Below are 71,486 nucleotides of genomic sequence, written 5' to 3' on the forward strand. Positions count from 1 at the left end.
GGGGCACACAGCTACAATTAGACCTTATGTTACTACCACTTCCCTTAACCTTTGGGGACGGGATGTGTTGGCAGCCTGGGGCATACGGATGGGGACAAATTTTTAGCAGGGGTCACTGTGCGCAAAGGTGCACAGTATCCTACACTGCCTTTGCAGTGGTTGATTAACACACCAATCCAAGTCAGACTCTGCTTAGTTAGTTGAATTAAGGGCTGTTATCATGGCTTTTCAACGATTCTCACAGGAACCTTTGAATTTGGTTACTGAAGCCGACTAGCAAAAGCTCGTATACAATTAATCACCTTACGGTACCACAAAATTCAAAGAATCCTGTTCTTCTGAATCACTTTCTCTCATTGCAATCTGCAGGCAAGAGACAACTGCCCTGGGCAAAAGTCTGGGTGTGGAATTTACTCACTAACCAGTGGGAAGGCCTGCGGGAACTTATGGTTTGGGGTCGTGGCTATGCTTGCGTTTCTACAGATACTGGGGTACGGTGGCTAGCTGCAAAATGTGTTCGCCCTGCCCTACGGCACCAGAGGCAGAACAGGCAACCTCCAAATGATGACCAGAACACCAACCATCCAAGTGGCCACCAGAATGTAGATCATCAGCCATCAGACTCTTCTGATGATGACCAAGATGTTGACCATCAGGCAGATGGTCCTTCTACAAGCAGAGACTGGGATGGTCCTTCCACAAGCAGAGACTGAACTTTAAATTTCTTGTTATGGAGTCAGATCGTTAAAGCCTTAAGGACATATTTAGAATTAATAACTGATGTAAATTTCTATTTAGGATTAATAGTGGAGTTGTTATCTTATCAAACAAAAAGGGGGAATTGTAGATACCAAAATGCTGCTAGCGAGGATTTTCTTGCTATTTTCTAAGTCTGTGAGAGACTTTTCTCTCTCACAGAAGAGGTAGCAGAGTATGTAAACAACCAAGCCACCTGCAACCTTGAAAAGTCTGGTTTATGGTCTAGTAGAAAAATATTTTGACAATGGATGGTTTAGGATTTTAGCCAATCACCCCAAGGGGGGGGGCTGATCCTTTGTCCAATTAGACTATGAAGAAAAAAGTCTGTAAAAGAGTTTGTGAAATAATTAAATGAATAAATCTTGGTGCACAATTCCTGCCTGCTGGATCTTCTCTCCTCCTCCTCCCTATGGCTGCGGGACACAGTGATACACCCTAGGGCCCAGGCCTGCGGTAATAGACCACAATTACAAGTGAACTGCGACACAAGCAGCTAACACATTCCTCCTGTGATAAATGAGTGAACGATAAATTTTGTCTTTCGCATCTATCACTTTAACATTTAGAAGTGAGAATGTACTATGTAGAAATAGTGTTAAGGTAAAATATAGGTAAGTAAAAACAAGACTAGAGTAAATTGTAACTTCGAATGAGTGGTAACATGTTGGGAAACGTAGGAAGAAACACATGATAATAAATGTCCTTTAAGTTGAGAAATTACAGAGGTGGAAACCAAGACATCTTCAAGAAACAAAGAAGATAAACCGCATGCATCCCAGGAAGTCTGTTATCTCATCAAAACTCACACCTCCCAAAGAACCCATCAACTACAAATTAGGTTGGAGACTGAGGAGGCACCGGAGGGGGGTGCCTGCCTTCAATTCTGGAGCTACTCAGAGGACCGAGGTGGCAGTGTGCTGGCGTGTGCTGGCGCAAGGGGGCAGAGACGGAGGGGGGAAAGTTGAGTGAAGTGTAAATGACTTTCTGGGCTTAAGGACTATGTTTAAAGAAGTACTAAAGTTCACAGTAAAATGAATGGAGCCACGCCTCTAGCAATATTGCTAAGTGCTCCTGCACTGTGATATGCCTTTGTTCTACTAATAAATGCTCAATATTATGCTGCTGAAAATTCCGCTTGGGAATTCATCTTTCTCACTTCTTCCCTTAAAATCAGTTCTAAGAATTTAGTGTGAAATACATTTAGGCTTGGTCCACATTATTTTTAGTTCAAATAAACACATCTAAATTTTTTCCATCTTTCCCATTAAAGGATTTTGGTTTTGGCTCATTCTTTCAGCATTTTGCCAGCAATCTGCTCAATGCTCTTTCCTTAGGAATGAAAGCTGTAGCCTGATATTACAAAGTGTTTGGTGAAACCTTTACCATGACTCTCAAGTCGCAACATGCCAGATAATCACTGGTTTTCAAAGCTGCTTGAAGATAGAAGGAAAGCGTCAAAGGTTTATGCATGAATCAGCATCCCCTTGTCACAACGTCATGCTGCAGTGATCCTTGCAGAGCTCTAAGACTGGATTTAAAGGAGAAAAGCTCAATACTGGCTCCTGAGCCAGCAGGATGAAACATCCAAGATTGTACATATATTACTTCTGTGCTAAAACTACTGTATGAAAACGTCTTACCATTATGGCAGTTTTATAGTACTCCATAGGAGACATCTCTTTAAATGACTCTAATATCCTTTCAGTGCTAAAATTGAGAAGGGGGTTGATCCATAGTTAACTCATGTAAACACGAGTGAACTACTAAGAGACAGCAAATGTTAATCACAAAACCTAAGCAGCAGGATTCGCCTTAATCTTGTCAAGATAAGAGGAACAGGATCTTTTGAAAACCGGCACAGAGATCGCTGCATCAGCCACCGAAGAACTGCGCATGCTCCAGAAAGAAAGGTAAAAAGTGCATTGTGACAAAGACTACTGATCTTCATCAGAAAGACCCTCGAGGAAGAAGAGGAGCCTTCCTCAGTGCGCCCATCAGCGTACACAGCGCATGCATGGCACGTATGCTAATGATATTAATGACTTCCGAGAAGTAATTTCTAGAACCACTCCTATCCCAAGAATTGTGATGAATGTTCATAACTTTTACACATAATGCTGGACTGTATGGAGTGCTCTGTGTGTGTGTGTTAGGAGGAGTGATCCCCCATGCACCCAGCGCCGAATAAAGCAAATACCCGCTTCTCTGACTCTGAAGCATCTCTAGGCCTGGTTTTGGGCAATTCAAAATAGGTGAATACACATTACAACTACAGCTGAAGTTGTTGCGTAGGCAGATTGAAGAGGAAAGGATTTCATCTTCATCACTCTCCTTCTTTCTTGTTTTGACAGAATTAAGAACTTGTAAAAAATCTGATATCACTGATGCTCACCACTCTTCCAATTAGACTACGCTCACTTAGGCAACGAAGTCCAGAGCTTCGGATATCTCCCGCTTCTGCCCTAGGAATTGCTTCCAGTGCTGTACCTTTGCTCCAGCTGCGAAACCAAACCAGCAGAACCAAGGAAGTTCTCTCTGAATGAACCATTGCTCTTGAAGGCTACAACGGTAGTCATGGCAGTGAACACTGCTCTTCACTGGGCCATTCCTCTGAAAAAAAACCATGCACCACCTCTCAACCTAAACCGTTAAGCCTCCTGCTGATGCTGACTGACAAAGCGTCCAACTGCACTTAGATTCCAACAGCTACTTCCAATGACCTGTCAACAGAGCTTTGCAGACTTGCAACAGAGCAACAAACTAAAGGGGCTATGTTTCATGGCTGTTTTTCAAACATCATTGACTTATGTCCCTTTGCCAGCTTAAGTGAAGGTGGCCCATCCACCTTGGTCAAAATCAGCAGAATTTTGGCCCAATTTGTTGTTACGCAACACATCATGACACAATCTCTTGGTGTTGATGCAAAATTCCCACTGAAGTGCATGTCGTTACATGACTTAAGGCTACCTACTCACAGAGTGTCCACTCCACTGCCACACCCATTTTCTGGCCACCTTGAAATGACTGAGCTGTCTTACTGTTCCCAACATTCCTCAGGGGTACGTGACCACCATAGCCTCCCTTCTGAAGTTTAGGAACCTAAGTAGTACTAGCAATAGCAGTTTATCCAAAATCCATTTGCTCCATCAACAAACTCCGAGCAAGCGCTGAGAATTAGTTTCAAGACTTCTACATATATTTACAGGGAGCTTTTTGTTTGCTTGTTTGTTTTTAAAGCAGATGGAGTAGTGCGATGTTTCCCTGAGGCTACCAGGGCTGCGAGGCAGGCAGGCAGAGCCCTGGCATGGGTGGCACAGGGGACCCCGGGCGCTGACGGCTGCCACCAGCGCAGGCCAGCTCGGAACTGGCAGGCAGGGCTGCACCCCGCGTCTGCCACAACAGCTGCAGCTTCTGCAGCCTGAAACACAGCTGGCTCAGGGGTTCAAATTAAGAGCCAAAACCTTTTGCTGCTCAATTTGGGGCAGAGAAAGGTCATCACTTCTAGCATGGCATAAGCCTGCCACTACATTTCTGTGAAGGAAAATCACCTTGTTAGAGTGAAACTCCTGAGTAAAATACTGAAGCGCTTTCAGATTCGTATTATCTGACATTTCTGTGACCTTCTTTTATACCTGCATTGTTTCCTACTGCTGGTTTTGGGCACAAGTTCTGTGTACACTATTCTGGAAACAAAAAAATAACCCAAAACCAACACCCACTCCTCCCCCACCATCACTCCTTCCCCAGCCCCAAGCCTAACAAAACCAGCCTGCAGAATGTGCAGGATTTCAAATGAGAACAAGCATAGATGGGACATCAAAAGATGGATTCTCCTTAGACATTTGTGCATGCAGTGCTCTGCAATCAACTCCTAAATTCTACTCCTCGTACACCAAATATTTGTCTTGGGAACTCCTTGTTCTCCATTCCAACCCTTCTGAGAGGGTAATCGAGGAGTTACTCTACATATTTTAAGCACATGTTGCACTAGTCAAATCCAATGCACAGCATTACTTGACTAACTGAGGCGGTGGCAAGGTCAATTAAGACCTGTTCATGTCTTAATTTGGAGCTCTTCCAACTGCTTGAAAAGTGAAGCCTTGGACGTTGAAGGTTCAGACTAAGGAGAATCCAAAATGTGGATAGCATGTCCCTTCTGCTGGAAGCCTTGAAGTTCACCACTGCAGTCTGCAGCCTACACAGATCATGTGAGTATTGTAAAAGTTCTCCAAGGAAGAGCAAGAATGAGGCTAATGCATGCACACAAACGCTGATCAAAAGCACTTGATGCTCTTGGACAAAAATAGGGAACCTTCACTTTTGGAAAGACAAGGTGACTATGGTTGTCTCTACAGTACTAGTAGGAAAATATCCCTGAAGTTTTGCAAAACCTCTTTTCAGGGGTTTGTTAACTTCATCTTTGTTAAGAACTGGGGAACACAGGGAGACCTGTCACTTTTTTTGCAGAATGCCATAGAAACTGCTACACTCACTTCAACAACAGTCCAAGTAACCTTCTCTGCAAATACTGACCATTTGCAGTTCTGGTTGATACAAGCCCCCATTACCTAAGAAAGGAACAACTCGGCAAGCAGTTTGCAAAGATGAACAACTTAGCACGACTGCGGCTGATGACATGCCCTGACCTTTTTTGCCTTCAGCTATGGGTGCCGTACCCTCCTACCCTCACACATGCCACTCAAAGCTCCTTGCGTGGAGCTCTCGCACCACCTATGACAGCAACTGTGCCAAGCCGCCACCCTTCTTTAGCACCATCGCACCTACCACAAGGTAGCTGAATCAGAGGGAAAAGGAGGTCGCCAATGGAGGGAAGTTGTACCCCCTGACAGCTAAGCTCCAACTACGGTGTCGCTTATGTCCTTCCCAGGACGGGCGGGAAAACGCCTCGGCGCAGCGCAGCGCTGGCCGGGAGCGGCCGGCACGGCACCGAGCGCGCTCCCCACTTCCCTCCCGCCCGCGCCGCTGCGGAGACCCCGGGTTCGCCGGAATCGGCCACATGCTGCACGGAGGGCAGCGCGGCAAAGGCGGCCTCCCCTCGTCGCCCGGGGAAGGCCGGCCTCGGATCCCCGCTCTCTCCACCGGCACGGGCAGTGCCAGCAGCCTCTCGCTGTGGCCGCCGCTGGCCGAAAGCCTCGCCGCGCACCGCCCGGCCGGCCCCGCCGCTCCGCGGGGTCACACGGCACCTGCCGTGGGCGGCCGCCGAGCGACAGGAAGCAGAAGCGCTCACCGCCGCGCCGCTCGCCGCCCCGCCCGGGCGCTCCTCTCCTCGCGCTACCACGATGGCGCCGGCCCGCCCCGCCTTCCCCGTCGCCTGCGGCGCAACGCGGCTGCTCCGAGCCACGCAGCACGCGTGCGGCCGGGCCCTGCCGAGCTGCCGGCGGAGCCGGGGCACAGCACGGGCGGGAGAGCTTCCGGCGAGGCTGGGCGGGCGGCGAGCGCGGCCGAGCGTGAGCGCGCCAGGCGGGCGGCGGGCGGCGGCGCGATGGAGAGCTAGATGGAGGCGGCAGCACCGCGCGGCATAAACTAGCTGATCGTCCGGCAGCCGCCCGCTCCGCAGCCCCTCGGCTGCAGACGAGAAGGGCCCCAGCCCTGGCCGCGCCGGTGGCGAGGCGGCTCCGCAGCCCGCGGGCAGCCCTGGCGGGGCAGGGGAGCACTGCGGGCAGCCCCGGGGCCGCGCAGCCGTCTGCAACGCGCGGTGGGAGCCGCTGGGAACTATTTTACACGTTCCGGGGGGCTGGAGAGGAGCACGGAGACCACGCGGCAGGTCGCTGCCGTTAGGGAAAATTAATCCACGATGCCTGAGGTTTATATCCGAAAAGGAGACAGAGGAGTCCTGCAACATTCTTCGACTACAGGGAGAGTCCATGGGGCTTTTCCCATGGCGTCTGTCAAACGGTTGCGGGATGCAGCCCCCTTTTGATGCCAAGTTCCCGGCCACAGCACCCTCTTCCTTTTCCCCACTGGCTGAGGTATTCGGGAGATACAGACTTCCGGAACTGCCTACTCTATGCGCCCCCCTCTAATATGCACCCCCCTCTTGGCATTGAGAAGAAAGAAAAGAACCCCATTCCTAATGCTCTTAAGTCTTTGTTGCCTTGCTCTAGGTTCAGGAATTTAACACGGCCTTGATTAATCAACAGTCTCTGATGATTAGTAACAGTTCTAGAGAACTCCTAGTTTCTTCTGTTACTTCACTAGCCATAACTTCCTAGCCTTGTCTACAGGCCGATTCACACGGTCTCTTTGTAAAGACTCATCCATCTCATTCCTTTTAATCCCTCCTCTTTTTATTTGCTCTGTATTTGTCTTTACAAACCTTAATTACCATGGATTTAATTTTTTCTTCTGGAGTCTTCTTGGGTTTTGCTATTATTTGCAGTGACATCCTTTTCTGTCCTTTTGTAGTCATTTCTGGATCAGGTAGGCATGGCTGCTAGCGGCATCCCCTTGAGCACCTGCTGAAAGAGCTGCCGCCAGCATGGTGTCACACATGGTAAAAAGATGAGAATTGCGATAGCATATAAGAGGAGAAATCGTATTCATTTAGCCCATAGCTGGCCAGTTAACTATGAAAATATGTCCCATTCCCATCCTTTCAACATTTGGACAGGTCCACGAGCTGACGTTATTTCCTTTGTTATTTGTTTGACCACTTTTCCGCTGTCATCTGCTTGCAAACAGCAGCTCGAGTCATTTAATTTCCCACAAACTCCTCCTTCTTCTGCCAACAGATAATCTAATACCATCCAATGTTGAAATACCACTTTCCTCATTTAAGTGGGTTGCTCAGCAAAAAGGTCAAGCGCTGTGGCTGGCTGGTTGGTAATTATTTCCGAGACAGCTTGTAACCTAATTATCTCCTTCAAATGATAAATGGGTTCCCAGGCATCTGGGATTAATTCCTTAGGTTTCCAAGGGGCTGGTCCATCGTGTTGGGTAACTTGTTCTGTTGGCCGTTCATCATTTCCCCGTTTTGGGGTGCTCCCTCCAGCCAGGGCTGCATCAGCTGACTGCTTTTCTCTAATTAAATCATCACAGATTTTGATTCCTAAGCGATTTCCCAGAACTTGTAGTAGCAAAAAGAACAACAGTCTACTAAATATACCATATCCCTGACCAGTTTGGAGGTAACCTGAGCTAAGCATGTTGGCCACAAATCCAATACTGTCCTTTCAAAGCCCGTGTTCCATTAGCAAAGGAACCTACCCATGGTCATCAATTGGTGGCTCAAAATACAGCAGGATTCCCGGGCCTAACGGTCCTCCAACAAGAGTTGCCCCACCATAAGGGTCACAGCATTTGCATTTCCAAGCTCCCGCACAGGGTTCCCACCTACATTTACATCTGCAAGCTGCTTGGTTGGATTTGGAGCAGAACTCACTAAAAGGCTTTGAGTTCCAATCCGGTGTGGCCATTCCCACTGATAATCACAAACAACATGTCTTCTACTTGTGGAATTTTTGTGGGGACTGCTCAAAAACAGGTGGTCAAAAAAACCCCTTGTCCCTCCCCATTGCTTTACAGGCTTCCAAATATTTTTGGTAAGTGTGATAAGAACGCCTTACGCAGCTACTGTTAGTGAGCCGAACAGGTATTTGATTGCATTTGCCTTGATATTTGGAACAATTGGAAGGAGGGCAATTGGGGGTCCAAACCCAGTTGTTCAAGCCCAGAGGGAAAGTCAATTGACAATTGCCTTTTCCTACATAGACACGCCCTATCCTATTAGGCAATGTAGTGGTTTGGTCTAAAATACTCATTACTGTTTATCTTCTGTGAGATAAGAATTAGGAGAAATGCAAAGCAGGCACCAACTTGAATGAATATAAAGAAGTTTATTAACAGACCTAAAAGAAGAAAAGAAAAGAAAAAAAAAATTATACCACCTTTAGAACTCTCCTCCTCCCCCCACCTTCCTCCCGTCTCCCACTGACAATGTAAAGACAACCCTTAAGATGTTCAGTCTGTTTACCACTTCCATAATAACCTGGTTCAGTCCATTTAGAAAGAGAAGTCTCTTTTTGCTCATGCTATGAAAACAGTATCACACCGAGACAGCCACCCACTTCCAAATATTGTTCAGTCCATTTAGGAAGAGGAGTCTCTCTGCTTGCGATGTGAGTCCCTTCCCCCGACTTGCAGCTTTTCCTGCAACTGCTTTCGAGGGTCCACTCTTGAAAGTTTTCTGGGGTACAATTTTAAGGTTGAGCTGTTCAGAAACAAAAAAAACAGAGGCCCTTCTCCTTCCCTGGGAGCAAAGGGTCATCTTCATCTTTAAGACTATCTCTGGAAGCATCTCTAGGAATTGAGGTTTTTCTCCTTTCCTCTTTGGAGCAAAAAGTCCTCATCTGGTTCATCTGGTTCATCTCTCTCTGTCCAAACTTCTCATGAAATTACAGCTGCGTCAGCATCTGCCTATCTCAGCGCAGGTGCTTCTGCTTATGAGTTGAACACTCCACCCCCCATATCTTCATGAAATTACAACAGGATACTCTGATATATCATAGCTTCACAACAGACTTTCAGCTTTAAGCATCTCCTCTCTCTCTTCCCTCAGGTTTTCAGCTCTTCACAGCAATAAAAGGGTTAATCTCACCTCGGCCTTACAGCTGGAATGTGGCTTATCGCAGTTGGCCACCTGACCTCTGCCGGACAGAGGTGCCGCTTTGCTGAATCTCGGCCGCAGTGGAGGGGGGGTTCTGAGCCGCTCCGGCTGCCCACGGCAAGGCAGTGGGGGGGGGGTTCCATGGCTGGAACAGGCCCATGGCTCCAGGCTGGCCGTGGCCCGGCCCGGCCTGGCCCAAGCAGGGCCTGGCCGGGCCTGCTGGCCCCTGCACGGGGCCTGCAGCCACCTGTCCCAGCGCCGGAAACGAGAGAGAGCTTGGGGGGGAGTTTGTCTATTCTTAAGTGTGTATCACAGAGGCGGTCACAACTTTAAGTGGCTTAAAGAATTGTCCATATTCAAACTGGCCAGCTGATAGGTTCTATCAGGTCCCAGAGGAAGCTGTAAGCACCCCTTAGCAAGGATATCCCTTCCGGGACTATGCTTGCTAACCTATGACAGGCAATAAGTGCCTGTTGGAGAAGAATGAAGTGGCCATGAACTTCCTTCTTTGGCCCCAAATCCCATCCCACTGTGGCCCTCACATTGACCCACCATTTAGGTTCAGCTGGGCTAGCCAACTATGGCCACTCTTCAGATCCTCCTGGCCTTCCACAGAGCCAGCAATTGCTAAGGTTAAAAACTTTTGCTACTTCTTCTCCTAAGGCTGCAAATTGATTCTCCCACTCCTGGCCTAAACTCAGCTAACCATATCAAAGTAGAATTAGTAAGGAAAATGTTTTAATAGTGTCATCTAATTAGCTAGTCTAATTTTCCCGTTGTCTTCTGCAGCACCTGTGGCAATTGAAGACACAGAAACCACTTAACGTAACAAAATGGCCACAAGTATTAGCCCCCAAGTGAGTGGAGATTCTAGAGGAGGGATGCCTATACAGTCTATTTCAGCAGACGGTCTGAAGGTAGGACTGCGGGGCTTCTTCCGATGTCGAAGCACTGCCTACTGCTCCGGCCCACTCCTGCAGAGTGTCAGTCACGGCCTCCCGGCCTTCTCCTCCAGCTGAGATGTGCAAATCTCCGAGGCTTCAGAGACCTTGACCCGAGAGTGACGGGTTCACCTGTGTTCAGCTTACTTGACGGCTGTTTTCTGTCGTCAGTGACACTTGGAATGGGCCACGCCATTTCACCAGCACTGGCGCTTCTTTCTACTCCTTAATTAGGACTCAATCTCCTGGTTGGATGTTAAAAGCAGCAAAGTCCAAAGGCCGGGCTTGCACCAGCTGAGTTTCCTGTTGAAGGGGTTTCACAAGAAGCAGGATCCTGGCCACAGATGGTTTTAAAAATGCATCACTTGCCTCTACCCCCCCCCACTAGGTGGAGACTTACCAGGGCAATTGCAAACAACGATTGAAAGGGAGATAACTGAATCTCTCTTCTGGCTTGGGCCCTCATTCTCACCAAAGCCAATGTCCAAAGCCCTACCCATGGCATCTTGGTTTCTATTACCAGCTTCAAAAGGTGTTTATTTCTCTCTTCATTGTTTTCTACCCGAGCCGAGCTCTGGGGGTGCCAGGGCCTATGGAGGTTCCATTGTGTTCCTAAAGAAGCCAAAACCCCTTGAAGGATCTTTCCTGCAAAATGAGTTCCCCTATCTGAATCTATTGCTTCTACAATGCTGTATCTTGGAATGATTTGTTCCAAAAATGCCTTAAGAACTGATCCTGTCATTACTGAAGTAGTTGGAAATACTTCTGGCCACCTTGCTAGCTGACATACGATTACCAGAAGATATTAAGCCTTGCCACTTGGGGCATCTCCGGAAAATCCACCTGGCATCTTTGGAAGGGCCATGCAGCCCAAGGCCTCCCTCCTCTAGCAAGTTACTTTGTAACTTGGCTGTTGGCTTTAGCACAGATCAAGCAACCTTCAACAGCTCCTTTTGCCAGTCTAAAAAGACCCCCAGCAACATACATCATGAGATAGGCTTCTGCCAATCCTCAGGAAGTGCAAGAACTCTCTTAATGGAGTTGCTTTAATATTGGTAGGGCCAAAGGTTCTGGTATCTCTTGTTTGCCATCCCTTGGAAACCAATTCTTGCCTTTTTTCTCTGCCACACGACTTTTAACTGTATGTCAAACTGCTGCGGTAGAAAAGACAGCTTCCTGGGCAGTGATGGAGTCACGGGGAGCAAAGGGGGCATCTTGGAGAGTTCTGGCAGAAGTGTGGCTTTCTGAGTTTCTTCATCCACCAAAAAGGAGACAGAGGAGTCCTGTAACATTCTTCAACTCCAGGGAGAGGCCATGGGGCTTTTGCCATGGAGTCTCTCAAATGATTGCGGGATGCAGCTCCCTTCTGATGCTAAGTTCCTGGCAACAGCACCCTCTGAGGTACTCGGGAATTACAGACTTCCGGAACTGCCTACTCTATGCCCCCCTCTAATATGCACTCCCCTTTTGGAATGGAAAAGGAAGAAAACCAAACTATTCCTAATGCTAGGAAGTCTTTGCTGCCTTGCTCTAGGTTCAGGAATTTAGCAGGGCCTTGGCTGAGCAACAGTCTCTGTTGATTAGTAACAGTTTCTAGAACGAATACTTTCTTCTGTTACTTCCCCCCCTGTAAATTCCTAGCCTTGTCTAAGGAGAGATTCACACGGTCTCTTTGTAAAGACACATCTATCTTACTCCTTTCACGCCCACACCTTCCTTGCGGTGGAACGGCTCTCCCCGGCACAGCACCTGGCACAAAACCCCCGTATACGCACACACACACCTGCACTTACCCTGCACTCCACTGCACACACACACACACACACACCTCCCGCACACTAACACCCCCTCCACATCCCCACCATGCTACTTGCAGTGGCCCCGCCCCTGCCATCCCCACCGGCTGGCAGCACCCACTCCTCGCATGCTTCCCCATGCCTTGCATTTCCTTGCTGCCCCCTCTGTAGCCTTCCCTCAACCTGCCTTTTCTCCCCTGCCTTGCACGGACTTGCTCACCCATCCCCCACCTGACTTCCTTTCACATTCGTCTAGGTCTGGCCTCACCTTTCCTTTTCCTTCTAGGACCCTCATTGCCTTGCCTCGCCTCGCAAAGCCACCACTTGCCTTGCCTTGCCCTTGAACCCCTCCCTTGCCTTGCATGACCTTGCTCACCCCTCCCCCACCTGGAATTCAACACCCCTTTTCAATGACATTTCTGGGCCTTGCCCTGCCCTTTCTGCTCCTCCGAGGAATCTCAAAGCTCTCAAGCATCTCCGGTGTTTCAGGATCCCATGAGAGGAAGACCAGGGGAGGACGCATGTTGCCACACTCATCTCTGTGGGCAGCCTTTGTCTGGGAGCAATCCTTGCATGTCTTGAACCTTGGAGGGGCAATTCACATTTTGCCCTTGAGCTCGGGGACCAGAAAGAGAGTTCTTTTGCATACAAGGGAAGGCAGGTAGCTCAAGTCTTTTAGGTACAGAGGAGAGATGACCCACGCGGGATCAAGGCCACACAGAGCACTTGGTCCTGGCCACTTTTGTGCACCAGCAGTCCTTGAATGTACTTCTCACCTGCCTTGCCTGGCCTTGCCTTGGCAACACAACACTTGCCTTGCCTTGTCCTGCTAGCCCTCTGGAGCCTTGCATTCCTTTGCAGGGCCCTGCCCCGCACATGACCTGCCTACTGTTTTCCTCCAGGGCCTTGGCTTGCTGAGCCCTTCCTGTTTCTGCCTGGCCTTCCCATCAGTGGCCCTTCCTTCCTACAGCCAGCCTTGCCTCTAACTTCTGGGCCTTCTCTTGCCTACCAGTCCATTTGCTTTCCCCTCACTGCTCTGGCCTTGCCTACCTCTCCCTTGACTTGCCCACAATTGCCTGCACTCGGTTTGCAGCGCCTTGCCTGCATGGAAGGCAAGGGAAAGAGTGGTAGGCCGGGCAAAGCAAAGCCAGCAAGTTGTAGGCAGTGCGAGGCAAGGCAGACGCAGGCAAAGGAAGCAGAGCAAGGGTACCTTAAGAAGAACTAGACAAGGCAAGGCCAAGAGACTCGGAGTGCCTTTCCTTGGGAAGGCAAGGACATAGTGCCAGTGTTGCTGGAGCAGATGTTAAGGTACTGTGGGGAGGAATAGTCCAGCAAGACATTTCTCTTCTGGCCCCTGTGCGTGTAGGGGCAATTGTTGGACATATTCAATACTGGAGGCGGATCAGTCGCTGGATGTGTTGTATTTTGGAGGAAGGGATGCCGTTTCTTTGGAGATGGGCTTGTAGTTGCTCTCTTTGGCAAGGAAGGCAGGTTTGGATGTGCACATCAGGTACTCCTAGGGATTTTAAAGGCTTTTCCCAACAGGCAGAGCTCTCTCTGGGTTCGAGCTGTTGAGCTGTCAGTGGGAATGCAAAGGCCAAGCTCTTAAGCTATTTGTCCTGGTGCCTTCAGTGTGTGAGCAGTCCCTGGTGCCGTTGCCTTTGGATCCTGACTCTGGGAGAGGGAAGGCTTAGGATGGTACCTAGAGCTGAGAAGGAGAGTGCTGAGAACAGCGTGTGTGCTGCTAGTTTGAGGGGTGCAGGTGAAGTTGTAGGCAGCAAGATCTTCCTCAGCTGGCACTGTTTTGAGCCCTGTTTTTGCCAGATGGTTTCAAGTTGGTGGGCGGAATCTGCGAGAGGGAAAAGATTTGTATGGGCCAAAGAGGTGTGGTGTAAAGAAGAGTGTGCTCTTGGAAGGGGAAGATGAGGGCAACCTTTTTGTCCTGACACCGTTGATTTGAGTGCAGGGCCGTTTGCAAGTTGCCTCTGTCTGCCCTTGGGGTGGTTTCGAGCTGGGCCAGGTGCTTGGCCTTCTTTTGCAAGTCTGCAGCGCCGTCGTGTGGTTGTTTCCATGAGCGCTGACAGTGCCCGGCAAAAAGCTCTTGGCTGGCGCGGCCCCAGTCGTGTGGAAGCAGTTGGTGGAAGAGCTCTGCTGTGCATCCTGCCTCTTGGAGACATAAAAGGATGTAACCCTGCGCGTAGCGGGGAAGCAAGACGAATCTTTTCATTGTTGGCTGAGCAGTTTCCAAGCGGCAAAAGTAAAGGCAGTTTCAGCACGGCCTCTTTCTTTCAGAACCTTTTCTGTGCCATCATGAACATGCTCAACATGCCACTCGCACCCGCTGAACTGCATCAAAGGCCCTGGAGATAGGCACTTTCCTTCAAGCTCTCTGTAGCATCCTACCCTCCACCTCTGGCGGATCCCAAAGCCCTTCCAAACATCCAGCAGCTGCACGCAGAGAACAAGTGCTAGAACAAGGCGTTGGCCTTCCTAGTCCTTTTAAAGTCTGTGAATTAGGCGAAACATTCCAGTGAGCAGCACTTTCCTTCGCAACTATATCTAGAGCATCATCACATTCTCTCCAAGTGGGTAAGTCCACCCTTGCAGCGCAGCGTTTGCAGCCACAGTTCGGACTGAGAGATAGGCCAGGTGAGAAAGCATTTCTTGACTATCCCTCTTCTCTGGAAGACTTGATACTCGCAGCGCAACCACGTCCACACACCTTCAGTGTGGCCAGGTTCAAGCAGCTAGAGCTCCCAGAGATGGGAGAGTCAGGAGAGAAGACGTTCCAAAAGTACAGTGTACTTACAGCAGCATTAAAACTGTGCACAGCAGTCTGCAGCACTGTAGACTGCGGCTTCTCCGACAGACTAGCCATCCCATTGTTGCCTCTCGCAGCCTGCTTGCTAGCTGCTCTCCTGAAGAAAAGAACTAGAAGAAAAAGCCAATGCTGGGCTGCACCTTCCCCTTGCCTTACGTAAAGCCACCTAAACTCCCCGCTGCACTCTCTACTTCCCCTCTCCTTGGAAGCGACCACTGTGTTTGCTGCATCTCGAAGCCTAAAGTTAAGCGCCAGTGGTTTTGGGGATGGTTGGAAGAGGGATAAGTAGTAGCACAAGGAAGTAGTTGTCGTTGAACTTCCTCCTTCTCAATGCTAACGTGAATTGGGCAAGCAGGCGAGTGCTAGCCACGCTCCTTTCTCAGTTTGTACGCTGCGGACACGAGTCCGGTGCTCTGCGCCTTCGTTCGGCCTCTTTAGTACCCATGTCGCTCTTTCATTCAGCCGGAGTCGAAGCGTCGTCTACTTCTCGCCCAGAGAGCACGGTGCCGGCAGCGAAATGCCCCAGCCGACTGCTTCTGCCGACACACGCCTGGTCTATGCACTTTCCCTCGCAGCGACATACAGCAGCACTTTCGGTCTTTCTTGTCGTCCAAATGGAAAGGGAAAGATTCTCTGCTATGTCCCGCCCAGAGAACAGTTTTAGGTCAACCAGCACGCCCAGAGCTTGCCCTCGACGCGTGGAAACTTGTGTTTGCACCACATTCAAGTGGTAGCCGTCTTTCCTTGACAGGCTGCAGAACGCCGTCAGATCCCGGTGCTCTCTGCACCTGCCTTCTCAGTTCCAATACCGCCGCGCACAATACAGCTTTGCAGGAAGCAAACACGCGGATAGTCATGTCACTCAGAAGAACGTGCCAGGACGAAAAGATGTTCTTCCTTTCTCCTCGTCGCCCATATTGTGGTGCTGTATTAAAAGCCTTGGCCAGCGAAAGGCTAATCCAGCAAGTGTTTCTCACCTGATGCATTTCGCTGAGGGAGAGCTGAGGAAAATCCTTGCACAGCACACTGCGGATGCGTGCAGTACACATGCTGAAGAGCGGCAAAACTCAAAGCCATCGCTGGGCTTCAGTTCTGTCCAGACGGCAGAAGGCGAAGAACGAAGCAGCTGGGCACCGCGTTAACGTACTCAGTGGACCGAATTTCAAATGTCCAGCCAAAAGCTGCTTCATAAGCAGATTCAGCTGAGAATGCTCTGGATGATTCACAAAGTAAGGCGTAGCCGTTGCACTCTATCACACTATCAGGCCAGAAGAAGTTTCTTACACCTTCAATGCTGCAGAGTCCATGCAGCTGGAGCACACCAAGAAGGACGCGTCCAGATAGACGGCGTTCTTCAAGTACCCCCCTCCTCCAAGCAGCCTTGAAACTGAGCACAACACACTGCGGCTCGGGAGCTTCCTTCTCAGATAGACGTGCCGTCACGTTATTCACTCTCGCAGCTCCGTTGCCCACTTGCAGCAGCTGCTACCAAAGCAAAATGCTCCAGAAGTAAAAAGCACTGCTGAGCAAACCTTTTCCTTTGCCTCACGTAAAGCACTGTAAACTGTCCGCTGCACTCTTTATTTCCATTCTCCGCTGCATCTACCACTGTCATCTCTGCATCTCGAAGCATAAAGCTCGGCACAATTCTTCCCAGGGAAAGCTGGAAGAGAAATAGGTAGCAGCACAAGTAGCTGCAAGTGGAACTTTTGTTTTCAACTGCTAACGTGAATCCGCAAAGAAGCGAGCGGCAGCCACGCTTCTTCTTGCAGCCTGTGCGATGCGCACACCAGCTCGGTGCTCTGCGCCCTCATTCGTATGCTCTTCGTACCATGTCGCGCTTTTCATTCTGCCGGAGTCGAAGCGTCGTCTACTTCTCGCCCGGAGAGCACGGTGCCGGAAGAGAAATGCCCCAGCCGACTGCCCTTCCGAAACACACCAGGGCTATGCACTTTTCTCGCAGCGACATACAGCAGCACTTTCGGTCTTTTCTTGTCGTCCAAATGTAAAGGGAAAGATTCTCAGCAATGTCGGGCACAGAGAACAGTTTTAGGTCAACAAGCACGCCCAGAGCTTGCCCGCGACTCGTGGAAACTTGTGTTTGCACACATTCCAGTGGCAGCCCTCTTTCCTTTACAGCCTGCAGAGCGCCGTCAGATCGCGGTGCTCTCTGCACCTGCCTTCTCCCTTTCAAGTACCACTGCGCAGAATATAGCCTTGCAGGAAGCAATGACGCGGATAGTCGTCTCGCAGAGAAGAACGTGCAAAGACGAAAAGATGTTCTTCTTTGCTCCTCCTCGTCGCCCAGATTGTGGTGCTGTACTGAAAGCCATGGCCAGCGAAAGGCTAATCCAGCAAGTGTTTCTCACCTGATGCATTTCGCTGAGGGAGAGCTGAGGAAAATCCTTGCACAGCACACTGCGGATGCGTGCAGTACACATGCTGAAGAGCGGCAAAACTCAAAGCCATCGCTGGGCTTCAGTTCTGTCCAGACGGCAGAAGGCGAAGAACGAAGCAGCTGGGCACCGCGTTAACGTACTCAGTGGACCGAATTTCAAATGTCCAGCCAAAAGCTGCTTCATAAGCAGATTCAGCTGAGAATGCTCTGGCTGCTTCACAAAGTAAGGCGCAGCCGTTTCCATTCATCACACTACCTGGCCAGAAGCAGTATCCTACACCTTCAATGCTGCAGCGTCCATGCAGCTGGAGCACACGCAGTAGGACGCGTCGAGATAGAAGGCGGTCTTCAAGTACCCCCTTCTCCAAGCAGCCTTGAAACTGAGCACAACACACTGCGGCTCGGGAGCTTCCTTCTCAGATAGACGTGCCGTCACGTTATTCACTCTCGCAGCACAATTCTTCCCAGGGAAAGCTGGAAGAGAAATAGGTAGCAGCACAAGTAGCTGCAAGTGGAACTTTTGTTTTCAACTGCTAACGTGAATCCGCAAAGAAGCGAGCGGCAGCCACGCTTCTTCTTGCAGCCTGTGCGATGCGCACACCAGCTCGGTGCTCTGCGCCCTCATTCGTATGCTCTTCGTACCATGTCGCGCTTTTCATTCTGCCGGAGTCGAAGCGTCGTCTACTTCTCGCCTGAGAGCACGGTGCCGGCAGAGAAACGCTCCGGGCTTCTGCCTCTGCCGAAACACGCCTGGGCTATCCCTCTCAGCCTTAAGTAGCACAAAATGCTGTCTGCGTTGTGGTCTTAATCTTAAGGGAAAGATTCTCGGCTTCGGCTAGCACAGAGAACTTTGCTGGGACAATACATGTGTTTTATTATCCTTTCTCGCAAGAAGACTATGGTGCTTCTTTGGAACTGTTGGCCAGTGTAAGGCTAATCCAGCAAGTGCTTCTCTCCTGACACATTTCTCTGAGCGAGAGCTTCGGCGGACAGTTGGGCTCTGCGAAGCAGAAAGTCTGTGCTTGCACGTAGCGCTGAGGAGAATCTGTGCACAGCGCGCTCTGGATGCGTGCAGTACACACACTAAAGAGAGCCAAAGCTCAATGTCTCAGTTCTGTCCAGCGCCGGAAATTGAGAAGAACGCAGCCCCAGAGCTCTGGGCTGGAGTGTGCGATGGTTATGAGCTGTGCCGCTCTTCTGCGTGTCTACTGCACGCATCCATAGTGTACAGTGCAAGGATTTTCCTCAGCTCTCGCTCAGCGAAATGCATTAGAAGGGAAGCACATGCTAGATTAGCCATTCGTTAGCCCACGCTTTCAGTAGAGCACCACAATCTGGGCGACGAGGAAAAGCAAAGAAGAACATCTTTTCGTCTTTGCACGATCTTCTCTGCGAGACATCTCTCCACGTCTTTGCTTCCTGCAAGGCTGTAAGGTGCGCGGTGGTACTTGGAAGGGAGAAGGCAGGTGCAGAGAGCACCGCGATCTGACGGCGCTCTGCAGGCTTAAAGGAAAGAAAGCTACCACTTGAATATGGTGCAAATACCAATTTCCACGCGTCGCGGGTAAGCTCCGGGTAAGCTTGGTGACCTAAAACTGGGCGCTGAGTGAGACGTAACCGAGAATCTTTCCCTTTGCATTCCGGCTCCAACGCAAACAGAATGTGATGCTACTTAGCGCTGCGAAGGAAAGTGCATAGCCCTGGTGTGTTTGGGAAGAATCAGCAGCCTGGAGCGTTTTTCTGGAGCCTTTCTCCGCTGGCACCGTGCTCTCTGGGCGAGAAGTAGACGACGCTTCGACTCCGGCAGAATGAAAGCGCGACATGGTACGAAGAGCATTAAAGAATGAGGGCAGAGCACCGAGCTGGTGTGTGCATCGCACAGGCTGCAAGAGGAAGCCTGGCTGTCACTCGCTTGTTTCCGGATTCACGTTAGCGTTTTAAAACAGAAAGTTCCACTTGCAGCTACTTGTGCTGCTGCCTATTTCTCTTCCAGCGTTCCCTGGGAGGAATTGTGCCGAGCTTTATGCTTCGAGATGCAGAGATAACAGTGGTAGATGCGGCGGAGAATGGAAATACAGAGCACAGCGGACAGTTTATGGTGCTTTACGTGAGGCAAGGGAAAGTGCAGCCCGGCAGTGCTTTTTACTTCTGGAGCATTTTGCTTTGGTAGCAGCTGCTGCAAGTGGGCAACGGAGCTGCGAGAGTGAATAACGTGACGGCACGTCTATCTGAGAAGGAAGCTCCCGAGCCGCAGTGTGTTGTGCTCAGTTTCAAGGCTGCTTGGAGGAGGGGGGTACTTGAAGAACGCCGTCTATCTGGACGCGTCCTACTGCGTGTGCTCCAGCTGCATGGACGCTGCAGCATTGAAGGTGTAGGATACTGCTTCTGGCCAGGTAGTGTGATGAATGGAAACGGCTGCGCCTTACTTTGTGAAGCAGCCAGAGCATTCTCAGCTGAATCTGCTTATGAAGCAGCTTTTGGCTGGACATTTGAAATTCGGTCCACTGAGTACGTTAACGCGGTGCCCAGTTGCTTCGTTCTTTGCCTTCTGCCGTCTGGACGAAACTGAAGCCCAGCGATGGCTTTGCGTTTTGGCGCTCTTCAGCGCGAACACTGCACGCATCCACAGTGTGCTGTGCACGGATTTTCCTCAGCTCGACGTACAATCATTTTCTTGCTGTTTCCAGAGTCTAAACTCTTCGTGAAACTCTCGCTCAGCGAGATGCGTCAGGAATGAGGCACTTGCTGGATGAGCTTTTCGCTAGCCAAGACTTTCAATACAGCACCACAATTCAGGCAAGAAGCAGGAGAAAGGAAGATCATCCTTTCGTCCTTCCACGTTCTTCTCTGCGAGATGACTACCCGTGTCTTTGCTTCCTGCAAGGCTGTAAGAGGCGCGGTAGTACTTAGAACTGAGAAGGCAGGTGCAGAGAGCACGGCGGTCTGACGGTGCTCTGCAGGCTGTAAAGGAAAGACGGCAGCCACTTGAATGTGGTGCAAACACAAGTTTCCACGCGTCGAGGGCAAGCTCTGGGCGTGCTGGTTGACCTAAAACTGTTCTCTGGGCGGGACATAGCAGAGAATCTTTCCCTTTCCATTTGGACGACAAGAAAGACCGAAAGTGCTGCTGTATGTCGCTGCGAGGGAAAGTGCATAGACCAGGCGTGTGTCGGCAGAAGCAGTCGGCTGGGGCATTTCGCTGCCGGCACCGTGCTCTCTGGGCGAGAAGTAGACGACGCTTCGACTCCGGCTGAATGAAAGAGCGACATGGGTACTAAAGAGGCCGAACGAAGGCGCAGAGCACCGGACTCGTGTCCGCAGCGTACAAACTGAGAAAGGAGCGTGGCTAGCACTCGCCTGCCTGCCCAATTCACGTTAGCATTGAGAAGGAGGAAGTTCAACGACAACTACTTCCTTGTGCTACTACTTATCCCTCTTCCAACCATCCCCAAAACCACTGGCGCTTAACTTTAGGCTTCGAGATGCAGCAAACACAGTGGTCGCTTCCAAGGAGAGGGGAAGTAGAGAGTGCAGCGGGGAGTTTAGGTGGCTTTACGTAAGGCAAGGGGAAGGTGCAGCCCAGCATTGGCTTTTTCTTCTAGTTCTTTTCTTCAGGAGAGCAGCTAGCAAGCAGGCTGCGAGAGGCAACAATGGGATGGCTCGTCTGTCGGAGAAGCCGCAGTCTACAGTGCTGCAGACTGCTGTGCACAGTTTTAATGCTGCTGTAAGTACACGGTACTTTTGGAACGTCTTCTCTCCTGACTCTCCCATCTCTGGGAGCTCTAGCTGCTTGAACCTGGCCACACTGAAGGTGTGTGGACGTGGTCGCGCTGCGAGTATCAAGTCTTCCAGAGAAGAGGGATAGTCAAGAAATGCTTTCTCACCTGGCCTATCTCTCAGTCCGAACTGTGGCTGCAAACGCTGCGCTGCAAGGGTGGACTTACCCACTTGGAGAGAATGTGATGATGCTCTAGATATAGTTGCGAAGGAAAGTGCTGCTCACTGGAATGTTTCGCCTAGTTCACAGACTTTAAAAGGACTAGGAAGGCCAACGCCTTGTTCTAGCACTTGTTCTCTGCGTGCAGCTGCTGGATGTTTGGAAGGGCTTTGGGATCCGCCAGAGGTGGAGGGTACGATGCTACAGAGAGCTTGAAGGAAAGTGCCTATCTCCAGAGCCTTTGATGCAGTTCAGCGGGTGCGAGTGGCATGTTGAGCATGTTCATGATGGCACAGAAAAGGTTCTGAAAGAAAGAGGCCGTGCTGAAACTGCCTTTACTTTTGCCGCGTAGAAACTGCTCAGCCAACAATGAAAAGATTCGTCTTGCTTCCCCGCTACGCGCAGGGTTACATCCTTTTATGTCTCCAAGAGGCAGGATGCACAGCGGAGCTCTTCCACCAACTGCTTCCACACGACTGGGGCCGCGCCAGCCAAGCGCTTTTTGCCGGGCACTGTCAGCGCTCATGGAAACAACCACACGACGGCGCTGCAGACTTGCAAAAGAAGGCCAAGCACCTGGCCCAGCTCGAAACCACCCCAAGGGCAGACAGAGGCAACTTGCAAACGGCCCTGCACTCAAATCAACGGTGTCAGGACAAAAAGGTTGCCCTCATCTTCCCCTTCCAAGAGCACACTCTTCTTTACACCACACCTCTTTGGCCCAAACAAATCTTTTCCCTCTCGCAGATTCCGCCCACCAGCTTGAAACCATCTGGCAAAAACAGGGCTCAAAACAGTGCCAGCTGAGGAAGATCTTGCTGCCTACAACTTCACCTGCACCCCTCAAACTAGCAGCACACACGCTGTTCTCAGCACTCTCCTTCTCAGCTCTAGGTACCATCCTAAGCCTTCCCTCTCCCAGAGTCAGGATCCAAAGGCAACGGCACCAGGGACTGCTCACACACTGAAGGCACCAGGACAAATAGCTTAAGAGCTTGGCCTTTGCATTCCCACCGACAGCTCAACAGCTCGAACCCAGAGAGAGCTCTGCCTGTTGGGAAAAGCCTTTAAAATCCCTAGGAGTACCTGATGTGCACATCCAAACCTGCCTTCCTTGCCAAAGAGAGCAACTACAAGCCCATCTCCAAAGAAACGGCATCCCCTCCTGCAAAATACAACACATCCAGCGACTGATCCGCCTCCAGTATTGAATATGTCCAACAATTGCCCCCACACGCACAGGGGCCAGAAGAGAAATGTCTTGCTGGACTATTCCTCCCCACAGTACCTTAACATCTGCTCCAGCAACACTGGCACTATGTCCTTGCCTTCCCAAGGAAAGGCACTCCGAGTCTCTTGGCCTTGCCTTGTCTAGTTCTTCTTAAGGTACCCTTGCTCTGCTTCCTTTGCCTGCGTCTGCCTTGCCTCGCACTGCCTACAACTTGCTGGCTTTGCTTTGCCCGGCCTACCACTCTTTCCCTTGCCTTCCATGCAGGCAAGGCGCTGCAAACCGAGTGCAGGCAATTGTGGGCAAGTCAAGGGAGAGGTAGGCAAGGCCAGAGCAGTGAGGGGAAAGCAAATGGAGTGGTAGACAAGAGAAGGTCCAGAAGTTAGAGGCAAGGCTGGCTGTAGGAAGGAAGGGCCACTGATGGGAAGGCCAGGCAGAAACAGGAAGGGCTCAGCAAGCCAAGGCCCTGGAGGAAAACAGTAGGCAGGTCATGTGCTGGGCATGGCCGTGCAAAGGAATGCAAGGCTCCAGAGGGCTAGCAGGGCGAGGCAAGGCAACTGTTGTGTTGCCAAGGCAAGGCCAGGCAAGGCAGGTGAGAAGTACATTCAAGGACTGCTGGTACACAAAAGTGGCCAGGACCAAGTGCTCTGTGTGGCCTTGATCCCGCGTGGGTCATCTCTCCTCTGTACCTAAAAGACTTGAGCTACCTGCTTTCCCTTGTATGCAAAAGAACTCTCTTTCTGGTCCCCGAGCTCAAGGGCAAAATGTGAATTGCCCCTCCAAGGTTCAAGACATGCAAGGATTGCTCCCAGACAAAGGCTGCCCACAGAGATGAGTGTGGCAACATGCGTCCTCCCCTGGTCTTCCTCTCATGGGATCCTGAAACACCGGAGATGCTTGAGAGCTTTGAGATTCCTCGGAGGAGCAGAAAGGGCAGGGCAAGGCCCAGAAATGTCATTGAAAAGGGGTGTTGAATTCCAGGTGGGGGAGGGGTGAGCAAGGTCATGCAAGGCAAGGGAGGGGTTCAAGGGCAAGGCAAGGCAAGTGGTGGCTTTGCGAGGCGAGGCAAGGCAATGAGGGTCCTAGAAGGAAAAGGAAAGATGAGGCCAGACCTAGACGAATGTGAAAGGAAGTCAGGTGGGGGATGGGTGAGCAAGTCAGTGCAAGGCAGGGGAGAAAAGGCAGGTTGAGGGAAGGCTACAGAGGGGGCAGCAAGGAAATGCAAGGCATGGGGAAGCATGCGAGGAGTGGGTGCTGCCAGCCGGTGGGGATGGCAGGGGCGGGGCCACTGCAAGTAGCATGGTGGGGATGTGGAGGGGGTGTTAGTGTGCGGGAGGTGTGTGTGTGTGTGTGTGTGTGTGCAGTGGAGTGCAGGGTAAGTGCAGGTGTGTGTGTGCGTATACGGGGGTTTTGTGCCAGGTGCTGTGCCGGGGAGAGCCGTTCCACCGCAAGGAAGGTGTGGGAGTGAAAGGAGTAAGATAGATGTGTCTTTACAAAGAGACCGTGTGAATCTCTCCTTAGACAAGGCTAGGAATTTACAGGGAGGGAAGTAACAGAAGAAAGTATTCGTTCTAGAAACTGTTACTAATCAACAGAGACTGTTGCTCAGCCAAGGCCCTGCTAAATTCCCGAACCTAGAGCAAGGCAGCAAAGACTTCCCAGCATTAGGAATAGTTTGGTTTTCTTCCTTTTCCATTCCAAAAGGGGAGTGCATATTAGAGGGGGGCATAGAGTAGGCAGTTCCGGAAGTCTGTAATTCCCGAGTACCTCAGAGGGTGCTGTTGCCAGGAACTTAACATCAGAAGGGGGCTGCTTCCCGCAATCATTTGAGAGACTCCATGGCAAAAGCCCCATGGCCTCTCCCTGGAGTTGAAGAATGTTACAGGACTCCTCTGTCTCCTTTTTGGTGGATGAAGAAACTCAGAAAGCCACACTTCTGCCAGAACTCTCCAAGATGCCCCCTTTGCTCCCCGTGACTCCATCACTGCCCAGGAAGCTGTCTTTTCTACCACAGCAGTTTGACATACAGTTAAAAGTCGTGTGGCAGAGAAAAAAGGCAAGAATTGGTTTCCAAGGGATGGCAAACAAGAGATACCAGAACCTTTGGCCCTACCAATATTAAAGCAACTCCATTAAGAGAGTTCTTGCACTTCCTGAGGATTGGCAGAAGCCTATCTCATGATGTATGTTGCTGGGGGTCTTTTTAGACTGGCAAAAGGAGCTGTTGAAGGTTGCTTGATCTGTGCTAAAGCCAACAGCCAAGTTACAAAGTAACTTGCTAGAGGAGGGAGGCCTTGGGCTGCATGGCCCTTCCAAAGATGCCAGGTGGATTTTCCGGAGATGCCCCAAGTGGCAAGGCTTAATATCTTCTGGTAATCGTATGTCAGCTAGCAAGGTGGCCAGAAGTATTTCCAACTACTTCAGTAATGACAGGATCAGTTCTTAAGGCATTTTTGGAACAAATCATTCCAAGATACAGCATTGTAGAAGCAATAGATTCAGATAGGGGAACTCATTTTGCAGGAAAGATCCTTCAAGGGGTTTTGGCTTCTTTAGGAACACAATGGAACCTCCATAGGCCCTGGCACCCCCAGAGCTCGGCTCGGGTAGAAAACAATGAAGAGAGAAATAAACACCTTTTGAAGCTGGTAATAGAAACCAAGATGCCATGGGTAGGGCTTTGGACATTGGCTTTGGTGAGAATGAGGGCCCAAGCCAGAAGAGAGATTCAGTTATCTCCCTTTCAATCGTTGTTTGCAATTGCCCTGGTAAGTCTCCACCCAGTGGGGGGGGGTAGAGGCAAGTGATGCATTTTTAAAACCATCTGTGGCCAGGATCCTGCTTCTTGTGAAACCCCTTCAACAGGAAACTCAGCTGGTGCAAGCCCGGCCTTTGGACTTTGCTGCTTTTAACATCCAACCAGGAGATTGAGTCCTAATTAAGGAGTAGAAAGAAGCGCCAGTGCTGGTGAAATGGCGTGGCCCATTCCAAGTGTCACTGACGACAGAAAACAGCCGTCAAGTAAGCTGAACACAGGTGAACCCGTCACTCTCGGGTCAAGGTCTCTGAAGCTTCAGAGATTTGCACATCTCAGCTGGAGCTGGAGGAGAAGGCCGGGAGGCCGTGACTGACACTCTGCAGGAGTGGGCCGGAGCAGTAGGCAGTGCTTCGACATCGGAAGAAGCCCCGCAGTCCTACCTTCAGACCGTCTGCTGAAATAGACTGTAAAGGCATCCCTCCTCTAGAATCTCCACTCACTTGGGGGCTAATACTTGTGGCCATTTTGTTACGTTAAGTGGTTTCTGTGTCTTCAATTGCCACAGGTGCTGCAGAAGACAACGGGAAAATTAGACTAGCTAATTAGATGACACTATTAAAACATTTTCCTTACTAATTCTACTTTGATATGGTCAGCTGAGTTTAGGCCAGGAGTGGGAGAATCAATTTGCAGCCTTAGGAGAAGAAGTAGCAAAAGTTTTTAACCTTAGCAATTGCTGGCTCTGTGGAAGGCCAGGAGGATCTGAAGAGTGGCCATAGCTGGCTAGCCCAGCTGAACCTAAATGGTGGGTCAATGTGAGGGCCACAGTGGGATGGGATTTGGGGCCAAAGAAGGAAGTTCACGGCCACTTCATTCTTCTCCAACAGGCACTTATTGCCTAATAGGATAGGGCGTGTCTATGTAGGAAAAGGCAATTGTCAATTGACTTTCCCTCTGGGCTTGAACAACTGGGTTTGGACCCCCAATTGCCCTCCTTCCAATTGTTCCAAATATCAAGGCAAATGCAATCAAATACCTGTTCGGCTCACTAACAGTAGCTGCGTAAGGCGTTCTTATCACACTTACCAAAAATATTTGGAAGCCTGTAAAGCAATGGGGAGGGACAAGGGGTTTTTTTGACCACCTGTTTTTGAGCAGTCCCCACAAAAATTCCACAAGTAGAAGACATGTTGTTTGTGATTATCAGTGGGAATGGCCACACCGGATTGGAACTCAAAGCCTTTTAGTGAGTTCTGCTCCAAATCCAACCAAGCAGCTTGCAGATGTAAATGTAGGTGGGAACCCTGTGCGGGAGCTTGGAAATGCAAATGCTGGGACCCTTATGGTGGGGCAACTCTTGTTGGAGGACCGTTAGGCCCGGGAATCCTGCTGTATTTTGAGCCACCAATTGATGACCATGGGTAGGTTCCTTTGCTAATGGAACACGGGCTTTGAAAGGACAGTATTGGATTTGTGGCCAACATGCTTAGCTCAGGTTACCTCCAAACTGGTCAGGGATATGGTATATTTAGTAGACTGTTGTTCTTTTTGCTACTACAAGTTCTGGGAAATCGCTTAGGAATCAAAATCTGTGATGATTTAATTAGAGAAAAGCAGTCAGCTGATGCAGCCCTGGCTGGAGGGAGCACCCCAAAACGGGGAAATGATGAACGGCCAACAGAACAAGTTACCCAACACGATGGACCAGCCCCTTGGAAACCTAAGGAATTAATCCCAGATGCCTGGGAACCCATTTATCATTTGAAGGAGATAATTAGGTTACAAGCTGTCTCGGAAATAATTACCAACCAGCCAGCCACAGCGCTTGACCTTTTTGCTGAGCAACCCACTTAAATGAGGAAAGCGGTATTTCAACATTGGATGGTATTAGATTATCTGTTGGCAGAAGAAGGAGGAGTTTGTGGGAAATTAAATGACTCGAGCTGCTGTTTGCAAGCAGATGACAGCGGAAAAGTGGTCAAACAAATAACAAAGGAAATAACGTCAGCTCGTGGACCTGTCCAAATGTTGAAAGGATGGGAATGGGACATATTTTCATAGTTAACTGGCCAGCTATGGGCTAAATGAATACGATTTCTCCTCTTATATGCTATCGCAATTCTCATCTTTTTACCATGTGTGACACCATGCTGGCTGCAGCTCTTTCAGCAGGTGCTCAAGGGGATGCCGCTAGCAGCCATGCCTACCTGATCCAGAAATGACTACAAAAGGACAGAAAAGGATGTCACTGCAAATAATAGCAAAACCCAAGAAGACTCCAGAAGAAAAAATTAAATCCATGGTAATTAAGGTTTGTAAAGACAAATACAGAGCAAATAAAAAGAGGAGGGATTAAAAGGAATGAGATGGATGAGTCTTTACAAAGAGACCGTGTGAATCGGCCTGTAGACAAGGCTAGGAAGTTATGGCTAGTGAAGTAACAGAAGAAACTAGGAGTTCTCTAGAACTGTTACTAATCATCAGAGACTGTTGATTAATCAAGGCCGTGTTAAATTCCTGAACCTAGAGCAAGGCAACAAAGACTTAAGAGCATTAGGAATGGGGTTCTTTTCTTTCTTCTCGATGCCAAGAGGGGGGTGCATATTAGAGGGGGGCGCATAGAGTAGGCAGTTCCGGAAGTCTGTATCTCCCGAATACCTCAGCCAGTGGGGAAAAGGAAGAGGGTGCTGTGGCCGGGAACTTGGCATCAAAAGGGGGCTGCATCCCGCAACCGTTTGACAGACGCCATGGGAAAAGCCCCATGGACTCTCCCTGTAGTCGAAGAATGTTGCAGGACTCCTCTGTCTCCTTTTCGGATATAAACCTCAGGCATCGTGGATTAATTTTCCCTAACGGCAGCGACCTGCCGCGTGGTCTCCGTGCTCCTCTCCAGCCCCCCGGGACGTGTAAAATAGTTCCCAGCGGCTCCCACCGCGCGTTGCAGACGGCTGCGCGGCCCCGGGGCTGCCCGCAGTGCTCCCCTGCCCCGCCAGGGCTGCCCGCGGGCTGCGGAGCCGCCTCGCCACCGGCGCGGCCAGGGCCGGGGCCCTTCTCGACAGCAGCCGAGGGGCTGCGGAGCGGGCGGCTGCCGGACGATCAGCTATTTTATGCCGCGCGGTGCTGCCGCCTCCATCTAGCTCTCCATCACGCCGCCGCCCGCCTGGCGCGCTCACGCTCGGCCGCGCTCGCCGCCCGCCCAGCCTCGCCGGAAGCTCTCCCGCCCGGGCTGTGCCCCGGCTCCGCCGGCAGCTCGGCAGGGCCCGGCCGCACGCGTGCTGCGTGGCTCGGAGCAGCCGCGTTGCGCCGCAGGCGACGGGGAAGGCGGGGCGGGCCGGCGCCATCGTGGTAGCGCGAGGAGAGGAGCGCCCGGGCGGGGCGGCGAGCGGCGCGGCGGTGAGCGCTTCTGCTTCCTGTCGCTCGGCGGCCGCCCACGGCAGGTGCCGTGTGACCCCGCGGAGCGGCGGGGCCGGCCGGGCGGTGCGCGGCGAGGCTTTCGGCCAGCGGCGGCCACAGCGAGAGGCTGCTGGCACTGCCCGTGCCGGTGGAGAGAGCGGGGATCCGAGGCCGGCCTTCCCCGGGCGACGAGGGGAGGCCGCCTTTGCCGCGCTGCCCTCCGTGCAGCATGTGGCCGATTCCGGCGAACCCGGGGTCTCCGCAGCGGCGCGGGCGGGAGGGAGTGGGGAGCGCGCTCGGTGCCGTGCCGGCCGCTCCCGGCCAGCGCTGCGCTGCGCCGAGGCGTTTTCCCGCCCGTCCTGGGAAGGACATAAGCGACACCGTAGTTGGAGCTTAGCTGTCAGGGGGAACAACTTCTCTCTGTGAAAAACGAAGTTCACTCTCCTGTGAGAATTTAAAGGGGTTTAATATAAAGACAATAAGAGACACATCAAATAAAGCAACGGGGTAACAGCCAGTTGCCTTGGCGCTCTGCCAAGAGCACACCTGATGCCAGAGGTCAGTCCTTTTTATACCGTTTTTACTGTCTGTTCTTTATTCATATTAAAACTTTTCCTGGAGCTGTTCTGCATGGCCACTCCTTGGTTCCGCCTTTTTAGAGCGTGCCTAGTCTTCTGCCTTGTGGTTTTATTTCTCTTGATTCTTGGGGTTGGGCCCGCTAGGCAAGAGTCGATGGTAGGGTGGATTTCTTAATTCTCCAGACAGTCAGGGCTGATTGCAGCTTTGGGCCTCTTCGTCTCTCCGGGCAGAGTGGTGATAAAATCTCCCGGACTCTCCTGGCCGCCCGTTCTCCGGGCGGAGTAGCCTTTGGGCCCTTTTGCTCCCTAGACAAAGTGTTGATTAGCAGCTTTTCGGGCCTCATCCTCTGTTCGTTTGGAGGTTATCTTACGTGCTCACACTTGCTAACATTCTTGCTAAAAAGAGAGAAAACTACATCCACACAGCAGAAAGCATTTCTAACGTTATATAATATCTACTTTATACTTTGCGAGAAGCTAATATAATATATGTTTATAACAATCCCCCCTTTTCTATTTTATAAATCATTTGGCTTGAGCAATAATTCTTTTTTCTTGGCTTCTAATGTCTGTTCGTTCTTTTCACAGATCAATTTGGCTTCTTCAAGAGGGTCTTTTGTATCACTTTGTCTTTTTAATACCATAATTTTTTGTGCTGTTCCAGACATAGCCAACTTTGGGTCAGTAGGCATTGCCATAACTTGCATGCCTTGAACTATGCTGGTGATTAGCCGAATAAAGCAGGGGATCAAGCAAGGGAGAAATATTAGACTAGCTGTAGCACATAAGAGGAAGAAACCTAGCTTCTTCCACCATTCTTTCCCCAATATGCCATCCCACCAGTTAGCAGACATCATTGATTCCCATTTTTGGACTGGTACATGGGCTATTTTTCTGATTTGGTTGGCCATATCTAGAACGGCATCCCCATTGTCATCAATTTTTAAACAACAGTCCGATGTATTGAACTTCCTGCACACACCGCCTTCTTCGGCCAGTAAATAGTCTAAAGCCAGCCTATTTTGATGTATTGCAGCTCTGGTTTGGCGTTGCTGGCTGACTATTAATTCCATAGCCCCAGCTGTTTCATTGGTTATGATTTCTACAAGAGCTTGGAGTCTGATGATACGATTCAGCATGTAAATTGGGGTCTGATATCCCCAACTTCCATCTTGTGCTTAGGTAGCTGGCCCATCTGTTTCTAATATTCGTTCAGGGGGCCATTCCTCATCTTTCCATTTTTGGAATCCTCCAATTAAATCTCTTTTCTTTCTTTTGAAGTCTTCATAGAGAGGTATACCTAATTGATCTCCCACTGGTTCTGGGAAAAGGAAAAACCCTGGTTGAATGATTCTTAGTGTACAACTCCCTTTCCAATGTGAAGGGAGTCTTGGGGATGCCCTTTTCCCACATATCCAAAAGAAGCCATCTGGTGCTTTCCAATAATCACCTTCTTGTTGATTTATATTCTCCCCAAATTTGGCTATTTCTGGGATTCCAAAATAAGGATTTTTCCTCGTGTCATTACACTGAAAGAGTCCAACTTCATGATCATATACACAGTCTTTTCCTTTTTTCTGGGCTCAATACCAAGTTGGTTTTTCTGGTTTTTCCCACCACCTTGAAGTTTTGTTACTCACTTTATAGCTTTTACAGGGAGTGTTTCCTACTTCATTAAGAAAGTTTATCCCAGTTCGCCAGAGGCATTCTTCCCCTATCACTGTTGAACTTAAAATCCACCCCTCAGGTCGGTTCCCCCCTCTTATATTTGTCCGGTTCCATTTAAGGAGTTCTACCGGGCCTACGCTGCTACCTTTCCGTGGCCATTCTTCTGTCATTAAAGCTCCTCCACAGACCCAACAGTTGGTTATGTTAAGTTCTTTACCTATCCTCTCCCCCAATTCCACAAACAGGTTTTTTCCTAACCTTGGGGTTTTTTCCTCTTTGTTGTTTGAGCTTTGCATACAGGTCCTGGCATGGTGAGGTGAATATAGGGCGAGGTTGCTGTGCTGGCTTTGTATCTTTACTTACCACTTGCTCTTTTACCAAATCTTGGACTGTTCCCCTGGTGGCAGCTGTGGAGCAAATCTATTTTTCTCCTTTTGGACAATTGCTTCTTAGTCTGTTTCCACTTGTTCCTAAATTTTCTGTAATCCAATATTTTTCTCCTTTATGCATGCAAATACCTAATTTGGATGAGTCATAACAGTGACTGTTGGTATGGGTATGAGTAATAAGAAAGAAGCCCCGGTGTCTTTCCATGTAGAGCTTTCGATAGCATTTGTAACATGGTCTTGCCGGTGTCCCAAAAGGGACCAGGAGAAGTGACAAAAGAAGGAATAACAGAGGTCCGGCATGGCTTATACTCCCACCTCCCTTGCCTATGAGGTTGCAACCCATAGCAGGTGTATTGGATCTTCTCGGTGGCGAGTACAGTGGCCGACCCGGTCTTGCCCTCTATTTCCTTGTCACTTCCTTTGTAGCTTTTAGGCAAATTTCTTTTGGCACCTTTTTAACTGTAGTATCTTATCGTATCTTAGGTGTTTCCCATTCAACAGGCACTAGTAATTCCCATCTGCAGAGCAAAGTTATTGCTTTTGTTGCTTATGATTTTGTCTGGATAGGGGGTTGATTTTGTGCTTGACACCCTTTACAACTAGGGTGTCGACGGTGTGAAATGCCAATTTCCCTCTAGATTAATTACTTATATTTGACGTGGTTGGCATGCCCCGTGTTAGAATGATTCAAACAGGGTATATGATGTGGCACTGATGGAAGTTGTGATTCTCCCCCTTCTTAATACAAATCACAGGCTAGAATCAGGACATGAGAGTTCCCTGTTTGATCCAGTCCCAACCCTTCCTGTTTGAAGTGAGAATATTCTTCTCCACGATGTCCCAGAATTTGTCCAGGGGCCACTGATATAAATTTGGCTTTTACTTCTCAGTTAGGTGTGATTCTTTGCATATCCCTTGGATTATTTAGATTGTTCTAGCTCATTGCCACCTGGTCTCCGTTTAAGAATCAATTTGGTATCACCTGGTTTGGATATTACAGTCCACTCTTCAGGTTCTTTTACAGGTCCTTTGATTCTGCTGGCATGGATCTACCCTCGTTCCTTGGTCTGGATTGCGGCCTCAGTCATCAGCAGTACCTGAAAAGGACCCTCCCATTGTGGAGTCAAAGATTGTTCTTTCCATGTTTTTACTAGTACCCATTCCCCTGAATGGATATTATGAATTTTGAACTCCAAAGCTGTGGTTTGAGGGATCATTCCTTTCAGCCGCAAATTTTCAAGTGTTCTGGCAATTGCGGTGACATATTTTTTGACACTTACTTCTCCTACTTCATAAGTGGCTGTTTCATGTTGAGCAGTAAGGAAGGGTAATCCGAACATCATCTCATAAGGAGACACTCCCAGGTCTGACCTGGGCTGTGTTTGGCCTCTCAACAGAGCCAAAGGTAAGCATTTTACCCATGACATTTGAGTTTCAATCATTAATTTTGTTAAAGTTTTTTTCAAAGTCTGGTTCACTCTTTCTACTTGGCCTGAACTTTGTGGGTGCCAGGGGGTATGTAATTCCCATTTTATTCCCAAGGCTTGAGTTATTTGTTGTAAGACTTTGGATGTAAAATGTGTTCTTCTATCTGAGTTTATTTTATTAACCATTCCATATCTGGGAATAATTTGTTCCAGAAGGGTTTTGCATACTATGTTAGCTGTAGCTCTAGTAGCAGGAACTGCTTCTACCCAACAAGTTAGGTGGTCTGCTATTACTAATAGGAACTTCCATCTCTGTATTTGAGGAAGTTTAGTGAAATCTACTTGGATACTTTGGAATGGTCGCAGAGCTAACTCACGGCCTCCTAATGTTGTTTTTCTCATTATTTTCCTAGTCACTCTTTGGCAAGTTCTACAGTTCCCAGTTATTTGTTTTGCTACCCCAAAGATTCCAATACACCCATAATTTTTTAGAAAATGATCACACAAGCTAGCTTGAGTACCCCAATGAGTTTTTTGATGCATATCTTCTAATATTCTCTTAGTGAGTGGCTTATTAAGTAACTGTCTCCCATCAGGAAGTTTCCGTTTTCCAGATTGATCTTGTTCTCCCCCTATCTTAAATAATTCTTTTTCTTCTTCTTTACTAAATTTGGGGATTTCCAATTCTCCCCTTTCTGGGGTCAGGATTAACAGAATTGGTTCAGTCCCATTTTCTGCTGCATCTTTGGCTTCTTGGTCTGCTAGGTTATTCCCTCTTATTTCTGGGGTCATCCCTTCTTGGTGTCCTTTGATATGCACTACGGCTATTTCTTCAGGCAATTTTAATGCTTCCAACACTTCTGAAATCAGGCCTTCATGTATCAGTTCTTTCCCCTTTGAATTTAGTAAACCCCTTTCTTCCCAGATCTTTCCAAAGGTATGTACTTTGAATCAGTATAGACGGTCCCCTTTTTGTGTGCTAAATGCTCCAGTGCTCTCTTTAGAGCGTATAATTCACAAGACTGCGCCGACCAATTTGAAGGTAGTTTTCCTTTTTCGATGGCCTGCATATTTATCCCATCGACTAAGGCATATCTTGACATTCTTTTTCCTTGCAAGCATCTGGATGAACCATCCACATATATTCTTTCCTCTTCTAAGAGGGCTTGTTCAGCTAGATCTTCTCGAACTTTTGTTTGGTATTGAGTAATTTCTAAGCAATCATGTGCCAGGTCATCTTTTGGTTCTCCATACAGGAATTGGGCCGGATTGAGGCTTTTGCTTGCTTCTATAGTTAGATCATTACTGTCAATCAGAATTGCTTCATATTTTAATAGCCTGGAGTCTGTTAACCATTTTTCAGCTTTTTGATTTAGCACATTTCGGACCGCATGGGGTGTGTATACAATCAGTTTACTTCCAAAGGTGAGCTTACGGCTCTCCTCCACCAAAATAGCGGTAGCTGCTATGGCTTGAATGCATACTGGCCAGCCACGGCTTACTGGGTCCAATAGTTTAGCTAAATAAGCTATTGGTCTTCTCACCCCTCCCCATTCCTGGACTAATACACCATGAGCTACTCCATTTTCTGCATTCACATATAAATGAAAGGGTTTTTCTAGTGAGGGTAAGCTTAGGGCTGGTACCGAGGCTAGTTTCAACTTCAGTTTTTCTAATTTATTATCATCATCATCTTTGGTCCATTGTATATTGTCTCCCCCTGTTAATTTTTCATATAAAAATTTTACTGCTTGTGTATATCTTTCAATCCATAATCTGCAATATCCCAGTAGCCCCAGCAGTCTCCTAACCTCCTTTTTTGAAGAGGGAGGAGGGAGGGATAAAATCCCTGTAATTGTTTCAGGACTTAGTTGTCAGCTACCTTTGCTTATCAGGTGGCCGAGATATTTTACTTCTGATTCCACAAACTGTAATTTCCTTTTTGATGCCTTTAGTCCCTTTTTCCCAAGAAAATTTAGAAGCTTTATGGTAGCTCCTTTAACTTTCATTTCATCTTCTCCTGATATTAGAAGGTCATCTCCATATTGGATAAATTGTATTCCTGGGGGAGTGGGGAAGGTTTGTAGTATTTCTCCCAAGGCTTGCCCAAATAAATTTGGGGCCTCACAATAGCCCTGTGGCAGTTTAGTCCACCTCAACTGGTTCTTTTTCCCTGTGTTTGGATCTTCCCATTCAAAGGCAAAAATATTTCGGCTTTCCTCTGCCAGTGGGCAGGCCCAAAAGGCATTTTTAAGATCTACCACACTAAACCACTGATGTTGAGGTGGAATTTTGCTTAAAAGAGTGCAGGGATTAGGAACCATAGGGTAGCAGGCCCGTGTTCTTTTGTTTACTTCTCTTAAATCTTGCACTAATTTATAATTTCCATCAGATTTCTTTACTGGGAGAATAGGGCTATTATGAGGGGATTTACAAGGTTCTAGTGTCCCATCCTTTATTAATTCTTCTATCACTGGTTTTAAGCCTTTTCTCCCTTCTAAAGATATAGGGTACTGATGTACACAAATGGGACCTTCTTCTTTTTCAATTGTGACCCTTATGGGGTCAAGATCTAGTCCACCCCTATTCCCTTCCCTAGCCCAAACCTCTCTGTTAATTTTGCTTTCATCTTCTTGGCTAAGTTTAAACACTTTGGCCGTCATTTTCCCTTCTTCTGGTATGACTCCAATCCCCAGTTGGATTTGTAAATCCCTTCCCAATAAATTGCTGCCAGCCTCAGGAGCTAACAAAGCATCCCCTATCCCTATTTTTGTTTCCCCTTCAATAACCACATCTTTAATGACAGAGACCTTAAATCCTTCCCCCTTTGCTCCTGTTACTTTTACCATATCATTACTCCCTTTTGGAATATTCATCACACAAGTCTTTTCTGCCCCAGTGTCAACTATAAATTCCAATACTTCCTCTTCGGGGCCTACTTTTAAAGTTATCAAAGGCTCCAGATGGTATTTATCCCCCCAAAAATAGAGCCCATGATTTCCCTATTTTTCTTCTGTGCGTGTCTCTTGAAATCTTTTCAGATCCCTCCTCAGGTGGGGGCATTCTCTTTGATAATGCCCTTCTTCCTTGCAATAGAAACAGGCATCCCTGGGTTGTTCTTGGAATCTTGATTGTGCTGAGGTTTTATTTTTCTCTTTTCCACCATTTCTGAATCTGGAATGTTTAGGAGTGTTACCTGAGGGCTTTAGATTTTTTTTGGAAGGTACTCTCTCGCATAGTGGCTATCATGATCTTTGCTCCCACTTTGGCTTTTTCTTCATCCCTCCGGACATATATATCTTTTGAGCTTCCCTTACTAGGTCTTGTAATGGTTTCTCATACCAATCTTCTATTTTTTCCAATTTTTTTCTAATATCTGGCCAGGCATGAGTGACAAAGTTAACTCTTAGCAGGGCTTGCCCTGCTAGGGACTCCGGGTCTCTCCCAGAATATTGTTTCATATTCTTTCGGAGCCTCTCCAGCCACTCAGTCGGGGTTTCTTCCTTCCCTTGCTGCCCCTCAAAGGCCTTTCTGACATTTTGTCCTCAGAGTGCCCCCTCTTTTATTCCCTTGATTATCAAATTACAATAATCATTCATATGTCCCCTCCCAGCTTCATCATTTTGGTTCCAGTTAGGAGGTGTAATGGGCATTTTCTGATCCCCGGGTGGACCTTGTTGGTTTTCTTTTCCCCAAATTTTTATTCCAGCAATTCTAATCATTTCTCTTTCTTCTTGGGAGAATATTATTTTCATTATTGATTGCATTTCTTCCCAAGTGAAAATGTTGGGACCTAAGAACTGGTCCAACATTTCAGCTGTACCTATGGGGTCTTCTAATAATCCTTTAATTTCTTTTTTGAAATTCCTAACCTCTGTAGAGGTTAGAGGAGCACTCACAAAGCCGCTTCCCCCTCCTCCCGTAGGTACTTCTCTTAACGGAAAGAAATGAATTTCTCGGCTTCCCTCTGTTTGTTTAGCAATGGAGGGCTTGTTGGGCTGCCTCGGAGCCTTAATGGCACCTCCTGTATTCTGGTATGGTGCTCCTTCGTTAAGAAGACGGTTGATTTGGGAAGAAAGCACCGAACTCCCCTGGGGAGGAGGGGCAGATTCAAAGTCTGGCGCTGAAGCTGAATATTCTGTGGTGCAGAGGGTGGGGGTGGGGTATGGCAGTGAAGCCAGATATTCCGGAGCACAGGAGGCGGGCACCGGGGCTAAAGCCGGGTTTCTCAAGGCAGGAGAGGTAGGGGCTGAAGCCGGGACGTGTGACCTTTCCCTTGATGCAATTGAGGGTGCTGGGATTCCCGAGATATATGGGAAGGGTGGGATCCCCGGCATGGGCGGGGGCAGGGCTCCCCCCCAGCTCCATTGGGGCGGGAGGGCTGCCGGGGGAAAGGCCCCCGGTGCGGGCGGAGGGGGGGCTGGCGGGGGAAGCCCCGGAGCCAGGGGGAGGAGGGCAGCTTCTGGTGCTGGCGGCGGAGGCAATACTTCTAAAGGGTCTCAGCCTTTTTTCTCTTCTGTTTGCTTTTCCTCTGCGGTTTCTGATATTTTGAAGACTTTGGTTCCCAGAGGTTTTGTAATTCCTGTCCAGCAAGAAGCATATTCTCTCTCCTCAGGGTGAGATGGCTCTTTTGAATTTACAAATACATTTAGAGCCTGGCAAATCCATGCCTCATCAGACCCGTATTTTGGCCAGTACACATGATCAGATCTGATTTCCTTTTTTACCCACTCTTTCATGCAGAATTGAATCATTTTTACTTTCTCTTTTCCTTTTGTAGAAGGATCAGTTTCCCAGTTTGCGAGTTTGACCCCGAGGGGACTGTCTCGGGGTATATCCTCTGGCACCCTTTTATAATTTGAACTTAATTTACTAGGTTGTTGTCCCATTTTCCCAGGAGTTCTCTATTACTCAAAATACCAATTTATCCCCCCCTTTGAAATACTAATTCATTCCTTTAAAACACCAATCTTCACTGCTGTAAAATACTACCCACCCTTTCACAGTACAAAAAACACCAAAAAATTTATTAGAGCCCACCTTCCCCAAAAACAAAGTTAACTTCGAATTACACAGTTTTTCATTCACACATTCACTCTTTTTTAATATTTGTTCACTCACTCATTCCTACTCACAACAGAATAATAAGGTACCTCTTTCAAGTCACTTGTTAGTATCCACCCATGGGTATGATATAATCCTTAGGATTCTGGGTGCTCTTGGATTTCCCTCAACCCAGCATTGCTAGCATCCAAACCCCAACCTCTCTTGGGGTACTTTTAGGCCCTGGGTGCTCTTGGAGTTTTCCTCAACCCAGCATATGGGGGGGTAGCTCCCACTTTGCAACCCCTTCTCTGGGACCCCGTCCCAGTCACCCCCGGAGATTCTTTCACTCCGCTTATCTCTCGCTTTGTCTCCTCGCTGGCCGCTGTTCTCGTGAACAAGACGGAACGGCAGCACTCAGAGACTGCCACACTCGCTTCGCAGATCTGGGGGCAACCAGCCCACGTCTCATTCACACACGCTCATCTCCCGTAACCACCCCCTTTTTCTTTGGACAATACTTCCCAGTCCTGTTTCTTTTCCAGTGTCTGTGGGATTTTTGTCGAGAGCGCTCTCTTTCATTTGCTTTATTTTTGTGTCTTTCTTGTCCTCCGGGTGTTGCCCTGCTGCCACCAAATCACGCCAGAGGATGCTAAGCAAAGGTCCTGCCAACTTGGGCGGGAGGCGCCTTACCCTTGCTTCTTGAATCCTCCCACGCTTTTCAGAGGCGAGGTGCAGCTCCGGGACGAGCCCTTAATTGTGAAAAACGAGGTTCACTCTCCTGTGAGAATTTAAAGGGTTTAATATAAAGACAATAAGAGACACATCAAATAAAGCAACGGGGTAATGGCCGGGTGCCTTGGTGCTCTGCCAAGAGCACACCTGATGCCAGAGGTGAGTCTTTTTTATACCATTTTTACTGTCTGTTCTTTATTCATATTAAAACTTTTCCTGGAGCTGTTCTGCATGGCCACTCCTTGGTTCCGCCTTTTTAGAGCATGCGTAGTCTTCTGCCTTGTGGTTTTATTTCTCTTGATTCTTGGGGTTGGGCCCGCTAGGCAAGAGTCAATGGTAGGGTGGATTTCTTAATTCTCCAGACAGACAGGGCTGATTGCAGCTTTGGGCCTCTTCGTCTCTCCGGGCAGAGTGGTGATAACGGCTCTTGGACTCTCCTGGCCGCCTGTTCTCCAGGCAGAGTAGCCTTTGGGCCCTTTTGCTCCCTAGACAAAGTGTTGATTAGCAGCTTTTCGGGCCTCATCCTCTGTTCGTTTGGAGGTTATCTTACGTGCTCACACTTGCTAACATTCTTGCTAAAAAGAAAACTACATCCACACAGCAAAAAGCATTTCTAACATTATATAATATCTACTTTATACTTTGCGAGAAGCCAATATAATATATGTTTATAACACCTCCATTGGCGACCTCCTTTTCCCTCTGATTCAGCTACCTTGTGGTAGGTGCGATGGTGCTGAAGAAGGGTGGCGGCTTGGCACAGTTGCTGTCACAGGTGGATCTTTGAGTGGCATGTGTGAGGGTAGGAGGGTACGGCACCCATAGCTGAAGGCAAAAAAGGTCAGGGCATGTCATCAGCCGCAGTCGTGCTAAGTTGTTCATCTATGCAAACTGCTTGCCGAGTTGTTCCTTTCTTAGGTAATGGGGGCTTGTATCAACCAGAACTGCAAATGGTCAGTATTTGCAGAGAAGGTTACTTGGACTGTTGTTGAAGTGAGTGTAGCAGTTTCTATGGCATTCTGCAAAAAAAGTGACAGGTCTCCCTGTGTTCCCCAGTTCTTAACAAAGATGAAGTTAACAAACCCCTGAAAAGAGGTTTTGCAAAACTTCAGGGATATTTTCCTACTAGTACTGTAGAGACAACCATAGTCACCTTGTCTTTCCAAAAGTGAAGGTTCCCTATTTTTGTCCAAGAGCATCAAGTGCTTTTGATCAGCGTTTGTGTGCATGTATTAGCCTCGTTCTTGCTCTTCCTTGGAGAACTTTTACAATACTCACATGATCTGTGTAGGCTGCAGACTGCAGTGGTGAACTTCAAGGCTTCCAGCAGAAGGGAGATGCTGTCCACGTTTTGGATTCTCCTTAGCCTGAACCTTCAATGTCCAATAACGCAGCGTTTGGTGCTCGAGGCACTGACTCTGGCGTGCCCCTGGTCAGAGACAGTCCAGCTGCGTTACCTCCACGCGTCGCTGAAGCGACTTCGGGATCAGGAAAAGAGCTTGCTGGGCTAGCTAGCTGGCTTCTTTGCAGAGGGAAACACGGCAGGAGCCGTTGATGTCGGCTCACGTTAGCTCAGAGACAAAGGAAGAGAGGGGCTGTTCAGGTCTGGCTTCTAACAGGTTTAATGCGATAGGATGAGGATGAGGTCGGATTGATGGGAATCCGCTCCTCGGAGCCTTGTCCTCAGTTTTATAGGGAATTTGAAAACCCCCTGTAACTATTCCTGAAAAGACCTGCCTTGCTAAATTAGTGCCTTTTAAGTCTTGTGTCCCCAGGATAGAACAACAAACTCACAAAGATAACAGCAGTGGATCTACAGGACTTCTGCAGGCCTTCTGGACTGCAGACATCTCTGACCAAAGGCCACAGATGACGTGTACCCTGATCCTGCCGAACGCCCGTCCGCCCTGGACTCAGCTTCAAGGTTTGATTGATACTGGTGCTGATGTAACTATCATCTCCTTCTCTGCGTGGCCTCCCTCATGGCCTTTACCCCCAGTGGGATCGGCCATCACAGGATGAGGATGAACCACACAGAGCTATTGAAGCGAACGGCCTGTGACGGTGAAGGACTCAGAGGGGCACACAGCTACAATTAGGCCTTATGTTACTACCACTTCCCTTAACCTTTGGGGACGGGATGTGTTGGCAGCCTGGGGCATACGGATCGGGACAAATTTTTAGCAGGGGTCACTGTGCGCAAAGGTGCACAGTATCCTACACTGCCTTTGCAGTGGTTGATTAACACACCAATCCGAGTCAGACTCTGCTTAGTTAGTTGAATTAAGGGCTGTTATCATGGCTTTTCAACGATTCTCACAGGAACCTTTGAATTTGGTTACTGAAGCCGACTAGCAAAAGCTCGTATACAATTAATCACCTTACGGTACCACAAAATTCAAAGAATCCTGTTCTTCTGAATCACTTTCTCTCATTGCAATCTGCAGGCAAGAGACAACTGCCCTGGGCAAAAGTCTGGGTGTGGAATTTACTCACTAACCAGTGGGAAGGCCTGCGGGAACTTATGGTTTGGGGTCGTGGCTATGCTTGCGTTTCTACAGATACTGGGGTACGGTGGCTAGCTGCAAAATGTGTTCGCCCTGCCCTACGGCACCAGAGGCAGAACAGGCAACCTCCAAATGATGACCAGAACACCAACCATCCAAGTGGCCACCAGAATGTAGATCATCAGCCATCAGACTCTTCTGATGATGACCAAGATGTTGACCATCAGGCAGATGGTCCTTCTACAAGCAGAGACTGGGATGGTCCTTCCACAAGCAGAGACTGAACTTTAAATTTCTTGTTATGGAGTCAGATCGTTAAAGCCTTAAGGACATATTTAGAATTAATAACTGATGTAAATTTCTATTTAGGATTAATAGTGGAGTTGTTATCTTATCAAACAAAAAGGGGGAATTGTAGATACCAAAATGCTGCTAGCGAGGATTTTCTTGCTATTTTCTAAGTCTGTGAGAGACTTTTCTCTCTCACAGAAGAGGTAGCAGAGTATGTAAACAACCAAGCCACCTGCAACCTTGAAAAGTCTGGTTTATGGTCTAGTAGAAAAATATTTTGACAATGGATGGTTTAGGATTTTAGCCAATCACCCCAAGGGGGGGGGCTGATCCTTTGTCCAATTAGACTATGAAGAAAAAAGTCTGTAAAAGAGTTTGTGAAATAATTAAATGAATAAATCTTGGTGCACAATTCCTGCCTGCTGGATCTTCTCTCCTCCTCCTCCCTATGGCTGCGGGACACAGTGATACACCCTAGGGCCCAGGCCTGCGGTAATAGACCACAATTACAAGTGAACTGCAACACAAGCAGCTAACACATTCCTCCTGTGATAAATGAGTGAACGATAAATTTTGTCTTTCGCATCTATCACTTTAACATTTAGAAGTGAGAATGTACTATGTAGAAATAGTGTTAAGGTAAAATATAGGTAAGTAAAAACAAGACTAGAGTAAATTGTAACTTCGAATGAGTGGTAACATGTTGGGAAACGTAGGAAGAAACACATGATAATAAATGTCCTTTCAGTTGAGAAATTACAGAGGTGGAAACCAAGACATCTTCAAGAAACAAAGAAGATAAACCGCATGCATCCCAGGAAGTCTGTTATCTCATCAAAACTCACACCTCCCAAAGAACCCATCAACTACAAATTAGGTTGGAGACTGAGGAGGCACCGGAGGGGGGTGCCTGCCTTCAATTCTGGAGCTACTCAGAGGACCGAGGTGGCAGTGTGCTGGCGTGTGCTGGCGCAAGGGGGCAGAGACGGAGGGGGGAAAGTTGAGTGAAGTGTAAATGACTTTCTGGGCTTAAGGACTATGTTTAAAGAAGTACTAAAGTTCACAGTAAAATGAATGGAGCCACGCCTCTAGCAATATTGCTAAGTGCTCCTGCACTGTGATATGCCTTTGTTCTACTAATAAATGCTCAATATTATGCTGCTGAAAATTCCGCTTGGGAATTCATCTTTCTCACTTCTTCCCTTAAAATCAGTTCTAAGAATTTAGTGTGAAATACATTTAGGCTTGGTCCACATTATTTTTAGTTCAAATAAACACATCTAAATTTTTTCCATCTTTCCCATTAAAGGATTTTGGTTTTGGCTCATTCTTTCAGCATTTTGCCAGCAATCTGCTCAATGCTCTTTCCTTAGGAATGAAAGCTGTAGCCTGATATTACAAAGTGTTTGGTGAAACCTTTACCATGACTCTCAAGTCGCAACATGCCAGATAATCACTGGTTTTCAAAGCTGCTTGAAGATAGAAGGAAAGCGTCAAAGGTTTATGCATGAATCAGCATCCCCTTGTCACAACGTCATGCTGCAGTGATCCTTGCAGAGCTCTAAGACTGGATTTAAAGGAGAAAAGCTCAATACTGGCTCCTGAGCCAGCAGGATGAAACATCCAAGATTGTACATATATTACTTCTGTGCTAAAACTACTGTATGAAAACGTCTTACCATTATGGCAGTTTTATAGTACTCCATAGGAGACATCTCTTTAAATGACTCTAATATCCTTTCAGTGCTAAAATTGAGAAGGGGGCTGATCCATAGTTAACTCATGTAAACACGAGTGAACTACTAAGAGACAGCAAATGTTAATCACAAAACCTAAGCAGCAGGATTCGCCTTAATCTTGTCAAGATAAGAGGAACAGGATCTTTTGAAAACCGGCACAGAGATCGCTGCATCAGCCACCGAAGAACTGCGCATGCTCCAGAAAGAAAGGTAAAAAGTGCATTGTGACAAAGACTACTGATCTTCATCAGAAAGACCCTCGAGGAAGAAGAGGAGCCTTCCTCAGTGCGCCCATCAGCGTACACAGCGCATGCATGGCACGTATGCTAATGATATTAATGACTTCCGAGAAGTAATTTCTAGAACCACTCCTATCCCAAGAATTGTGATGAATGTTCATAAATTTTACACATAATGCTGGACTGTATGGAGTGCTCTGTGTGTGTGTGTTAGGAGGAGTGATCCCCCATGCACCCAGCGCCGAATAAAGCAAATACCCGCTTCTCTGACTCTGAAGCATCTCTAGGCCTGGTTTTGGGCAATTCAAAATAGGTGAATACACATTACAACTACAGCTGAAGTTGTTGCGTAGGCAGATTGAAGAGGAAAGGATTTCATCTTCATCACTCTCCTTCTTTCTTGTTTTGACAGAATTAAGAACTTGTAAAAAATCTGATATCACTGATGCTCACCACTCTTCCAATTAGACTACGCTCACTTAGGCAACGAAGTCCAGAGCTTCGGATATCTCCCGCTTCTGCCCTAGGAATTGCTTCCAGTGCTGTACCTTTGCTCCAGCTGCGAAACCAAACCAGCAGAACCAAGGAAGTTCTCTCTGAATGAACCATTGCTCTTGAAGGCTACAACGGTAGTCATGGCAGTGAACACTGCTCTTCACTGGGCCATTCCTCTGAAAAAAAACCATGCACCACCTCTCAACCTAAACCGTTAAGCCTCCTGCTGATGCTGACTGACAAAGCGTCCAACTGCACTTAGATTCCAACAGCTACTTCCAATGACCTGTCAACAGAGCTTTGCAGACTTGCAACAGAGCAACAAACTAAAGGGGCTATGTTTCATGGCTGTTTTTCAAACATCATTGACTTATGTCCCTTTGCCAGCTTAAGTGAAGGTGGCCCATCCACCTTGGTCAAAATCAGCAGAATTTTGGCCCAATTTGTTGTTACGCAACACATCATGACACAATCTCTTGGTGTTGATGCAAAATTCCCACTGAAGTGCATGTCGTTACATGACTTAAGGCTACCTACTCACAGAGTGTCCACTCCACTGCCACACCCATTTTCTGGCCACCTTGAAATGACTGAGCTGTCTTACTGTTCCCAACATTCCTCAGGGGTACGTGACCACCATAGCCTCCCTTCTGAAGTTTAGGAACCTAAGTAGTACTAGCAATAGCAGTTTATCCAAAATCCATTTGCTCCATCAACAAACTCCGAGCAAGCGCTGAGAATTAGTTTCAAGACTTCTACATATATTTACAGGGAGCTTTTTGTTTGCTTGTTTGTTTTTAAAGCAGATGGAGTAGTGCGATGTTTCCCTGAGGCTACCAGGGCTGCGAGGCAGGCAGGCAGAGCCCTGGCATGGGTGGCACAGGGGACCCCGGGCGCTGACGGCTGCCACCAGCGCAGGCCAGCTCGGAACTGGCAGGCAGGGCTGCACCCCGCGTCTGCCACAACAGCTGCAGCTTCTGCAGCCTGAAACACAGCTGGCTCAGGGGTTCAAATTAAGAGCCAAAACCTTTTGCTGCTCAATTTGGGGCAGAGAAAGGTCATCACTTCTAGCATGGCATAAGCCTGCCACTACATTTCTGTGAAGGAAAATCACCTTGTTAGAGTGAAACTCCTGAGTAAAATACTGAAGCGCTTTCAGATTCGTATTATCTGACATTTCTGTGACCTTCTTTTATACCTGCATTGTTTCCTACTGCTGGTTTTGGGCACAAGTTCTGTGTACACTATTCTGGAAACAAAAAAATAACCCAAAACCAACACCCACTCCTCCCCCACCATCACTCCTTCCCCAGCCCCAAGCCTAACAAAACCAGCCTGCAGAATGTGCAGGATTTCAAATGAGAACAAGCATAGATGGGACATCAAAAGATGGATTCTCCTTAGACATTTGTGCATGCAGTGCTCTGCAATCAACTCCTAAATTCTACTCCTGGTACACCAAATATTTGTCTTGGGAACTCCTTGTTCTCCATTCCAACCCTTCTGAGAGGGTAATCGAGGAGTTACTCTACATATTTTAAGCACATGTTGCACTAGTCAAATCCAATGCACAGCATTACTTGACTAACTGAGGCGGTGGCAAGGTCAATTAAGACCTGTTCATGTCTTAATTTGGAGCTCTTCCAACTGCTTGAAAAGTGAAGCCTTGGACGTTGAAGGTTCAGACTAAGGAGAATCCAAAATGTGGATAGCATCTCCCTTCTGCTGGAAGCCTTGAAGTTCACCACTGCAGTCTGCAGCCTACACAGATCATGTGAGTATTGTAAAAGTTCTCCAAGGAAGAGCAAGAACGAGGCTAATGCATGCACACAAACGCTGATCAAAAGCACTTGATGCTCTTGGACAAAAATAGGGAACCTTCACTTTTGGAAAGACAAGGTGACTATGGTTGTCTCTACAGTACTAGTAGGAAAATATCCCTGAAGTTTTGCAAAACCTCTTTTCAGGGGTTTGTTAACTTCATCTTTGTTAAGAACTGGGGAACACAGGGAGACCTGTCACTTTTTTTGCAGAATGCCATAGAAACTGCTACACTCACTTCAACAACAGTCCAAGTAACCTTCTCTGCAAATACTGACCATTTGCAGTTCTGGTTGATACAAAACCCCATTACCTAAGAAAGGAACAACTCGGCAAGCAGTTTGCAAAGATGAACAACTTAGCACGACTGCGGCTGATGACATGCCCTGACCTTTTTTGCCTTCAGCTATGGGTGCCGTACCCTCCTACCCTCACACATGCCACTCAAAGCTCCTTGCGTGGAGCTCTCGCACCACCTATGACAGCAACTGTGCCAAGCCGCCACCCTTCTTCAGCACCATCGCACCTACCACAAGGTAGCTGAATCAGAGGGAAAAGGAGGTCGCCAATGGAGGGAAGTTGTACCCCCTGACAGCTAAGCTCCAACTACGGTGTCGCTTATGTCCTTCCCAGGACGGGCGGGAAAACGCCTCGGCGCAGCGCAGCGCTGGCCGGGAGCGGCCGGCACGGCACCGAGCGCGCTCCCCACTCCCTCCCGCCCGCGCCGCTGCGGAGACCCCGGGTTCGCCGGAATCGGCCACATGCTGCACGGAGGGCAGCGCGGCAAAGGCGGCCTCCCCTCGTCGCCCGGGGAAGGCCGGCCTCGGATCCCCGCTCTCTCCACCGGCACGGGCAGTGCCAGCAGCCTCTCGCTGTGGCCGCCGCTGGCCGAAAGCCTCGCCGCGCACCGCCCGGCCGGCCCCGCCGCTCCGCGGGGTCACACGGCACCTGCCGTGGGCGGCCGCCGAGCGACAGGAAGCAGAAGCGCTCACCGCCGCGCCGCTCGCCGCCCCGCCCGGGCGCTCCTCTCCTCGCGCTACCACGATGGCGCCTGCCCGCCCCGCCTTCCCCGTCGCCTGCGGCGCAACGCGGCTGCTCCGAGCCACGCAGCACGCGTGCGGCCGGGCCCTGCCGAGCTGCCGGCGGAGCCGGGGCACAGCCCGGGCGGGAGAGCTTCCGGCGAGGCTGGGCGGGCGGCGAGCGCGGCCGAGCGTGAGCGCGCCCAGGCGGGCGGCGGGCGGCGGCGCGATGGAGAGCTAGATGGAGGCGGCAGCACCGCGCGGCATAAAATAGCTGATCGTCCGGCAGCCGCCCGCTCCGCAGCCCCTCGGCTGCTGTCGAGAAGGGCCCCAGCCCTGGCCGCGCCGGTGGCGAGGCGGCTCCGCAGCCCGCGGGCAGCCCTGGCGGGGCAGGGGAGCACTGCGGGCAGCCCCGGGGCCGCGCAGCCGTCTGCAACGCGCGGTGGGAGCCGCTGGGAACTATTTTACACGTCCCGGGGGGCTGGAGAGGAGCACGGAGACCACGCGGCAGGTCGCTGCCGTTAGGGAAAATTAATCCACGATGCCTGAGGTTTATATCCGAAAAGGAGACAGAGGAGTCCTGCAACATTCTTCGACTACAGGGAGAGCCCATGGGGCTTTTCCCATGGCGTCTGTCAAACGGTTGCGGGATGCAGCCCCCTTTTGATGCCAAGTTCCCGGCCACAGCACCCTCTTCCTTTTCCCCACTGGCTGAGGTATTCGGGAGATACAGACTTCCGGAACTGCCTACTCTATGCGCCCCCCTCTAATATGCACCCCCCTCTTGGCATCGAGAAGAAAGAAAAGAACCCCATTCCTAATGCTCTTAAGTCTTTGTTGCCTTGCTCTAGGTTCAGGAATTTAACACGGCCTTGATTAATCAACAGTCTCTGATGATTAGTAACAGTTCTAGAGAACTCCTAGTTTCTTCTGTTACTTCACTAGCCATAACTTCCTAGCCTTGTCTACAGGCCGATTCACACGGTCTCTTTGTAAAGACTCATCCATCTCATTCCTTTTAATCCCTCCTCTTTTTATTTGCTCTGTATTTGTCTTTACAAACCTTAATTACCATGGATTTAATTTTTTTCTTCTGGAGTCTTCTTGGGTTTTGCTATTATTTGCAGTGACATCCTTTTCTGTCCTTTTGTAGTCATTTCTGGATCAGGTAGGCATGGCTGCTAGCGGCATCCCCTTGAGCACCTGCTGAAAGAGCTGCAGCCAGCATGGTGTCACACATGGTAAAAAGATGAGAGTTGCTATAGCATATAAGAGGAGGAATCGTATTCATTTAGCCCAGAGCTGGCCAGTTAACCATGAAAACATGTCCCATCCCCATCCTTTCAACATTTGGACAGGTCCACGAGCTGACGTTATTTCCTTTGTTATTTGTTTGACCACTTTTCCGCTGTCATCTGCTTGCAAACAGCAGCTAGAGTCATTTAATTTCCCACAAACTCCTCCTTCTTCTGCTAACAGATAATCTAATACCATCCAATGTTGAATTACCGCTTTCCTCATTTAAGTGGGTTGCTCAGCAAAAAGGTCAAGCGCTGTGGCTGGCTGGTTGGTAATTATTTCTGAGACAGCTTGTAACCTAATTATCTCCTTCAAATGATAAATGGGTTCCCAGGCATCTGGGATTAATTCCTTAGGTTTCCAAGGGGCTGGTCCATCGTGTTGGGTAACTTGTTCTGTTGGCCGTTCATCATTTCCCCGTTTTGGGGTGCTCCCTCCAGCCAGGGCTGCATCAGCTGACTGCTTTTCTCTAATTAAATCATCACAGATTTTGATTCCTAAGCGATTTCCCAGAACTTGTAGTAGCAAAAAGAACAACAGTCTACTAAATATACCATATCCCTGACCAGTTTGGAGGTAACCTGAGCTAAGCATGTTGGCCACAAATCCAATACTGTCCTTTCAAAGCCCGTGTTCCATTAGCAAAGGAACCTACCCATGGTCATCAATTGGTGGCTCAAAATACAGCAGGATTCCCGGGCCTAACGGTCCTCCAACAAGAGTTGCCCCACCATAAGGGTCCCAGCATTTCCAAGCTCCCGCACAGGGTTCCCACCTACATTTACATCTGCAAGCTGCTTGGTTGGATTTGGAGCAGAACTCACTAAAAGGCTTTGAGTTCCAATCCGGTGTGGCCATTCCCACTGATAATCACAAACAACATGTCTTCTACTTGTGGAATTTTTGTGGGGACTGCTCAAAAACAGGTGGTCAAAAAAACCCCTTGTCCCTCCCCATTGCTTTACAGGCTTCCAAATATTTTTGGTAAGTGTGATAAGAACGCCTTACGCAGCTACTGTTAGTGAGCCGAACAGGTATTTGATTGCATTTGCCTTGATATTTGGAACAATTGGAAGGAGGGCAATTGGGGGTCCAAACCCAGTTGTTCAAGCCCAGAGGGAAAGTCAATTGACAATTGCCTTTTCCTACAAAGACACGCCCTATCCTATTTAGGCAATAAGTGCCTGTTGGAGAAGAATGAAGTGGCCATGAACGTCCTTCTTTGGCCCCAAATCCCATCCCACTGTGGCCCTCACATTGACCCACCATTTAGGTTCAGCTGGGCTAGCCAACTATGGCCACTCTTCAGATCCTCCTGGCCTTCCACAGAGCCAGCAATTGCTAAGGTTAAAAACTTTTGCTACTTCTTCTCCTAAGGCTGCAAATTGATTCTCCCACTCCTGGCCTAAACTCAGCTGACCATATCAAAGTAGAATTAGTAAGGAAAATGTTTTAATAGTGTCATCTAATTAGCTAGTCTAATTTTCCCGTTGTCTTCTGCAGCACCTGTGGCAATTGAAGACACAGAAACCACTTAACGTAACAAAATGGCCACAAGTATTAGCCCCCAAGTGAGTGGAGATTCTAGAGGAGGGATGCCTATACAGTCTATTTCAGCAGACGGTCTGAAGGTAGGACTGCGGGGCTTCTTCCGATGTCGAAGCACTGCCTACTGCTCCGGCCCACTCCTGCAGAGTGTCAGTCACGGCCTCCCGGCCTTCTCCTCCAGCTGAGATGTGCAAATCTCTGAGGCTTCAGAGACCTTGACCCGAGAGTGATGGGTTCACCTGTGTTCAGCTTACTTGACGGCTGTTTCTGTCGTCAGTGACACTTGGAATGGGCCACACCATTTCACCAGCACTGGCGCTTCTTTCTACTCCTTAACTAGGACTCAATCTCCTGGTTGGATGTTAAAAGCAGCAAAGTCCAAAGGCCGGGCTTGCGCCAGCTGAGCTTCCTGTTGAAGGGGTTTCACAAGAAGCAGGATCCTGGCCACAGATGGTTTTAAAAATGCATCACTTGCCTCTACCCCCCCACTAGGTGGAGACTTACCAGGGCAATTGCAAACAACGATTGAAAGGGAGATAACTGAATCTCTCTTCTGGGTTGGGCCCTCATTCTCACCAAAGCCAATGTCCAAAGCCCTACCCATGGCATCTTGGTTTCTATTACCAGCTTCAAAAGGTGTTTATTTCTCTCTTCATTGTTTTCTACCCGAGCCGAGCTCTGGGGGTGCCAGGGCCTATGGAGGTTCCATTGTGTTCCTAAAGAAGCCAAAACCCCTTGAAGGATCTTTCCTGCAAAATGAGTTCCCCTATCTGAATCTATTGCTTCTACAATGCTGTATCTTGGAATGATTTGTTCCAAAAATGCCTTAAGAACTGATCCTGTCATTACTGAAGTAGTTGGAAATACTTCTGGCCACCTTGCTAGCTGACATACGATTACCAGAAGATATTAAGCCTTGCCACTTGGGGCATCTCCGGAAAATCCACCTGGCATCTTTGGAAGGGCCATGCAGCCCAAGGCCTCCCTCCTCTAGCAAGTTACTTTGTAACTTGGCTGTTGGCTTTAGCACAGATCAAGCAACCTTCAACAGCTCCTTTTGCCAGTCTAAAAAGACCCCCAGCAACATACATCATGAGATAGGCTTCTGCCAATCCTCAGGAAGTGCAAGGACTCTCTTAATGGAGTTGCTTTAATATTGGTAGGGCCAAAGGTTCTGGTATCTCGTTTGCCATCCCTTGGAAACCAATTCTTGCCTTTTTTCTCTGCCACACGACTTTTAACTGTATGTCAAACTGCTGTGGTAGAAAAGACAGCTTCCTGGGCAGTGATGGAGTCACGGGGAGCAAAGGGGGCATCTTGGAGAGTTCTGGCAGAAGTGTGGCTTTCTGAGTTTCTTCATCCACCAAAAAGGAGACAGAGGAGTCCTGTAACATTCTTCAACTCCAGGGAGAGGCCATGGGGCTTTTGCCATGGAGTCTCTCAAATGATTGCGGGAAGCAGCCCCCTTCTGATGTTAAGTTCCTGGCAACAGCACCCTCTGAGGTACTCGGGAATTACAGACTTCCGGAACTGCCTACTCTATGCCCCCCTCTAATATGCACTCCCCTTTTGGAATGGAAAAGGAAGAAAACCAAACTATTCCTAATGCTGGGAAGTCTTTGCTGCCTTGCTCTAGGTTCGGGAATTTAGCAGGGCCTTGGCTGAGCAACAGTCTCTGTTGATTAGTAACAGTTTCTAGAACGAATACTTTCTTCTGTTACTTCCCTCCCTGTAAATTCCTAGCCTTGTCTAAGGAGAGATTCACACGGTCTCTTTGTAAAGACACATCTATCTTACTCCTTTCACTCCCACACCTTCCTTGCGGTGGAACGGCTCTCCCCGGCACAGCACCTGGCACAAAACCCCCGTATACGCACACACACACCTGCACTTACCCTGCACTCCACTGCACACACACACACACACACACCTCCCGCACACTAACACCCCCTCCACATCCCCACCATGCTACTTGCAGTGGCCCCGCCCCTGCCATCCCCACCGGCTGGCAGCACCCACTCCTCGCATGCTTCCCCATGCCTTGCATTTCCTTGCTGCCCCCTCTGTAGCCTTCCCTCAACCTGCCTTTTCTCCCCTGCCTTGCACTGACTTGCTCACCCATCCCCCACCTGACTTCCTTTCACATTCGTCTAGGTCTGGCCTCATCTTTCCTTTTCCTTCTAGGACCCTCATTGCCTTGCCTCGCCTCGCAAAGCCACCACTTGCCTTGCCTTGCCCTTGAACCCCTCCCTTGCCTTGCATGACCTTGCTCACCCCTCCCCCACCTGGAATTCAACACCCCTTTTCAATGACATTTCTGGGCCTTGCCCTGCCCTTTCTGCTCCTCCGAGGAATCTCAAAGCTCTCAAGCATCTCCGGTGTTTCAGGATCCCATGAGAGGAAGACCAGGGGAGGACGCATGTTGCCACACTCATCTCTGTGGGCAGCCTTTGTCTGGGAGCAATCCTTGCATGTCTTGAACCTTGGAGGGGCAATTCACATTTTGCCCTTGAGCTCGGGGACCAGAAAGAGAGTTCTTTTGCATACAAGGGAAAGCAGGTAGCTCAAGTCTTTTAGGTACAGAGGAGAGATGACCCACGCGGGATCAAGGCCACACAGAGCACTTGGTCCTGGCCACTTTTGTGTACCAGCAGTCCTTGAATGTACTTCTCACCTGCCTTGCCTGGCCTTGCCTTGGCAACACAACAGTTGCCTTGCCTCGCCCTGCTAGCCCTCTGGAGCCTTGCATTCCTTTGCACGGCCATGCCCAGCACATGACCTGCCTACTGTTTTCCTCCAGGGCCTTGGCTTGCTGAGCCCTTCCTGTTTCTGCCTGGCCTTCCCATCAGTGGCCCTTCCTTCCTACAGCCAGCCTTGCCTCTAACTTCTGGACCTTCTCTTGTCTACCACTCCATTTGCTTTCCCCTCACTGCTCTGGCCTTGCCTACCTCTCCCTTGACTTGCCCACAATTGCCTGCACTCGGTTTGCAGCGCCTTGCCTGCATGGAAGGCAAGGGAAAGAGTGGTAGGCCGGGCAAAGCAAAGCCAGCAAGTTGTAGGCAGTGCGAGGCAAGGCAGACGTAGGCAAAGGAAGCAGAGCAAGGGTACCTTAAGAAGAACTAGACAAGGCAAGGCCAAGAGACTCGGAGTGCCTTTCCTTGGGAAGGCAAGGACATAGTGCCAGTGTTGCTGGAGCAGATGTTAAGGTACTGTGGGGAGGAATAGTCCAGCAAGACATTTCTCTTCTGGCCCCTGTGCGTGTGGGGGCAATTGTTGGACATATTCAATACTGGAGGCGGATCAGTCGCTGGATGTGTTGTATTTTGCAGGAGGGGATGCCGTTTCTTTGGAGATGGGCTTGTAGTTGCTCTCTTTGGCAAGGAAGGCAGGTTTGGATGTGCACATCAGGTACTCCTAGGGATTTTAAAGGCTTTTCCCAACAGGCAGAGCTCTCTCTGGGTTCGAGCTGTTGAGCTGTCGGTGGGAATGCAAAGGCCAAGCTCTTAAGCTATTTGTCCTGGTGCCTTCAGTGTGTGAGCAGTCCCTGGTGCCGTTGCCTTTGGATCCTGACTCTGGGAGAGGGAAGGCTTAGGATGGTACCTAGAGCTGAGAAGGAGAGTGCTGAGAACAGCGTGTGTGCTGCTAGTTTGAGGGGTGCAGGTGAAGTTGTAGGCAGCAAGATCTTCCTCAGCTGGCACTGTTTTGAGCCCTGTTTTTGCCAGATGGTTTCAAGCTGGTGGGCGGAATCTGCGAGAGGGAAAAGATTTGTTTGGGCCAAAGAGGTGTGGTGTAAAGAAGAGTGTGCTCTTGGAAGGGGAAGATGAGGGCAACCTTTTTGTCCTGACACCGTTGATTTGAGTGCAGGGCCGTTTGCAAGTTGCCTCTGTCTGCCCTTGGGGTGGTTTCGAGCTGGGCCAGGTGCTTGGCCTTCTTTTGCAAGTCTGCAGCGCCGTCGTGTGGTTGTTTCCATGAGCGCTGACAGTGCCCGGCAAAAAGCGCTTGGCTGGCGCGGCCCCAGTCGTGTGGAAGCAGTTGGTGGAAGAGCTCCGCTGTGCATCCTGCCTCTTGGAGACATAAAAGGATGTAACCCTGCGCGTAGCGGGGAAGCAAGACGAATCTTTTCATTGTTGGCTGAGCAGTTTCTACGCGGCAAAAGTAAAGGCAGTTTCAGCACGGCCTCTTTCTTTCAGAACCTTTTCTGTGCCATCATGAACATGCTCAACATGCCACTCGCACCCGCTGAACTGCATCAAAGGCTCTGGAGATAGGCACTTTCCTTCAAGCTCTCTGTAGCATCGTACCCTCCACCTCTGGCGGATCCCAAAGCCCTTCCAAACATCCAGCAGCTGCACGCAGAGAACAAGTGCTAGAACAAGGCGTTGGCCTTCCTAGTCCTTTTAAAGTCTGTGAACTAGGCGAAACATTCCAGTGAGCAGCACTTTCCTTCGCAACTATATCTAGAGCATCATCACATTCTCTCCAAGTGGGTAAGTCCACCCTTGCAGCGCAGCGTTTGCAGCCACAGTTCGGACTGAGAGATAGGCCAGGTGAGAAAGCATTTCTTGACTATCCCTCTTCTCTGGAAGACTTGATACTCGCAGCGCGACCACGTCCACACACCTTCAGTGTGGCCAGGTTCAAGCAGCTAGAGCTCCCAGAGATGGGAGAGTCAGGAGAGAAGACGTTCCAAAAGTACCGTGTACTTACAGCAGCATTAAAACTGTGCACAGCAGTCTGCAGCACTGTAGACTGCGGCTTCTCCGACAGACGAGCCATCCCATTGTTGCCTCTCGCAGCCTGCTTGCTAGCTGCTCTCCTGAAGAAAAGAACTAGAAGAAAAAGCCAATGCTGGGCTGCACCTTCCCCTTGCCTTACGTAAAGCCACCTAAACTCCCCGCTGCACTCTCTACTTCCCCTCTCCTTGGAAGCGACCACTGTGTTTGCTGCATCTCGAAGCCTAAAGTTAAGCGCCAAAGTTTCCAAGGATGGTTGGAAGAGGGATAAGTAGTAGCACAAGGAAGTAGTTGTCGTTGAACTTCCTCCTTCTCAATGCTAACGTGAATTGGGCAGGCAGGCGAGTGCCAGCCATGCTCCTTTCTCAGTTTGTACGCTGCGGACACCAGCCCGGTGCTCTGCGCCTTCGTTCGGCCTCTTTAGTACCCATGTCGCTCTTTCATTCAGCCGGAGTCGAAGCGTCGTCTACTTCTCGCCCAGAGAGCACGGTGCCGGCAGCGAAATGCCCCAGCCGACTGCTTCTGCTGACACGCGCCTGGTCTATGCACTTTCCCTCGCAGCGACATACAGCAGCACTTTCGGTCTTTCTTGTCGTCCAAATGTAAAGGGAAAGAGTCTCAGCTCCGTCTCGCACAGTTTTAGGTCAACAAGCTTACCCGGAGCTTACCCGCGACGCGTGGAAACTTGTGTTTGCACCACATTCAAGTGGCTGCCGTCTTTCCTTTACAGCCTGCAGAGCACCGTCAGACCGCCGTGCTCTCTGCACCTGCCTTCTCAGTTCTAAGTACTACCGCGCCTCTTACAGCCTTGCAGGAAGCAAAGACACGGGTAGTCATCTCGCAGAGAAGAACGTGGAAGGACGAAAGGATGATCTTCCTTTCTCCTGCTTCTTGCCTGAATTGTGGTGCTGTATTGAAAGTCTTGGCTAGCGAAAAGCTCATCCAGCAAGTGCCTCATTCCTGACGCATCTCGCTGAGCGAGAGTTTCACGAAGAGTTTAGACTCTGGAAACAGCAAGAAAATGATTGTACGTCGAGCTGAGGAAAATCCGTGCACAGCACACTGTGGATGCGTGCAGTGTTCGCGCTGAAGAGCGCCAAAACGCAAAGCCATCGCTGGGCTTCAGTTTTGTCCAGACCGCAGAAGGCAAAGAACGAAGCAACTGGGCACCGCGTTAACGTACTCAGTGGACCGAATTTCAAATGTCCAGCCAAAAGCTGCTTCATAAGCAGATTCAGCTGAGAATGCTCTGGCTGCTTCACAAAGTAAGGCGCAGCCGTTTCCATTCATCACACTACCTGGCCAGAAGCAGTATCCTACACCTTCAATGCTGCAGCGTCCATGCAGCTGGAGCACACGCAGTAGGACGCGTCCAGATAGAAGGCGGTCTTCAAGTACCCCCCTCCTCCAAGCAGCCTTGAAACTGAGCACAACACACTGCGGCTCGGGAGCTTCCTTCTCAGATAGACGTGCCGTCACGTTATTCACTCTCGCAGCTCCGTTGCCCACTTGCAGCAGCTGCTACCAAAGCAAAATGCTCCAGAAGTAAAAAGCACTGCCGGGCTGCGCTTTCCCTTGCCTCACGTAAAGCACCATAAACTGTCCGCTGTGCTCTGTATTTCCATTCTCCGCCGCATCTACCACTGTTATCTCTGCATCTCGAAGCATAAAGCTCGGCACAATTCCTCCCAGGGAACGCTGGAAGAGAAATAGGCAGCAGCACAAGTAGCTGCAAGTGGAACTTTCTGTTTTAAAACGCTAACGTGAATCCGGAAACAAGCGAGTGACAGCCAGGCTTCCTCTTGCAGCCTGTGCGATGCACACACCAGCTCGGCCCTCTGCCCTCATTCTTTAATGCTCTTCGTACCATGTCGCGCTTTCATTCTGCCGGAGTCGAAGCGTCGTCTACTTCTCGCCCAGAGAGCACGGTGCCAGCGGAGAAAGGCTCCAGAAAAACGCTCCAGGCTGCTGATTCTTCCCAAACACACCAGGGCTATGCACTTTCCTTCGCAGCGCTAAGTAGCATCACATTCTGTTTGCGTTGGAGCCGGAATGCAAAGGGAAAGATTCTCGGTTACGTCTCACTCAGCGCCCAGTTTTAGGTCACCAAGCTTACCCGGAGCTTACCCGCGACGCGTGGAAATTGGTATTTGCACCACATTCAAGTGGTAGCTTTCTTTCCTTTAAGCCTGCAGAGCGCCGTCAGATCGCGGTGCTCTCTGCACCTGCCTTCTCCCTTCCAAGTACCACCGCGCACCTTACTGCCTTGCAGGAAGCAAAGACGTGGAGAGATGTCTCGCAGAGAAGATCGTGCAAAGACGAAAAGATGTTCTTCTTTGCTTTTCCTCGTCGCTCAGATTGTGGTGCTCTACTGAAAGCGTGGGCTAACGAATGGCTAATCTAGCATGTGCTTCCCTTCTAATGCATTTCGCTGAGCGAGAGCTGAGGAAAATCCTTGCACTGTACACTATGGATGCGTGCAGTAGACACGCAGAAGAGCGGCACAGCTCATAACCATCGCACACTCCAGCCCAGAGCTCTGGGGCTGCGTTCTTCTCAATTTCCGGCGCTGGACAGAACTGAGACATTGAGCTTTGGCTCTCTTTAGTGTGTGTACTGCACGCATCCAGAGCGCGCTGTGCACAGATTCTCCTCAGCGCTACGTGCAAGCACAGACTTTCTGCTTCGCAGAGCCCAACTGTCCGCCGAAGCTCTCGCTCAGAGAAATGTGTCAGGAGAGAAGCACTTGCTGGATTAGCCTTACACTGGCCAACAGTTCCAAAGAAGCACCATAGTCTTCTTGCGAGAAAGGATAATAAAACACATGTATTGTCCCAGCAAAGTTCTCTGTGCTAGCCGAAGCAGAGAATCTTTCCCTTAAGATTAAGACCACAACGCAGACAGCATTTTGTGCTACTTAACGCTGAGAGGGATAGCCCAGGCGTGTTTCGGCAGAGGCAGAAGCCCGGAGCGTTTCTCTGCCGGCACCGTGCTCTCAGGCGAGAAGTAGACGACGCTTCGACTCCGGCAGAATGAAAAGCGCGACATGGTACGAAGAGCATACGAATGAGGGCGCAGAGCACCGAGCTGGTGTGCGCATCGCACAGGCTGCAAGAAGAAGCGTGGCTGCCGCTCGCTTCTTTTCGGATTCACATTAGCAGTTGAAAACAAAAGTTCCACTTGCAGCTACTTGTGCTGCTACCTATTTCTCTTCCAGCTTTCCCTGGGAAGAATTGTGCCGAGCTTTATGCTTCGAGATGCAGAGATGACAGTGGTAGATGCGGCGGAGAAGGGAAATACAGAGTACAGCGGACAGTTTATGATGCTTCACGTGCGGCAAGGCGAAAGTACAGCCCGGCAGTGCTTTTTACTTCTGGAGCATTTTGCTTTGGTAGCAGCTGCTGCAAGTGGGCAACGGAGCTGCGAGAGTGAATAACGTGACGGCACGTCTATCTGAGAAGGAAGCTCCCGAGCCGCAGTGTGTTGTGCTCAGTTTCAAGGCTGCTTGGAGGAGGGGGGTACTTGAAGAACGCCGTCTATCTGGACGCGTCCTTCTTGGTGTGCTCCAGCTGCATGGACTCTGCAGCATTGAAGGTGTAAGAAACTTCTTCTGGCCTGATAGTGTGATAGAGTGCAACGGCTACGCCTTACTTTGTGAAGCAGCCAGAGCATTCTCAGCTGAATCTGCTTATGAAGCAGCTTTTGGCTGGACATTTGAAATTCGGTCCACTGAGTACGTTAACGCGGTGCCCAGCTGCTTCGTTCTTCGCCTTCTGCCGTCTGGACAGAACTGAAGCCCAGCGATGGCTTTGAGTTTTGCCGCTCTTCAGCATGTGTACTGCACGCATCCGCAGTGTGCTGTGCAAGGATTTTCCTCAGCTCTCCCTCAGCGAAATGCATCAGGTGAGAAACACTTGCTGGATTAGCCTTTCGCTGGCCATGGCTTTCAGTACAGCACCACAATCTGGGCGACGAGGAGGAGCAAAGAAGAACATCTTTTCGTCTTTGCACGTTCTTCTCTGCGAGACGACTATCCGCGCCTTTGCTTCCTGCAAGGCTGTATTGTGCGCAGTGGTACTTGGAAGGGAGAAGGCAGGTGCAGAGAGCACCGCGATCTGACGGCGCTCTGCAGGCTGTAAAGGAAAGAGGGCTGCCACTGGAATGTGTGCAAACACAAGTTTCCACGAGTCGCGGGCAAGCTCTGGGCGTGCTTGTTGACCTAAAACTGTTCTCTGTGCCCGACATTGCTGAGAATCTTTCCCTTTACATTTGGACGACAAGAAAAGACCGAAAGTGCTGCTGTATGTCGCTGCGAGAAAAGTGCATAGCCCTGGTGTGTTTCGGAAGGGCAGTCGGCTGGGGCATTTCTCTTCCGGCACCGTGCTCTCCGGGCGAGAAGTAGACGACGCTTCGACTCCGGCAGAATGAAAAGCGCGACATGGTACGAAGAGCATACGAATGAGGGCGCAGAGCACCGAGCTGGTGTGCGCATCGCACAGGCTGCAAGAAGAAGCGTGGCTGCCGCTCGCTTCTTTGCGGATTCACGTTAGCAGTTGAAAACAAAAGTTCCACTTGCAGCTACTTGTGCTGCTACCTATTTCTCTTCCAGCTTTCCCTGGGAAGAATTGTGCCGAGCTTTATGCTTCGAGATGCAGAGATGACAGTGGTAGATGCAGCGGAGAATGGAAATAAAGAGTGCAGCGGACAGTTTACAGTGCTTTACGTGAGGCAAAGGAAAAGGTTTGCTCAGCAGTGCTTTTTACTTCTGGAGCATTTTGCTTTGGTAGCACCTGCTGCTAGTGGGCAACGGAGCTGCGAGAGTGAATAACGTAACGGCACGTCTATCTGAGAAGGAAGCTCCCGAGCCGCAGTGTATTGTGCTCAGTTTCAAGGCTGCTTGGAGGAGGGGGGTACTTGAAGAACGCCGTCTATCTGGACGCGTCCTTCTTGGTGTGCTCCAGCTGCATGGACTCTGCAGCATTGAAGGTGTAAGAAACTTCTTCTGGCCTGATAGTGTGATAGAGTGCAACGGCTACGCCTTACTTTGTGAACCAGCCAGAGCATTCTCAGCTGAATCTGCTTGTGAAGCAGCTCTTGGCTGAACATTTGAAATTCGGTCCACTGAGTACGTTAACGCGGTGCCCAGCTGCTTCGTTCTTCGCCTTCTGCCGTCTGGACAGAACTGAAGCCCAGCGATTGCTTTTAGCTGTGGCTCTCTTCAGCATGTGTACTGCACGCATCCGCAGTGTGCTGTGCAAGGATTTTCCTCAGCTCTCCCTCAGCGAAATGCATCAGGTGAGAAACACTTGCTGGATCAGCCTTTCGCTGGCCAAGGCTTTTAATACAGCACCACAATATGGGCGACGAGGAGAAAGGAAGAACATCTTTTCGTCCTGGCACGTTCTTCTGAGCGACATGACTATCCGCGTGTTTGCTTCCTGCAAAGCTGTATTCTGCGCGGCGGTATTGGGACTGAGAAGGCAGGTGCAGAGAGCACCGGGATCTGACGGCGTTCTGCAGCCTGTAAAGGAAAGACGGCTACCACTTGAATGTGGTGCAAACACAAGTTTCCACGCGTCGAGGGCAAGCTCTGGGCGTGCTGGTTGACCTAAAACTGTTCTCTGGGCGGGACATAGCAGAGAATCTTTCCCTTTCCATTTGGACGACAAGAAAGACCGAAAGTGCTGCTGTATGTCGCTGCGAGGGAAAGTGCATAGACCAGGCGTGTGTCGGCAGAAGCAGTCGGCTGGGGCATTTCGCTGCCGGCACCGTGCTCTCTGGGCGAGAAGTAGACGACGCTTCGACTCCGGCTGAATGAAAGAGCGACATGGGTACTAAAGAGGCCGAACGAAGGCGCAGAGCACCGGACTCGTGTCCGCAGCGTACAAACTGAGAAAGGAGCGTGGCTAGCACTCGCCTGCCTGCCCAATTCACGTTAGCATTGAGAAGGAGGAAGTTCAACGACAACTACTTCCTTGTGCTACTACTTATCCCTCTTCCAACCATCCCCAAAACCACTGGCGCTTAACTTTAGGCTTCGAGATGCAGCAAACACAGTGGTCGCTTCCAAGGAGAGGGGAAGTAGAGAGTGCAGCGGGGAGTTTAGGTGGCTTTACGTAAGGCAAGGGGAAGGTGCAGCCCAGCATTGGCTTTTTCTTCTAGTTCTTTTCTTCAGGAGAGCAGCTAGCAAGCAGGCTGCGAGAGGCAACAATGGGATGGCTCGTCTGTCGGAGAAGCCGCAGTCTACAGTGCTGCAGACTGCTGTGCACAGTTTTAATGCTGCTGTAAGTACACGGTACTTTTGGAACGTCTTCTCTCCTGACTCTCCCATCTCTGGGAGCTCTAGCTGCTTGAACCTGGCCACACTGAAGGTGTGTGGACGTGGTCGCGCTGCGAGTATCAAGTCTTCCAGAGAAGAGGGATAGTCAAGAAATGCTTTCTCACCTGGCCTATCTCTCAGTCCGAACTGTGGCTGCAAACGCTGCGCTGCAAGGGTGGACTTACCCACTTGGAGAGAATGTGATGATGCTCTAGATATAGTTGCGAAGGAAAGTGCTGCTCACTGGAATGTTTCGCCTAGTTCACAGACTTTAAAAGGACTAGGAAGGCCAACGCCTTGTTCTAGCACTTGTTCTCTGCGTGCAGCTGCTGGATGTTTGGAAGGGCTTTGGGATCCGCCAGAGGTGGAGGGTACGATGCTACAGAGAGCTTGAAGGAAAGTGCCTATCTCCAGAGCCTTTGATGCAGTTCAGCGGGTGCGAGTGGCATGTTGAGCATGTTCATGATGGCACAGAAAAGGTTCTGAAAGAAAGAGGCCGTGCTGAAACTGCCTTTACTTTTGCCGCGTAGAAACTGCTCAGCCAACAATGAAAAGATTCGTCTTGCTTCCCCGCTACGCGCAGGGTTACATCCTTTTATGTCTCCAAGAGGCAGGATGCACAGCGGAGCTCTTCCACCAACTGCTTCCACACGACTGGGGCCGCGCCAGCCAAGCGCTTTTTGCCGGGCACTGTCAGCGCTCATGGAAACAACCACACGACGGCGCTGCAGACTTGCAAAAGAAGGCCAAGCACCTGGCCCAGCTCGAAACCACCCCAAGGGCAGACAGAGGCAACTTGCAAACGGCCCTGCACTCAAATCAACGGTGTCAGGACAAAAAGGTTGCCCTCATCTTCCCCTTCCAAGAGCACACTCTTCTTTACACCACACCTCTTTGGCCCAAACAAATCTTTTCCCTCTCGCAGATTCCGCCCACCAGCTTGAAACCATCTGGCAAAAACAGGGCTCAAAACAGTGCCAGCTGAGGAAGATCTTGCTGCCTACAACTTCACCTGCACCCCTCAAACTAGCAGCACACACGCTGTTCTCAGCACTCTCCTTCTCAGCTCTAGGTACCATCCTAAGCCTTCCCTCTCCCAGAGTCAGGATCCAAAGGCAACGGCACCAGGGACTGCTCACACACTGAAGGCACCAGGACAAATAGCTTAAGAGCTTGGCCTTTGCATTCCCACCGACAGCTCAACAGCTCGAACCCAGAGAGAGCTCTGCCTGTTGGGAAAAGCCTTTAAAATCCCTAGGAGTACCTGATGTGCACATCCAAACCTGCCTTCCTTGCCAAAGAGAGCAACTACAAGCCCATCTCCAAAGAAACGGCATCCCCTCCTGCAAAATACAACACATCCAGCGACTGATCCGCCTCCAGTATTGAATATGTCCAACAATTGCCCCCACACGCACAGGGGCCAGAAGAGAAATGTCTTGCTGGACTATTCCTCCCCACAGTACCTTAACATCTGCTCCAGCAACACTGGCACTATGTCCTTGCCTTCCCAAGGAAAGGCACTCCGAGTCTCTTGGCCTTGCCTTGTCTAGTTCTTCTTAAGGTACCCTTGCTCTGCTTCCTTTGCCTGCGTCTGCCTTGCCTCGCACTGCCTACAACTTGCTGGCTTTGCTTTGCCCGGCCTACCACTCTTTCCCTTGCCTTCCATGCAGGCAAGGCGCTGCAAACCGAGTGCAGGCAATTGTGGGCAAGTCAAGGGAGAGGTAGGCAAGGCCAGAGCAGTGAGGGGAAAGCAAATGGAGTGGTAGACAAGAGAAGGTCCAGAAGTTAGAGGCAAGGCTGGCTGTAGGAAGGAAGGGCCACTGATGGGAAGGCCAGGCAGAAACAGGAAGGGCTCAGCAAGCCAAGGCCCTGGAGGAAAACAGTAGGCAGGTCATGTGCTGGGCATGGCCGTGCAAAGGAATGCAAGGCTCCAGAGGGCTAGCAGGGCGAGGCAAGGCAACTGTTGTGTTGCCAAGGCAAGGCCAGGCAAGGCAGGTGAGAAGTACATTCAAGGACTGCTGGTACACAAAAGTGGCCAGGACCAAGTGCTCTGTGTGGCCTTGATCCCGCGTGGGTCATCTCTCCTCTGTACCTAAAAGACTTGAGCTACCTGCTTTCCCTTGTATGCAAAAGAACTCTCTTTCTGGTCCCCGAGCTCAAGGGCAAAATGTGAATTGCCCCTCCAAGGTTCAAGACATGCAAGGATTGCTCCCAGACAAAGGCTGCCCACAGAGATGAGTGTGGCAACATGCGTCCTCCCCTGGTCTTCCTCTCATGGGATCCTGAAACACCGGAGATGCTTGAGAGCTTTGAGATTCCTCGGAGGAGCAGAAAGGGCAGGGCAAGGCCCAGAAATGTCATTGAAAAGGGGTGTTGAATTCCAGGTGGGGGAGGGGTGAGCAAGGTCATGCAAGGCAAGGGAGGGGTTCAAGGGCAAGGCAAGGCAAGTGGTGGCTTTGCGAGGCGAGGCAAGGCAATGAGGGTCCTAGAAGGAAAAGGAAAGATGAGGCCAGACCTAGACGAATGTGAAAGGAAGTCAGGTGGGGGATGGGTGAGCAAGTCAGTGCAAGGCAGGGGAGAAAAGGCAGGTTGAGGGAAGGCTACAGAGGGGGCAGCAAGGAAATGCAAGGCATGGGGAAGCATGCGAGGAGTGGGTGCTGCCAGCCGGTGGGGATGGCAGGGGCGGGGCCACTGCAAGTAGCATGGTGGGGATGTGGAGGGGGTGTTAGTGTGCGGGAGGTGTGTGTGTGTGTGTGTGTGTGTGTGCAGTGGAGTGCAGGGTAAGTGCAGGTGTGTGTGTGCGTATACGGGGGTTTTGTGCCAGGTGCTGTGCCGGGGAGAGCCGTTCCACCGCAAGGAAGGTGTGGGAGTGAAAGGAGTAAGATAGATGTGTCTTTACAAAGAGACCGTGTGAATCTCTCCTTAGACAAGGCTAGGAATTTACAGGGAGGGAAGTAACAGAAGAAAGTATTCGTTCTAGAAACTGTTACTAATCAACAGAGACTGTTGCTCAGCCAAGGCCCTGCTAAATTCCCGAACCTAGAGCAAGGCAGCAAAGACTTCCCAGCATTAGGAATAGTTTGGTTTTCTTCCTTTTCCATTCCAAAAGGGGAGTGCATATTAGAGGGGGGCATAGAGTAGGCAGTTCCGGAAGTCTGTAATTCCCGAGTACCTCAGAGGGTGCTGTTGCCAGGAACTTAGCATCAGAAGGGGGCTGCTTCCCGCAATCATTTGAGAGACTCCATGGCAAAAGCCCCATGGCCTCTCCCTGGAGTTGAAGAATGTTACAGGACTCCTCTGTCTCCTTTTTGGTGGATGAAGAAACTCAGAAAGCCACACTTCTGCCAGAACTCTCCAAGATGCCCCCTTTGCTCCCCGTGACTCCATCACTGCCCAGGAAGCTGTCTTTTCTACCACAGCAGTTTGACATACAGTTAAAAGTCGTGTGGCAGAGAAAAAAGGCAAGAATTGGTTTCCAAGGGATGGCAAACAAGAGATACCAGAACCTTTGGCCCTACCAATATTAAAGCAACTCCATTAAGAGAGTCCTTGCACTTCCTGAGGATTGGCAGAAGCCTATCTCATGATGTATGTTGCTGGGGGTCTTTTTAGACTGGCAAAAGGAGCTGTTGAAGGTTGCTTGATCTGTGCTAAAGCCAACAGCCAAGTTACAAAGTAACTTGCTAGAGGAGGGAGGCCTTGGGCTGCATGGCCCTTCCAAAGATGCCAGGTGGATTTTCCGGAGATGCCCCAAGTGGCAAGGCTTAATATCTTCTGGTAATCGTATGTCAGCTAGCAAGGTGGCCAGAAGTATTTCCAACTACTTCAGTAATGACAGGATCAGTTCTTAAGGCATTTTTGGAACAAATCATTCCAAGATACAGCATTGTAGAAGCAATAGATTCAGATAGGGGAACTCATTTTGCAGGAAAGATCCTTCAAGGGGTTTTGGCTTCTTTAGGAACACAATGGAACCTCCATAGGCCCTGGCACCCCCAGAGCTCGGCTCGGGTAGAAAACAATGAAGAGAGAAATAAACACCTTTTGAAGCTGGTAATAGAAACCAAGATGCCATGGGTAGGGCTTTGGACATTGGCTTTGGTGAGAATGAGGGCTCAACCCAGAAGAGAGATTCAGTTATCTCCCTTTCAATCGTTGTTTGCAATTGCCCTGGTAAGTCTCCACCTAGTGGGGGGGTAGAGGCAAGTGATGCATTTTTAAAACCATCTGTGGCCAGGATCCTGCTTCTTGTGAAACCCCTTCAACAGGAAACTCAGCTGGCGCAAGCCCGGCCTTTGGACTTTGCTGCTTTTAACATCCAACCAGGAGATTGAGTCCTAATTAAGGAGTAGAAAGAAGCGCCAGTGCTGGTGAAATGGTGTGGCCCATTCCAAGTGTCACTGACGACAGAAAACAGCCGTCAAGTAAGCTGAACACAGGTGAACCCGTCACTCTCGGGTCAAGGTCTCTGAAGCTTCAGAGATTTGCACATCTCAGCTGGAGGAGAAGGCCGGGAGGCCGTGACTGACACTCTGCAGGAGTGGGCCGGAGCAGTAGGCAGTGCTTCGACATCGGAAGAAGCCCCGCAGTCCTACCTTCAGACCGTCTGCTGAAATAGACTGTAAAGGCATCCCTCCTCTAGAATCTCCACTCACTTGGGGGCTAATACTTGTGGCCATTTTGTTACGTTAAGTGGTTTCTGTGTCTTCAATTGCCACAGGTGCTGCAGAAGACAACGGGAAAATTAGACTAGCTAATTAGATGACACTATTAAAACATTTTCCTTACTAATTCTACTTTGATATGGTCAGCTGAGTTTAGGCCAGGAGTGGGAGAATCAATTTGCAGCCTTAGGAGAAGAAGTAGCAAAAGTTTTTAACCTTAGCAATTGCTGGCTCTGTGGAAGGCCAGGAGGATCTGAAGAGTGGCCATAGTTGGCTAGCCCAGCTGAACCTAAATGGTGGGTCAATGTGAGGGCCACAGTGGGATGGGATTTGGGGCCAAAGAAGGAAGTTCACGGCCACTTCATTCTTCTCCAACAGGCACTTATTGCCTAATAGGATAGGGCGTGTCTATGTAGGAAAAGGCAATTGTCAATTGACTTTCCCTCTGGGCTTGAACAACTGGGTTTGGACCCCCAATTGCCCTCCTTCCAATTGTTCCAAATATCAAGGCAAATGCAATCAAATACCTGTTCGGCTCACTAACAGTAGCTGCATAAGGCGTTCTTATCACACTTACCAAAAATATTTGGAAGCCTGTAAAGCAATGGGGAGGGACAAGGGGTTTTTTTGACCACCTGTTTTTGAGCAGTCCCCACAAAAATTCCACAAGTAGAAGACATGTTGTTTGTGATTATCAGTGGGAATGGCCACACCGGATTGGAACTCAAAGCCTTTTAGTGAGTTCTGCTCCAAATCCAACCAAGCAGCTTGCAGATGTAAATGTAGGTGGGAACCCTGTGCGGGAGCTTGGAAATGCAAATGCTGGGACCCTTATGGTGGGGCAACTCTTGTTGGAGGACCGTTAGGCCCGGGAATCCTGCTGTATTTTGAGCCACCAATTGATGACCATGGGTAGGTTCCTTTGCTAATGGAACACGGGCTTTGAAAGGACAGTATTGGATTTGTGGCCAACATGCTTAGCTCAGGTTACCTCCAAACTGGTCAGGGATATGGTATATTTAGTAGACTGTTGTTCTTTTTGCTACTACAAGTTCTGGGAAATCGCTTAGGAATCAAAATCTGTGATGATTTAATTAGAGAAAAGCAGTCAGCTGATGCAGCCCTGGCTGGAGGGAGCACCCCAAAACGGGGAAATGATGAACGGCCAACAGAACAAGTTACCCAACACGATGGACCAGCCCCTTGGAAACCTAAGGAATTAATCCCAGATGCCTGGGAACCCATTTATCATTTGAAGGAGATAATTAGGTTACAAGCTGTCTCGGAAATAATTACCAACCAGCCAGCCACAGCGCTTGACCTTTTTGCTGAGCAACCCACTTAAATGAGGAAAGCGGTAATTCAACATTGGATGGTATTAGATTATCTGTTGGCAGAAGAAGGAGGAGTTTGTGGGAAATTAAATGACTCGAGCTGCTGTTTGCAAGCAGATGACAGCGGAAAAGTGGTCAAACAAATAACAAAGGAAATAACGTCAGCTCGTGGACCTGTCCAAATGTTGAAAGGATGGGAATGGGACATATTTTCATAGTTAACTGGCCAGCTATGGGCTAAATGAATACGATTTCTCCTCTTATATGCTATCGCAATTCTCATCTTTTTACCATGTGTGACACCATGCTGGCTGCAGCTCTTTCAGCAGGTGCTCAAGGGGATGCCGCTAGCAGCCATGCCTACCTGATCCAGAAATGACTACAAAAGGACAGAAAAGGATGTCACTGCAAATAATAGCAAAACCCAAGAAGACTCCAGAAGAAAAAATTAAATCCATGGTAATTAAGGTTTGTAAAGACAAATACAGAGCAAATAAAAAGAGGAGGGATTAAAAGGAATGAGATGGATGAGTCTTTACAAAGAGACCGTGTGAATCGGCCTGTAGACAAGGCTAGGAAGTTATGGCTAGTGAAGTAACAGAAGAAACTAGGAGTTCTCTAGAACTGTTACTAATCATCAGAGACTGTTGATTAATCAAGGCCGTGTTAAATTCCTGAACCTAGAGCAAGGCAACAAAGACTTAAGAGCATTAGGAATGGGGTTCTTTTCTTTCTTCTCGATGCCAAGAGGGGGGTGCATATTAGAGGGGGGCGCATAGAGTAGGCAGTTCCGGAAGTCTGTATCTCCCGAATACCTCAGCCAGTGGGGAAAAGGAAGAGGGTGCTGTGGCCGGGAACTTGGCATCAAAAGGGGGCTGCATCCCGCAACCGTTTGACAGACGCCATGGGAAAAGCCCCATGGACTCTCCCTGTAGTCGAAGAATGTTGCAGGACTCCTCTGTCTCCTTTTCGGATATAAACCTCAGGCATCGTGGATTAATTTTCCCTAACGGCAGCGACCTGCCGCGTGGTCTCCGTGCTCCTCTCCAGCCCCCCGGGACGTGTAAAATAGTTCCCAGCGGCTCCCACCGCGCGTTGCAGACGGCTGCGCGGCCCCGGGGCTGCCCGCAGTGCTCCCCTGCCCCGCCAGGGCTGCCCGCGGGCTGCGGAGCCGCCTCGCCACCGGCGCGGCCAGGGCCGGGGCCCTTCTCGACAGCAGCCGAGGGGCTGCGGAGCGGGCGGCTGCCGGACGATCAGCTATTTTATGCCGCGCGGTGCTGCCGCCTCCATCTAGCTCTCCATCACGCCGCCGCCCGCCGCCCGCCTGGCGCGCTCACGCTCGGCCGCGCTCGCCGCCCGCCCAGCCTCGCCGGAAGCTCTCCCGCCCGGGCTGTGCCCCGGCTCCGCCGGCAGCTCGGCAGGGCCCGGCCGCACGCGTGCTGCGTGGCTCGGAGCAGCCGCGTTGCGCCGCAGGCGACGGGGAAGGCGGGGCGGGCCGGCGCCATCGTGGTAGCGCGAGGAGAGGAGCGCCCGGGCGGGGCGGCGAGCGGCGCGGCGGTGAGCGCTTCTGCTTCCTGTCGCTTGGCGGCCGCCCACGGCAGGTGCCGTGTGACCCCGCGGAGCGGCGGGGCCGGCCGGGCGGTGCGCGGCGAGGCTTTCGGCCAGCGGCGACCACAGCGAGAGGCTGCTGGCACTGCCCGTGCCGGTGGAGAGAGCGGGGATCCGAGGCCGGCCTTCCCCGGGCGACGAGGGGAGGCCGCCTTTGCCGCGCTGCCCTCCGTGCAGCATGTAGCCGATTCCGGCGAACCCGGGGTCTCCGCAGCGGCGCGGGCGGGAGGGAGTGGGGAGCGCGCTCGGTGCCGTGCCGGCCGCTCCCGGCCAGCGCTGCGCTGCGCCGAGGCGTTTTCCCGCCCGTCCTGGGAAGGACATAAGCGACACCGTAGTTGGAGCTTAGCTGTCAGGGGGAACAACTTCTCTCTGTGAAAAACGAAGTTCACTCTCCTGTGAGAATTTAAAGGGGTTTAATATAAAGACAATAAGAGACACATCAAATAAAGCAACGGGGTAACAGCCAGTTGCCTTGGCGCTCTGCCAAGAGCACACCTGATGCCAGAGGTCAGTCCTTTTTATACCGTTTTTACTGTCTGTTCTTTATTCATATTAAAACTTTTCCTGGAGCTGTTCTGCATGGCCACTCCTTGGTTCCGCCTTTTTAGAGCGTGCCTAGTCTTCTGCCTTGTGGTTTTATTTCTCTTGATTCTTGGGGTTGGGCCCGCTAGGCAAGAGTCGATGGTAGGGTGGATTTCTTAATTCTCCAGACAGTCAGGGCTGATTGCAGCTTTGGGCCTCTTCGTCTCTCCGGGCAGAGTGGTGATAAAATCTCCCGGACTCTCCTGGCCGCCCGTTCTCCGGGCGGAGTAGCCTTTGGGCCCTTTTGCTCCCTAGACAAAGTGTTGATTAGCAGCTTTTCGGGCCTCATCCTCTGTTCGTTTGGAGGTTATCTTACGTGCTCACACTTGCTAACATTCTTGCTAAAAAGAGAGAAAACTACATCCACACAGCAGAAAGCATTTCTAACGTTATATAATATCTACTTTATACTTTGCGAGAAGCTAATATAATATATGTTTATAACAATCCCCCCTTTTCTATTTTATAAATCATTTGGCTTGAGCAATAATTCTTTTTTCTTGGCTTCTAATGTCTGTTCGTTCTTTTCACAGATCAATTTGGCTTCTTCAAGAGGGTCTTTTATATCACTTTGTCTTTTTAATACCATAATTTTTTGTGCTGTTCCAGACATAGCCAACTTTGGGTCAGTAGGCATTGCCACAACTTGCATGCCTTGAACTATGCTGGTGATTAGCCGAATAAAGCAGGGGATCAAGCAAGGGAGAAATATTAGACTAGCTGTAGCACATAAGAGGAAGAAACCTAGATTCTTCCACCATTCTTTCCCCAATATGCCATCCCACCAGTTAGCAGACATCATTGATTCCCATTTTTGGACTGGTACATGGGCTATTTTTCTGATTTGGTTGGCCATATCTAGAACGGCATCCCCATTGTCATCAATTTTTAAACAACAGTCCGATGTATTGAACTTCCTGCACACACCGCCTTCTTCGGCCAGTAAATAGTCTAAAGCCAGCCTATTTTGATGTATTGCAGCTCTGGTTTGGCGTTGCTGGCTGACTATTAATTCCATAGCCCCAGCTGTTTCATTGGTTATGATTTCTACAAGAGCTTGGAGTCTGATGATACGATTCAGCATGTAAATTGGGGTCTGATATCCCCAGCTTCCATCTTGTGCTTAGGTAGCTGGCCCATCTGTTTCTAATATTCGTTCAGGGGGCCATTCCTCATCTTTCCATTTTTGGAACCCTCCAATTAAATCTCTTTTCTTTCTTTTGAAGTCTTCATAGAGAGGTATACCTAATTGATCTCCCACTGGTTCTGGGAAAAGGAAAAACCCTGGTTGAATGATTCTTAGTGTACAACTCCCTTTCCAATGTGAAGGGAGTCTTGGGGATGCCCTTTTCCCACATATCCAAAAGAAGCCATCTGGTGCTTTCCAATAATCACCTTCTTGTTGATTTATATTCTCCCCAAATTTGGCTATTTCTGGGATTCCAAAATAAGGATTTTTCCTCGTGTCATTACACTGAAAGAGTCCAACTTCATGATCATATACACAGTCTTTTCCTTTTTTCTGGGCTCAATACCAAGTTGGTTTTTCTGGGACCCACCACCTTGAAGTTTTGTTACTCACTTTATAGCTTTTACAGGGAGTGTTTCCTACTTCATTAAGAAAGTTTATCCCAGTTCGCCAGAGGCATTCTTCCCCTATCACTGTTGAACTTAAAATCCACCCCTCAGGTCGGTTCCCCCCTCTTATATTTGTCCAGTTCCATTTAAGGAGTTCTACCGGGCCTACGCTGCTACCTTTCCGTGGCCATTCTTCTGTCATTAAAGCTCCTCCACAGACCCAACAGTTGGTTATGTTAAGTTCTTTACCTATCCTCTCCCCCAATTCCACAAACAGGTTTTTTCCTAACCTTGGGGTTTTTTCCTCTTTGTTGTTTGAGCTTTGCATACAGGTCCTGGCGTGGTGAGGCGAATATAGGGCGAGGTTGCTGTGCTGGCTTTGTATCTTTACTTACCACTTGCTCTTTTACCAAATCTTGGACTGTTCCCCTGGTGGCAGCTGTGGAGCAAATCTATTTTTCTCCTTTTGGACAATTGCTTCTTAGTCTGTTTCCACTTGTTCCTAAATTTTCTGTAATCCAATATTTTTCTCCTTTATGCATGCAAATACCTAATTTGGATGAGTCATAACAGTGACTGTTGGTATGGGTATGAGTAATAAGAAAGAAGCCCCGGTGTCTTTCCATGTAGAGCTTTCGATAGCATTTGTAACATGGTCTTGCCGGTGTCCCAAAAGGGACCAGGAGAAGTGACAAAAGAAGGAATAACAGAGGTCCGGCATGGCTTATACTCCCACCTCCCTTGCCTATGAGGTTGCAACCCATAGCAGGTGTATTGGATCTTCTCGGTGGCGAGTACAGTGGCCGACCCGGTCTTGCCCTCTATTTCCTTGTCACTTCCTTTGTAGCTTTTAGGCAAATTTCTTTTGGCACCTTTTTAACTGTAGTATCTTATCGTATCTTAGGTGTTTCCCATTCAACAGGCACTAGTAATTCCCATCTGCAGAGCAAAGTTATTGCTTTTGTTGCTTATGATTTTGTCTGGATAGGGGGTCGATTTTGTGCTTGACACCCTTTACAACTAGGGTGTCGACGGTGTGAAATGCCAATTTCCCTCTAGATTAATTACTTATATTTGACGTGGTTGGCATGCCCCGTGTTAGAATGATTCAAACAGGGTATATGATGTGGCACTGATGGAAGTTGTGATTCTCCGCCTTCTTAATACAAATCACAGGCTAGAATCAGAACATGAGAGTTCCCTGTTTGAT

Source organism: Aphelocoma coerulescens, unplaced genomic scaffold (assembly GCF_041296385.1).
Source record: "Aphelocoma coerulescens isolate FSJ_1873_10779 unplaced genomic scaffold, UR_Acoe_1.0 HiC_scaffold_55, whole genome shotgun sequence".
NCBI lineage: Eukaryota > Metazoa > Chordata > Aves > Passeriformes > Corvidae > Aphelocoma > Aphelocoma coerulescens.